Raw genomic sequence first — 72089 nt, forward strand, 5'->3', positions numbered from 1 at the left:
TACCCCTGAAACCTACAAATGACCAAAATACCCCTGGAAACTAAAATTACCAAAATACCTTTGAAACCTTAAAAAGACCAAAATACCCCTTGAAACTTATAAATTTCCCAAAATACCCCTGAAACCTATAAATGACAAAAATTCCCCTAAAACCTATAAGATGATCATAAAAATACACCATAAACCTAAAAAATGACCAAAATAACCTCGAAACCTAAAGAATGACCAAAAAACCCTGAAACCCAAAAAAAATGACTGAAATACCCCCAAAGCTTAAAAATAACTTAAATACCCCTGTGTAAACATAATATATGAGTAAATAAATTATAGCTATTTGCAATGAAATCAAATCAAGATCGGGGCGAATGCCTTAAATATAAAGTGAATGTATCTATATGTACGTGGATATCTATAGGAAATCATACGAAATGGTTATTATTATTTTATATCTAACCGATTTGATGAATAACTTTTAAAATAAAAGTTCACATCAGAATAGTGCTAGTTAATAGGAGTTGTTTTGGAATTACACAAAAAGTCAAATTAATCTGGGTTATTCTCTCAGTTTCAATAAAATGCAACTAGATCTAGTATGAATTGGCGATTGGAACATATATGGATAGAACTTATAGCAAGGTCTCGAAAAACAAGTAATTCCTACCAGGCCTTTATCCTTTTTTAGGTTCATTAGGGTTTTTATTAGTTGGAATTTCCAGTTATCTTAGTAGAAATTTGATATCTTTATTTCCGCCTACGCAAATCATTTTTTTTTTTTTCCATAGGGGATTGTGATGTCTTTCTACAGAATTGCAGGTCTCTTTATTAGCTCTTATTTGTGGTGCACAATTTCGTGGAATGTAGGTAGTGGTTATGATCGGTTCGATAAAAAAGAAGGAATTGTGTGTATTTTTCATTGGGGATTTCATGGATGGCCCGACGACTCCTCTACTTAAAAGGACCCTCCCTACAGTGTTCCCCTCCTTGAATTATTTAGTCAAAACCTAAAAAATTACCAAAATACTCTAAAACTTAAAAAATTACCAAAATACGCCCAAAACCTTAAAATTACCAAAATACCTCCAAAACCTAGAAAATTACCAAAATAGCCCCAAAATCTAAAAAATACTGAAATACTCCGAAAACCTTAAAATGACAAAAATGCCCCATAACCTAAAAAATGACAAAAATACCCTTAAAATCTAAAAATAACCAAATTTGGTCGTTTTATAGGTTTCAGAGTATTTTTGGTAATTTTAGAGGTTTAGGGTTATTTTTTGTTATTTTAGAGGTTTTGGGTGTATTTGGTCATTTTAGAGGTTTAGAGATATTTTAGTCATTTTATAGGTTTGAGGGTATTTCTGTCTTTTTTTTTTAGGTTTAGGTTGTCTTTTTGTCATCATATAGGTTTTAGGGGCATTTTTGTCATTTTATAGGTCTCGAGGTATTTTGGTAATTTTTAGGTTTCTGAGGTATTTTTGTCATTTTTTAGGTTTAGGTGGTATTTCAATCATTTTTTAGGTTTAGGGCATAGTTTGGTAATTTTCAAGTTTCAAGGGTATTCTGGTTAGTTTTTAGGTTTCGAAGATATTTTGGTCATTTTTTAGGTTTCAGGGGTATTTCGGTAATTTTTATGTTTCAGAGCTATTTCGGTCAAAATTTAGGTTTTGGGGGTGTTTTGGACATTTTTTATGTTTCGTGGGTACTTTGGTCATTTTTTAGGTTTTGGGGGTATTTCAATCATTTTTTTTAGGTTTATAGGGATATTTTGGTAATTTTTAGTGGTTTTTGAGTATATTTGGTAATTTCGGGGGTATTTTGGTCATTTTAGAGGTTTTATGAGTATTTTGATTATAAGGGTAAAATTCCCAAGTCAAACAACGGGCCTTGGGCCCTATACAGAGTCCAGCTACAACCAAGGAGAAAATGGGTCGCCAAAACAACTTCCAGCCCAACCCTAATAAGTCCAAACTTACTTAAAAAAGACGTCCGAGGAGGAATGTCTCCTTGGACGTGCCAAATATGGGCCCAACATGCACCCTATCCATAATGAGGAGTCATTCCAAACAAATATTGGTAGTAAGGATGAGCCTCACAAAGCAGGGAGAAGAACGAGAGCATAGGATGTTCAGGGGGAAACCCTAACTGCCGCATTAGATGCAAGGAAACTACTGTTCTGGCCGCATTAATGTGGAGAGGACAGGCGAACAGTGTTACCTTGGTCACTGCAACTCACAGAAAGGTAGGGTGGATGTTCGATGGGACAAGCACTCAAGTGAAGGTCCAGATAATCAACAAGTGTAGGGCTCTTATTACTTTAAGAAGTCTATATAAGAGAAGGGCATCCCCATGAAGAAGGGATCGGAAAAAGCCAGAAGAAAGAGAGTAAGACTATATCCTTTAATCAGGAACATAGGTGCACCCACACATTTCCTCAGACCGAACATCCAGTGGAGATAAAGGAGATATTCTTACGTTCAACCGCTGCATGGCTTAAAATTAATTAACATTCACGTCGTTGAGTCCTAGTTCTATAACCCGCTCTCTACAAATTCATTGTATAGGGTTCTTTGGGCCAGAGTCACCTACTTGTTGGGCTTGGGCCTTAAAAACTGACCCTACAATTGGCACCGTCTGTGGGGAGAACTTATGTCTCGACAAGTGGAACCATTAGAGATGGAAGGATCAGGTCCGCGCCAAACCGGACGCGCAGATTCCCAATGGCAGGACAACTTTTTGAATCTCGAATGGGAGAAAGATCAAGACAAGCAACGAGAGGGCAGTGTGAACACCTCCCACACGAGCAGAAGCCGCTTGAAAGAGAAAGGCCATGCATCCCATAAGCAAAACGATCGAAAGTCTTTACAGCAAGAAATAGATGACTTGAAGAAGAAGCTACGCCAAGCACAGTGAAAACGTCCTTCACCCGGCTCGGACACCAGTAGTGATGAGGACAATGAATACAGGTGGAGATCAAGAACCCCTCCAAGCAAGACTTTTTCCTATGAGGAAGAGCAGCCCATCATACCAAGGCCTGGCCAATGATGCCATGAGTAAGGCCCTGGACCGCATCTCCCAGTCGCCTTTCACACGTAGAATAGAAGAAGCAGAACTTCCTCGGCGGTTCCATCAACCAAACTTTGCCATATACAATGGTCGGACGGACCCAGTAGAGCATGTAAGTCAGTTTAATCAGAGGATGGCTGTCCATTCCAAGGACAAGGTTTTGATGTGCAAGGTGTTTCCGTCCAGCTTGGGACCTATGGCAATGAGATGGTTTGATGGCCTTAAGCCAAATTCCATAAATTCCTTTAAGCAGCTGACACAGGCTTTTGGCTCCCACTTCATTATCGGTAGCAGAGTCCCTCGGCCCCTAGATTCCCTCATATCCTTGTCCATGCAAGAAGGAGAGACACTGAAGGCCTATTCAGACAGGTATTGGGAAATGTACAACGAGATAGAGGGAAACTACGACGACGTTTCCATTAGCACATTCAAGAGGGGCCTGCCGACAGAGCATGGTTTAAGAAAATCCCTGACTGGGAAGCCGGTCACTAGCGTGCGCCAACTCATGGACAGAATTGACAAGTACAAAAGGGTCAAGGAGGACTAGCAGACGGGGAAGGGCAAAGCGAAGGTTGTCTCTTAGGAGAGGAGGGACTTCAGGTCGGACCGCTTTAACAGCAGCAACAGGCCGAGAAGAGACTACACGGAACAGTCTGGATCCACTGGGGCACAGGCAGTCCATGCTGTGTTTCGAGAACCATTACACAAGATCCTATAGAAGGTGAAGTGCGAACCATTCTTTCAATGGCCGAGCAGGATGGCAGGTGACCCCTCAAAATGTAACCAGAATCTGTATTGCGCGTACCACCAAGAGCCGGGTCACATCACCGATGATTGTAGGAATCTGAAAAACCACTTGGACCGGCTAGTCCGAGAGGGGAAGTTGAGACATCTATTACATCACCCTGTGGGATGGCAGGAACAATCAAACATCGAAACCAGGCAAAGCGCATTGAGGCCGCCCATTGGCACAATAAATGTCATTCTCGCCGCACCTGGAAGGACCGGATCCAATCCTCTCAAAGTAATGTCAGTGGGCAGGCTCCCGCCTGAAGCCGATGATAGGGAATCTAAAAGGGCTAGAGCGAGTCCCACGCCATTAATCGGATTCTCGGATGAGGACAAACTGGGAACCCTTCAACCCCAGGACGACGCCCTAGTCGTCACGCTCAGAATTGGGGGTTATGACGTGAAGAGGGTGCTAGTTGACCAAGGCAGCGCCGTGGAAATAATGTATCCTGACTTGTAAAAAGGATTGAACCTGAAGCCAAAGGACCTGTCGGCATACGACTCCCCTTTGATCAGTTTTGAAGGAAAAACAGTCACCCCGAAAGGCATGATCAGACTGCCTGTACAAACAGACTCAGACGTGGTAGAAGTGAACTTCATTGTGGTAGATGCGTACTCCCCCTACACAGCCATTGTGGCCCGCCCGTGGCTTCATACACTAGGGGCTGTGTCGTCAACCTTATACCAAAAAGTGAAGTATTCGTCAGGAGGTCGAGTGAAAGAAATAATAGGGAACCAGGTGATGGCCCGGCAATGCATCGTGTCAGCAATCTCACGACGACCAAACAGTGAGCCCTCCACCTCAGCCGAGAACGGCTTATAGCAATTAACGACACTAGTTCGAGCCCCGGGTAGTGGAGGACCCACCATGGAGGTGAGTTGCGAGGATCTAGAGAAAATACTTGTTGGATCAGACCCAGAGAAGTTTTTTCAGGTCGGTTCAGAGTTACCGCCCCAAGAGAAGGCGATATTGATTGATTTTCTGAGACAAAATGTGGACGTATTCGCCTGGGACGCCTATGAGGCCCCTGAGGTTGACCCAAATTTCATTTGCCATCACCTTAATGTCAGTCCGGCTGTAAAACCCAAGAAGCAGCCTCCTCAGCGACCGTTGAAAGAACATGCAGACGCCGTGAGAGAGGAGGTCATAAAATTGAAGAAAGCGGGGGCTATCAAGGAAATATTCTACCCCGAATGGTTAGCCAACACAGTTGTGGTAAAAAAGAAGAATGAGAAATGGCGGGTCTGCATAGATTTCATAGACCTAAACAAGGTATGCCCGAAGGATCCCTTCCCCATGCCGCGGATAGACCGATTGGTGGATTCGACCGTCAAACACCTCCGAATGAGTTTTTTGGACGCCTTCCAGGGCTACCATCAGATACCCCTGGCTGCTGAGGACCAAGAAAAAACTGCTTTTGTCACCCCCGTTGGAAATTATCATTATAAGGTGGCCCTTTGGCTTGAAGAATGCCGGATCGACCTACCAAAGGATGATGACCAGGATATTTGAACAGCAGATGGGTAAGAGCATTGAAGTTTATATAGACGACATGGTGGTAAAAAGCAAAGTAGTGGCCAACCACGTCCGAGACCTCGGCGACATCTTTCAAATTCTGAGAAAGTACAAGCTGCGACTCAACGCGTCCAAGTGTTCATTTGGGGTGGGATCAGGGAAATTCTTAGGTTACATGGTGACCCACAGAGGCATTGAAGTTAACCCTGACCAAATTAGAGCTATCCATAGCTTGCAACCCCCTCAGAATCACAAAGAGGTCCAAGAGCTCACCGGCATGATCGCCGCTTTAAACCATTTCATTTCCCGCTCAGCGGACAGATGCAGACATTTCTTCCTCCTATTAAACAAGTGGAAGGGCTTCGAGTGGACCGAGGAGTGTGCTTTAGCTTTCCAACAGCTTAAGGAGTACCTCGCCCGACCACCAATTATGTCCAGTCCTAAGGCCGACGAGGTGTTATTCGCCTACATTGCTGTGGCCTTTCATGCAGTAAGCTTAGTGCTAATCCGAGAAGACAATGGCACGCAACGGCCCATCTACTACGTAAGCAAATCGCTGCACGAGGCAGAGATCCGCTACCTCCCCCTCGAAAAGGTCGTCTTGACAATCGTACAAGCCACGCGAAAGCTCCCCCACTATTTCCAAGCACATACTGTGGTTGTACTAACCCAGCTTCTGCTAAAGTCTATTCTCCGGAGCGCCGACTACACGGGAAGAATTGCAAAATGGGGAACGATCCTAGGCGCCTTTGACATTAGGTACATGCCTCGCACTGCTGTGAAGGGTCAGGTCCTCGCAGATTTAGTAGCCGAATTTGCGGAGCCCACACTAGAAGGAGGGGGAGGGTCACTATGCCCAGACGGGAAACTGATAAGCGCAATCACTCAGCAAGAGCCCAGTTGGTGGAAAGCACACATCGACGGCGCAGCCAACCAAAAGGGATCAGGTGTGGGGCTCGTTCTGGTCTCCCCCGAAGGTATCACCATCAAAAAAATCCTTAAGACTTAGTTTCTCGGCCACGAATAATGAAGCAGAGTATGAGGCATTATTGGAAGGAATGTCAATGATCCAGAAATTGGGTGGAAAATCCGCGAACATGTTCTCGGATTCAAGACTCGTCATCGGATGAAAGAATGCAAGATTACCTCGCCCAAGTTAAACGCCTGCAAACCCATTTTTGTCACTTCAATCTGGCGCACGTGTCCAGGAGCGGGAACACCCATGCTGATTCTCTTGCAATGCTCGCCACCTCCTCAGCCCAGCCACTTCCCCGGGTTGTTCTAGTAGAAGATCTCTACCGCCCAGCGACGGAGAGGGCCAACAAAACACGGGTCCACAATATCAGGTCTGGACCTAGTTAAATGGATCCTTTAGTGCTGTTCTTGAAGCACGACGCCTTGCCAGACAATAAGCACGAGGCCGACAAGATTAGAAGGAAGGCCTCTCGATTCTGGTTGTCCGAGGACTCCAAACTGTATAGGCACTCGTTCTCAGGGCTGTACTTGCTGTGCGTGCACCCAGACGCCGCTGAACTCATCCTGGAGGAATTACACGAAGGAATTTGTGGAAGTCATACGGGGGGTAGGTCCCTGTCCCACAGGGCCATAACGCAAGGCTACTGGTGGCCGAGCATGCAGAAAGAGGCGCAGGAATATGTGAAGAAGTGCGACCAGTGTCAAAGGTTCGCTCCGAATATACACCAGCCTGGCGAAAACCTTAACCCGCTGTCCAGCCCTTGGCCATTCGCACAGTGGGGCCTAGACATCCTGGGACCATTTCCCAAAGCAGCAGGGAACAAGAGATTTATTCTCGTCGGCACGGATTATTTCACGAAATGGGTCGAAGCTGAGGCGCTGGCGAATATTAGGGACGTTAATGCCAAGAAATTTATTTGGAAAAATATCGTCACTAGATTCGGAACCCCTCACACACTGATCTCGGACAACGGTCTCCAGTTTGACAGCAAAGCTTTCAGAAGATATTGCAGCGAGCTGGGAATTACCAACAAATACTCCACACCGGCTTACCCGCAGGGTAATGGGCAGGCGAAAGCCATCAATAAAACTATACTGAATGGGCTGAAAAAAAGGCTGGACGACGCGAAAGGGAGGTGGGTTGAAGAGTTGGCCCATGTCTTGTGGACATACCGCACCACACCTCGCAGGTCCACAAGGGAAACCCCCTTTTCGATGACCTACGGGGTCGAGTCTGTCATTCCACTGGAGGTAAACTTCCCAACACAAAGGACCACTGCATTCTGCCCCAGTGCCAACAACGGACTTCTGGAAAAAAGATTGGACCTCATCGAGGAAAGAAGGGAAAGCGCAATGGTCCAGCTTGCCCACTATCAACAAAAGCTCAAGCAAGGTTACGATACCAAGGTGAAGCTAAGGCCCTTGGCGCTAGGGGATCTAGTACTGAGGAAGGTCTTGGGCACTGCGAGAAACCCTGCGTGGGGAAAACTCGGACCAAATTGGGAAGGCCCATATCGTATCACCTCCATAGCTGGCATAGGAGCCTACTTTTTGGAAGATTTGGATGAACATGTAGTGCCACGCCCTTGGAATGTAAATAACCTGAAAAGGTAATGTTATTAATGAAAGACGTAATTCTTGGCGCCATATTACTGTACAGCTACTTGGACTAAGTGTTAAACAGAACCCAAGTCCTGCCTGGCTCCTCGAACCACAGACTTGGGAGAAATTAATCTCAAAACCATTTTCAATAAGTGTTAAACAGAACCCAAGTTCTGCCTGGCTCCTCGGACCACAGACTTGGGGGAAATTAACCTCGAAACCATTTTCAATAAGTGTTAAACAAAACCCAAGTCCTGCCTGGTTCCTCGGACCACAGACTTAGGAGAAATTAACCTCGAAGCCATTTTCAATAAGTGTTAAACAGAACCAAAGTCCTGCATGGCTCCTCAGACCACAGACTTGGGGGAAATTAACCTCGAAGCCATTTTCAGTAAGTGTTAAATAGAACCCAAGTCCTGCATGGCTCCTCGGACCACAGACTTGGGGGAAATTAACCTCGAAGCCATTTTCAATAAGTGTTAAACAGAACCCAAGTCCTGCCTGGTTCCTCGGACCACAGACTTGGGGGAAATTAACCTCAAAGCCATTTTCACTAAGTGTTAAATAGAACCCAAATCCTGCATGGCTCCTCGGACCACAGACTTGGGGGAAATTAACCTCGAAGCCATTTTCAATAAGTGTTAAACAGAACCCAAATCTTGCCTGACCCCTCGGACCACAGGCTTGGGGGAAATTAACCTTGAATTAGTCTTATCTAATTATTGACTATCATTTTTTACATATTCATTCATTCATGCTTGGTTTTCAATAGTTAGTGGTAGAATAGACATTCATTCATGATAAAAGCAGAAAAGAAAGTAGAATAACAAGATTTAAAGGAAAACAACACCTTTCATTGAAATCCAAAAGCGTTGTTTTACAAACATTAACAGAACAAAATATAAAGGGTAAAACAAAAAAAAAAACAAAAAAAAAAAATCCTACACTACTTTCCTAAGTCTAAACCCTGAGTAGGCTCAAGTTGATCATCTGCTGCCTAAGGTCTCAGAACAGCCTCCTTAGCCTGTGCGACAACATCCCTAATTGAGAGACTGTCCTCGGGCGACTTATCCTTCACGGCTGGCTGCGCATCCTCAGATTCTGGCATAGGGGAGTCCGAGGCTAAGGCCTTCGTTGAGAGAGGCTCCTCAGGGGCAACCGCGCCTGAAATCTCACAAATATCTTTCGGAAAAAATATATTCTCAACTTTCCGAAGATCGGAGTCCGCTGGAACTGCTGCCCGATCCAAGGCTACACCCTAAGACATGGTGATGTAATCCCTGCATACAGCAGACACCTCCTCAGTCAGCCTAACCTCTGTGTCCCTGACTCCGCGATCATATGAGGTCGCCACTGATTTCTCAGCCGCTTCCCTGGCCACGTGGGTCGCCTCCTTGACCTTTGCAAGCTCGGCCTTGAGATCTGAGACCACCTGCTTCTCTGTCGCGAGTTTTTCCTCGGACTGATGGAGCTATTGGCGCAGATCCTCAGCCTGCTTGGTGGTGTTTTTAAGTCCGTCCTCCGCGCTCACGCGACCCTTTTGTGCCTCTTTTACTTCACTGCTCAAGCGATCCTTTTCCTGCCTAAGGGCACCGGCAGCCTTCTCGGCAACAAGGCGGGACTGAGCCTCACTGTGCAGATCCTCGCGAGCCTTCTTGGCCCACTCCTCAGCAACAAAGATTTGTTAAGTGACCTGGGCCAGAAAAGTAGAGGCCTAATTAAAAGAAAATGACGAATAAATAGATACGTAATGAGAAGACTAGACAGGAGAAGTCTTCACTTACCATAGCCATATCCCTCTTCAGCGACATGAAAAGGTCTGGTTGCCGAGTAGCCCGGAGACCCTTCATATCGCGAGGCAAAAGGAAGGGCTGTTATAGGGCCTTAGCCAGGAATGACGCCTGCCCTCGTTGGGACTCCCACAAAGTCGCATCCTAGGAAATTGGGGAGCCGTCCAACTCGAGCCATGGCGACCATGTCCGCTGTTCCCTCCGAATTGCCGCCTCGTCTCGGCTATCAACGGACCTGGTCCTCTTCTCCTCGGACTCTTTGGCCTTCTTCTGGTGCTTGGCCTTTTCATGGCCAACCTCACCCTCCTCCAATTCTTCCACAGGCCTTTTTCGCCTCAAATTGGGCATAAGCTGTAGTGCTGCATCCGATGTGGGGGGAATAGGAGGAGGAGCCTTTGAGGTAGGCTGTTCCTTTGGGGCATCTTTGGAGGACTGCCCCTTGTTAGAGGACTGCCCCTTATTTCTGTTGGAAAGGAGGCCCCTCAGACCAGACCTTGGTTTCAGATCCATTCCTTCTTCCTCGATCTCTTGGCTGGTATCAACTTGTGCAATTACCAAACCAAGATTGGGGGCTGCTGAGACGCGATCTAAGTCTGAATTGGAGTCCGAGAGCTCTACTGGCCTGGCCAACACCTCTCCCTCCTCGGCGAAGTGGAACTGGTTTATCTGATCTTCCAAGGACGAATGCGAGGAACCAGTTTCTTCCCCTGGGACAACTGCTGCGGGAAGAGCACGCTGAGCAGGCAGCTGGACGGGAGGTAAATCTCTCGAAGCGAGAAATCCTAGTATGGAGACGTCGATGTGTGCTAATCGCGGACCACCAGCCCTGATGGCTTGACCAGCGTCCACTAGAGCACGCAAAAGGGGCTCGTAGTCCAAGATCAGAGGTGCAGCCTGCAGTTGCCCGTCCGCACTCACGTAAATTTCAGACCTCAGAAGGAAATTGAGTGCCAGGACATTGACCAAACTTAGCCGAGGAGTCGTACGCTCTTTGTCTGCGAAGCCCAAAGAAAGGGTTACGTTAGTCCGAGGAGGCAAATAAGCAAAACCAAAACTGAAACAAAGAAAAGAAAGATCAAGACTAAGGTCCCCTCCAAGGGATCTAACTCTATGGTGCCCCACCTGGTGTTCCTACCCTGACCGGGCAGTGAATACCGTCATGCCATGGTCCGGAGACGATCAAAAGGTCGTCCTTCAAGCCTTTGTTGGACTTGGGAAGGCAGGATATCAACCTCACCTCTTCGGACCTGGATTTCAGGTAATATGACTCGCCGAGGCTATGGCATTCATATAGATGAACCACGTCATGCCATGAAAGGCCAAGGTTCATCTGATCGTTCAAGATGTCTATGCACCCCAGGATCCGGAACATGTTCGCGACGCATTGGTGAGGGGCCAACCTATGACCACGCAAATAATCCCTAGTTATCCTCTCCATAGGGATGGTCATTCCTCCTTCCACAAAGGCTATCATTGGAATGGCGACCTGCCCCGTCCTTCTCTTGATAAAGATTTCCTCCAAAGAGCAATACTCTAGACCTACTTTCGGCGGAATACGGTACTTAGCCCTGAAGCCTTCCATATTGGCCGGAGAATCTACTAGTTTTTCAAGCTTACCCATCCCCCTAATCCTAGGTGACGCGAAGATGATTTACTTAAGGAAAAACGTCGGGAAAGGCAACGGAAAGGAAATGGGCACTTACGGGTGAGGATGCCGCTGGGAATCTTCAAGGGAATGTCTGCGGAGGTTTCAACGCTTTGAAAGAGAAGGTGCCGGAGTGCTCTGAGTGCTCGAGTGCTTTTCCAAAAAATGGGAGTAAGTTCCTTTAAAAATCTTATATACCCGGGAGAAGCTGAACGGACTTACTCCCGCCCAGAGAAATGGAGAGAATATCAGCCGTTGATCTGGCGCCCCACTATTGGATTGAAAGAATATGAAGCCGCTAAGTGAAATAATTAGCGCCTCGTGGGTTGCAAAACGCTTTTACAGTAATGAGGCACGTGGGGAGCATACCTCAGCACAGGTGAAGCAGGAATCCACAACAAATGACCCTGTGAGTGTCAAAATCCCGTCTTTTCTCCTCGGATAAGAGGGAAAGAACCGGAATTTTGAGGGGCTATTGTAAAGGTAAAATTCCCAAGTCAAACAACGGGCCTTGGGCCCTATACAGAGTCCAGCTACAACCAAGAAGAAAATGGGTCGCCAAAACAACTTCCAGCCCAACCCTAATAAGTCCAAACTTACTTAAAAAAGACGTCCGAGGAGGAATGTCTCCTTGGACGTGCCAAATATGGGCCCAACATGCACCCTATCCATAATGAGGAGTCATTCCAAACAAATATTGGTAGTAAGGATGAGCCTCACAAAGCAAGGAGAAGAACGAGAGCATAGGATGTTTAGGGGGAGACCCCAACTGCCGCATTAGATGCAAGGAAACTACTGTTCTGGCCGCATTAATGTGGAGAGGACAGGCGAACAGTGTTACCTTGGCCACTGCAACTCACAGAAAGGTAGGGTGGATGTTCGATGGGACAGACACTCAAGTGAAGGTCCAGATAATCAACAAGTGTAGGGCTCTAATTACTTTAAGGAGTCTATATAAGAGAAGGGCATCCCCATGAAGAAGGGATCGGAAAAAGCCAGAAGAAAGAGAGTAAGACTATATCCTTTAATCAGGAACATAGGTGCACCCACACATTTCCTCGGACCGAACATCTAGTGGAAATAAATGAGATATTCTTACGTTCAACCGCTGCATGGCTTAAAATTAATTAACATTCACGTTGTTGAGTCCTAGTTCTGTAACCCGCTCTCTACAAATTCATTGTATATGGTTCTTTGGGCCAGAGTCACCTACTTGTTGGGCTTGGGCCTTAAAAATTGACCCTACATTGATCATTTTAGATATTTTGGTCATTTTAGTGGTTTTTTAGCATAATTAGTGATTTTAAAGATATTAGAGGTATTTTGGTTATTTTTGAGGTTTCATTGATATCTCGCTCATTTTAGGGATTTTGAGGATATTTTTGTCATTTAGTGATTTTTAAGCATATTGGTGATTTTATAGAAATCAGGTTTGGGTAAGGTATGGATATCCATGGATAAACAAACTAGGTAACAATTAGGTATAGGTACTAACTAGGTAAAATAATCGGATGTCTATGGATAAATTAATTGGGTCTGGTATGGGTACACTCTACCCATGCCCTACTCATAACCATCCCTACAGTTCCAAGGTTCCATATATACATTGTAATGGTGTTCCTGTGAGAACTAGATAACACCTTAACCTTTTCAGCTTAAAAGCTTGAACACCAGTACCTAATTCCTTATTCATTAAATTTACTCTAATTTTCCTATAAAGTGGCGTTTATTGGAGACCCAAAAGAGCATGTAAAGGAGCAGTCAATTTCTTAAAGGCAGTTGGTCTGGAAATATGAAGGAAGGAATTCAGACAAAGAAGACGGTCCACAATAGTTATAACCATCATGATGAAGAGGCTAATTACGTTCTAACTGATTACATGTACAATGATTATTTAGAATCATTTGGCAAAATAAATTTGAAGGCCCATTGTTTATTTCGCGAACCACCTGATGGATTACAAGATTGAAAAAGGTTAGGAGAATTAGAGTAAATTTAAGAAATTAAAAAAGCCAATTCGATGGCTTTTATTTATTTATTTATTTGGGTTATGAGAGGAGCTTCTATTTGGGACTGAGTCATGTATGTCCATTGGAGGAGTTCATGGGGTTCAGGTAGATGAGAGAGAGAGAAAAGGCAATGGTGGAGCTTATATATATATATATGAAAGCTCAGATTTGTGTTAAAACACAAGAGCTAGTTCAGACCCCCAAATAAAATTACGGCTAGATTACTTTTACTCTTATTTAATCAAAATGCGGAACAAGAGTAAATGTGCACAATGAACCGATATTATTCTAGTGCATAAATATGAACAACAAACAATAAAAGTAAAGCACAAGAGTAAAACACAAGATAACACTAAGACGTGTTATCAAAGAGGAAACCGAAGAACTCAGTGAAAAACCTCTTCGCGACCCTCCAAGTCCAAATCGATCCACTAGAGAATAAAGTTGGAGTACATGAATAACAAAAGACCCTTCAAGCCTAGTCTACCCAATGTACTTGAGCCCTCCAAGCTCCTGCTACCAATGGACTTCTCGAAGTCATGTCTTCTCTAACTTTCCAAATCCCGCAATACGCCCGATTGCATCCGCCAAGCCTCACCGGCTTCTTTTGGCAAATCCCCAAAACTTCCCAAGTTCCAAAACACTCTCTACACTCTAAATAGGTGTGGGTTGTGTTTGGGTACAAATCTCCCCTCAAGGTATGATAATGGGAGAAGGAAGAAGAAGAGGCTACAATGATTTCTCAGTAAGGATGAGTAGCTCTCTCTCTCTAAAAGATGGGTGTGTTGTGTTGTAGAAAACCTATCTAGGGTTTTTCTCTCTGAACGGTCTCCTTACAATTTCTGTGGATAATGAGGATATAAATAGTATGGGTGAAGGGTAAGAAAATCACACTTAAAATCCTCCAGGCAAAGAGTTTCGCGGGTATCTCGCGGATTGGCCCTTCTCGCGAGATACTCACAAAACTGACAGCTTGGCGCAACTCTTCAGCTTCTAGCATCTGCTTTTCACGTGGCACTTTCGCAGGTAAGCTTCTTGCGAAATCCACTTGTTCATCCAATACATGCTCAATTCTTCACCAACTTAATACTAAACCCAATACAATAAAATCCCATAAAATACAAGGAACAAAATTAAAACAATTACAACACTTTTTGTCATGGAATAAAGCCAACATAAAACATAATTGTAAATCACAACTTTACAATATATATATATATATATATATATATTTCTTTTTCCTTTTTCCTTTTTTTTTTCTTTTTTCTTTTTTCTTTTTTTTCCTTTTCCCACAACAGGTGGTAGTATAAGGTTTAGTCCCTATTTTATTTATTTATTTATTTATTTTAGTTTGTGCTAATGTGGCTATACATGTTCCGATCTATGTGGTATAAAAATTATATTTTATTTTTACGATTAGTCACATTAGCATTTTCCATTCATCACTTAATAACAAATACCATTTTGATACAATACCAAAATGTTAGGGACTAAACTACCACATTTGAAATGTTATGGGCCAAATTGACAATTAGCGTAACGGTTATGGACAAAATATGTAGTTTACCCTTAATATTTTTTACTGCATTTTACATTTTCCATAAAAGTGATGTCAAAATTTTGCTAATTTTTTTTTTTTTTTAACAATTGCTCTAAGGACACACATTAACATGACTTGTTAGGTTCTAAATATTTAACATTAAATGTTTAGGTTCTAAGTTTGTTGTATGTTGGCAAACCGAGTACAAAAACATGTCTAGTATAAGATAGTTAGAAGTGTTTTAGATATTGCTCAAGTTTATACAAGTCAAGATTCAAGAACATACAGGCCCTTTTGGATATACACCATTGTTAGTTTCTTTAAAACCTTCTCCCTTCTCCCTTCTCCCTTTGTATGCGTGTGTGTTAAAATACTTAGTATTCTCAAAAAAAAAAAAAAAAAATTCAAGAACATTTAAGCTGCAAAAAGAAGAATTTAATTTCTAAAGAGCTTGTCCGATCAAGAGAAACCTTCAACCAATCAAACTGTGATTTTGCAGAATCTTAATGACAAAGCCCGCAAAACGTTTAGGTTTTGAATCCAACACTACTAGGTATAAAAGGGAAACCCTAATACACATTTCTCAATACTTGTGAGTTACTCATCCTTTGAGATCTGTGAGATTTTGTAACATTTTAACTCAACAAGCATCTACCGAAGATCTAATCAATACTTCTAGTGCTGGTGGAATAAGTTGCTGCAAATCAAGTCAACCATAGTTTTTGATCTAAAGCTTTGAGTGGAGCTCTCAAAGTCACAAACATGAGTGTTATTGTGCAACAGATTCATAATAAAAAGTCTGTGGATTCGGAGCTGCGAGTAGTCACGTGAGTAAGTACTACTTAAGATAGCACTAGATTTAGGGTTAAGTATATTGTAAAAACTTCCATTCTATTAATGAATTGTTGCCTTGTGGATTGTTTAGATTAAATTCTTCCCAGGTTTTTTACCTTGAAACTGCACTGTTTCATTGGTTTCCCTGGATCATCATATCACTTGTTTTCTTTACTTTTCTGCTATTTGTGATATGATTGATACTTGTTTAACCTAGATCTGTTTAATTGAACTAAGTAATAACTTGGCTTTAAATTAGGTTAAACAAACTGTGTTTACAGGGTCTAAAATCTAACAAATAGTATTAGTGTGGGTTAGCTCTTGATTAGGTAGTGTTACAAAGCACAAAAACCAAGGACAGACTGCTTTAGAAAGATAAACTGAATATATGTATGCAATCTTGAAAATCGACATGATGCATGATTTATTGACTCCAGTGATGCATGAAACTAAAGCTTTGAGGTTTGCAAACACACAGAATTTTGAAAATTGATCAAGAAAATTAAGTTTTATGAAAACTCCCCGATTTATGAAGAACATAAACCCTAATTTTTTAAAAACACACAAATTGAGCAATTGATCATCACAACTGGTGTAAAACATATTATAATCAATCAATCAATCAATAGCAAGAATCAATTTTACTCAATTTAGCCCAATTGAACAAAATCCCCAATTTTCTCAAGAACACATGAACCCAAATTTTGAAAAATTTCAAGAAGTATGAAAATTTTGAAATTAAAACATAGGAATCACGTAAATATTATGCATACACAAAAACCCATTGATCATTTTAACACCAAATACACAAAATCATCAAAAGCCCCAAATTTTCTAATGTACGAAATTTTTAGAATTTTGAATGATTTATGGATGAATGCATGTAATTTGATTTTTTTTTTTTTTTTAAAAAAAAGGAACTCTTAGAGGGATCAATGAATAAAAAAAAAAGGACAAAATTGATCTGTCAAACCCTTAAGAATTCGAAATTTTCGAATTTCGATTGGTTGAGAGGAATTGAGCAGTGATTGAAAGGGAAAGTTTAAAATTTTCGATCGATCGAGAATCAATCGAATAAGAATCGAACCAGGCAGAGAGTTTTCTCCTAAAAATTGAGCAATTTCGATTAGTCGAGGATTAGCTTCAATTGATCGAATCAGTAAAGACTTGAATTTTGAAAAATATGGGAATTTTGCAGAAAAACAACTAAAAAGTAGTTTTTATTATTTTATGATATGAGATGCATATTTACACTCCCAGAAGATTTCAAAAACATTTTGCACTCCGTTATTTCAAACTCAAACACAAACCAGAAGTACAAATCACTCGATTTAAAACTTCTAAACCATTTTTCTTCAAATTCCACCCAAATCAAGAAAAGTGTATTAAACATCACTTCTTATGCAATCAAAGATGGTCAGATTTGACAACACACACAGCCACATGTATAGCATTTAGCATTGATTTATGTGTATATTGTGTAACTAGTAAGTGTACAAAACACAAAATAGGTGAGATGTAGATAGAAATTAAGCAAATTTTCTACATTATCAATCACATTGGTTTGAAAGTGACTACCACTTAAAGAGTTATATCATATAACTCTCACATCTCCTAGAAAACGTGCTTGCAATCATGTGAAAATATTTTGATTCTTTTTGCTTTTTTTTTTAATTTCTTTTTAAGCACAATTAGAGATATCATGCATGGGCATAAGGAGATAAAAGAGAAAATACCTTAATTTTTTTAAACACCTCATTTTATCTTGTTGTGTAAGTGCTACACCTTACCAAGTATAGCTTTTATTATTTGCACACAAGTGTTTATAATTGGTGAGTAATAGTTGTGAGATGGTTACATATGCCTTTCTCCTCATATTTTCTAGTCCTTACAATCAAAATATGTGGCATCACAATCAAGATCGTTTGATTAAAGACTATAAACAAATCACACAATAAAGCATAGAGTAGCACAAACTAGAGAAGTACAAAAATAAAGCTTATCAAAGCTAAATAAGGTATATAGTCATGAATACAAAGTTTCATAGGCCAACCTTAATCACACACTAAATGTTGTGCAATACAAATTTTTTTTTTTTGAATTTTTTTTTTAAACTTAAAAACATCCTAATAAACCCTAGAATGAAATGCATAAAATAAAATCCTAAACAAAATTTTTTTCTAAAAGATCAAGAGATTAAGCACGAGGACCGTGTCAAGCAAACATATTTATGCCGAGTCTTTTGCATCCACATCTTCTTAGATGTAGGCTTGGAGTTGGAGTTTCTAGACATATGAGATTGATGATCAACTCCAAAATTGGCATAGAGGCTAAGAGCTTTATCAACTCATGAATAAGTGTCATAGGATCTTGTGCTTTTGGCACTAACACTTTTTGTTTAGTTGCTTGCTACCTAGCATGCAACTTGAAGCAGTTTGTGCATGTAAACCAAGTTCCACCACAGAAGTGACAAAGCCACTAAGATTTGTGATGTGTCTTGCCTACAAGATGTAGGCTGCTTAGGTTTGATGTCACTTAGATCTACCCTTATTATCCTAGTGGCTAAGACTTCTTCCTTTTGAACCCTTACTTTCGATTTAGGCACAAATATAGACACCTCATTTTGTACCCGGTTAATAAACTTAAGTCCCTGGTCCTAATGATGAGCTTGACTTGTCTACAAAAGGTAATTGAAGTTATTTTGATAGTTTGGAAGTAATTACAACTCAAAAGTGTTCAAATCGCTTTGAAAACAATGTCGAAAAATGACCATTGCTCATTGTTTTGACCATAACATTTTATCCACAACGAATTTTTAAGTGAGGTTTATTTCATTGGAAATTAGACATAATGGGATTTAATTTGAACATAAATTTTGCCTAAATTTGGACTTATATTGAGTAAGTTATGACCATTTGAAGTTGGGCCAACTAAGTAGTCGAAATTAGGGTTTTTGGGGACGCATGCGTATGCATGAATCATGCATTCACATTAAATAGTTTGAGTTGTGATTACCTATAAACTATTGAATCCTTTGATTTCCTTGATATCTCATTGAATCTTGTTGTATAGGCACTAAGGGGCCGGTTAAATATCAACCAAGTTGTGTTCCATAAGCAATGTGAGTCTCTTTTCATGGCTCTTCCTTAATTTGAATATTTTATAACTTGTGTTCATTTTGTTCTTAATTGATTTATATTTTATACATGTTTAGAAAAATGATTTAATTTATTTGGTTTTGCGTTGTTGTGTCTCACCATGTTTTGAATGAAAAGTTGGATTAGTTCGTTAGAAGCATGCTAGGTTTGTTTAATTGTTGTTTGTTGCTTGCTTTAAAACTGTTTTTCTGGGCGAGTATGCATGTGTATGCTTTACGTATGTGTATGCATACTTGAGGCATGTATACGCATACTTCATGTATGCGCACGCATACTTGTGCTCAAAAACGCAGATTTAGGGTTCTTGCTATTTTGTTTGTTTTATTTAATTTTAATCACATGTTTATGTCCTGTTGAGTCTACTTTTCACATGTTTAGCATTAGGGTTAGTAGAATAACTTGTTTCATGTGCTTGGATTGATAGAGTGGCGATTAGGGTTTATGCTTTGATGAACCACATGAATATTCATGAGAACTTGAACATGCGTTGAATCATAAGTGTTGAGGTGTTATAGTGCAGCGAGGTAAGTGAAGCAAGTCGTACATAATTATATGAACATGCATTTGATTTGGTTGATGAACATGGTAAACTTTTTTATTGATGAACATGATGAATATGCTTGATTAATTTTCTTGATTGGTGATAATGTTTTGTGATGTGCTTGCTGCCCTTGGATATGTATTGCTAGATGAATGGCAAGGTTTTTATGCTATGAATGAGTGTGAGACATATGCCATGTTTGGATGTTAGATGCATGTTAGTGTGTGTGAGTTTAGAATAACATATTAGAGAACTCTTTGTTGAGATCAGGATTTGGAACACAATGAGTGGAGTCCAACCTATGGGTTAGGTGGGGTTGGGTGCCTAACACCTTCCCATCCCCATACCTAAACTTTAGACATGTGCTCTGGCAAATATCAGTCCTTCCACTGATGTGACCACCAGAACCTACTAGCCATGAGACCTGGCCCCTCCTGGAAAATATTCCTGGCTCCACTGTTGTGTGTTCATTTTTTTTTTTTTTTGGTTTTGTTTTCGATGGTGTTGACTGGTAGTAGGTGTTGCTTTTTTCTTTTTCTTTTTCTTTTTTTGGTTAAAATAATTTAAAATAGATAAAATGACTTCTTTTTTTTTTTTTTTAATGAGATAGATAAATGACTTTTTAAATTGCTAAAAACTAAATTTTTTAACACCATCAATTTGAATAGTCTTGGGTTTACTTCTTTGTGTATTCAAGACAGAGGATCACCATCGCACACCCTTGCTGCGATAGTCATTTCACAAGTATAAATACTTGTGGGTGCGGGGGGCAAAAGTCGGAATTCAAATTTTTAGGAGGGAGTTTCATACACATATACACTTAGATGATGCTAGAGTAGAATTCTATCTTAAAAAAACAAAAAAAAACAAGAGGATCTAAAAACCAAAAAAATTATTAACACACAACAAGCAACACTATATATATATATATATGGGTCATTCTATGGTACCCACCTCTTTTTTAAGTGGGTACCGTACCCATCCAAATCTTGGCCGTTTATTTTTATTGTTTCACTCCTAACCGTTTACTTGAGTTTAGTAGTAAACCTATTACCGGTAGAATGGGTAGGGTATAAAAGCAAAACAAAACATTAAAGAAAATAAAGAAACCGAGACCGAATGATTGGTAAAAAAAAAAAAAAAAACAGAGGACGAAAGAGGCCAAGAGGATGAACGAGAGTGTGACTGCCACTACTCACCATCCACCACCTTCAGATAATCTACCACTGTCATCGGTGATAATTTTTTTATTTTTTTATTTGCTGTGATTCATATTGATTTTAAATTTGATTCAGATGTTTCGTTTTCATTTGGTTTTGATAATTTTTTTTTTTTTCGATTTGAATTTGAGGGTTTCGGAAAAAGAATACTGGAGGAGCATCCAAATTTTTGCTACGCTTTTTGAATTTGTTGTGAGTATTCTATTCTATTCCTGGTTTTTTTTTATAAAAAATTTCTTTTGTTTTAAGTAATTTTATTTGTAAATAAATGTAGGCAATATATTTCATTGATTTTTTATTTTTAGGGTTTCTGTTAATTGTGTAAATTGTGGTTGATAAATAAGGATTGAGAATATAGGGCAAGAAGAATTTATATTTCCATTGCCACCATTTCAGAGTCTGAAAAGGGTTACGGCTTACAATCTGGATCCTTTTGTCCTTTTATGTTGTGGCCCTTGAGCCTTGAAGAGTTATTTAAGTCTCATAATCTTTATGTTGTAGTAAATTCTTCATTCTAGATTATTTTACTCACATTGTTGGATGGTTGAACAACAATGTGGAAAGGAGGGAGAAGGAGTGAATATTATTTATCAAATTTATTTTCAGCATCTTTGTGCTTCCTATATAAGAAAAAGATAAAAGTCTAAAGGCTTAAGTTTAACGCAATATTTTGGTAGACTGTATTGTCTAGTGCTTTTGCTTTCAAAAGATAACTGCCAACAAAATCCTCACTCTCCTAGTTGTATACGGGAGTAGTGGTTCAGTGGATTGTATGTAGTTTAGGATAGGCATTGAATATTTTATTTTGAAATATGTAAAGTTCAGAATAAAATATTGGTGGCCACATTCTTTATAAGTTTCGCAGTTATCTTTTGCCACAAATTGCAGAAGCTTTGTTATGTGATCGTCATTGGTCATACTTATATGGAGTACCAAGTATATCATAATTTTTAATCCTTAATTATATTTTGATGGAAGTATTCATTAATCTATTTTTGATGTACTAATGAATGCTTTGCTTTCCTTTTTCAACTATATATGATTATGAGGAAGAAAGCCTAGTGGAAGATTTTGGCGACTTGTGCATATCTCAATCTAGTTCATTTGTTGGTGAGGATTAGGTGAATAAAGTTGTCCACTGTTTTAAAAACCGGACCGACCGGTTTGGCCGGTTCAATCGAGAATTGGGAGCCAATCCGGTCCGGTTAAAAGCCTCAAAACCGGTCAAAAACCGGGGTTGAACCGGAAAGTAAAAAAAAAACGGTTCTATGCCCGGTTCAGTTTTTAAAACCATGAAGTTGTCAATTAAATTCAACCATAGCCTAAAAGCTTCTTTTCTTTTTTCTTTTTTTCTTTTTTTGCATCAAAATTTTGTACAAGTCTAGATGTTAAAACCTTCTGAAGCTGTGGTTGGTGGAACAAGCTTAAGATTTCAAGGAAAATGCCTTAGTGCTATATTATTTTTGAGTTTCACCATTTTATATGACAAGTGCTTATTTTGTTGACTTTGCAAGTTGCCTTGTATTTTTAAGTAAAGGTGGTGATGCGCACAGCAAGCATCACATAAAGTTTAGGGAGAACAGGTACAATAATTTTTTTGAGATTGTGTTTTGGAACCTTATGAACTCTGAGGCCACTCCTGTTCCATCCAATTAGAGTGGGGTGGCTCTTGTATCTCCCATGAATTACCATGTACTTTGCAAAATATGGTAAGGCTACAATAGAAATAAATTATATTTTTCTTTAATCTGGGAAGTTCCTTTGTCTATCACATATTGACCCTTAGTTAATGTACTAATTGGAACTTGGAAGTTAGATATACGAATTGGGTACTCAGGTCCTTTCTTTTTGGGTGCAGGGGCCTGAAGTTATTGTTATTGACATTGTAATTTTGCATGCATTCCAGCATAGCAGTGGACATTTTGTAGGTCTAAGGTCTTCCTCTTGAGTTATAAGAGTATAAATTTGCATAAAAAATTTGGATGTCTTTTGGTGCTGTAAACGTGGCTAGATTTTTAAATGTCCTATATGAATTATGGCATATGTTTTAGTTCATAAGAACTTTGTTATTAGAGTGCATGTTAATTAAAATGTCTTTTTAAGTCTTGGTCATTTACAACATTTACGATTTATGTAATCTATCAACCAAAACCATGTCTAGCTAGTATTTTGTAGATTTCCCTTTTTTTTTTTCTTTTTTTTTTTTTTTTTTTTTTTTTTTTTTTTTTTTTTTTCTGGGTAATTGTTTATTGCAGGGGATAGAACCCCCGCACTAACGGTTACAAGGAGAATCGGGTACCACTAGGCTTCAAGGCCGGTGGTTATTTCTTTGTAGTTTTTCAACTTCCTTTAGATACTTTACAACGAGAGACTTGCTTTTAGTATATGAAACTGGGTTGTATATCATTTCAAGTTACTGTTATTATGAGGTAAAAAACACTATATTTAGCTCCAAGTGCAAGTAGGTGGTATGAACTTGTGGAAAAATGGTTCCATATAGCACTCAGATCAAGAGAGCTAAAATATTATAGCACCCAATATTTGCCCAATCAATGCAAAAAAATAAATAAATATTATACCAATTGTGTATAATATCAAATTTCAAAATATTTTAAATTAAATGGTTGAAAGGGGTCATGTATGATGTTTGTTCAACTAAATGACTTCCCAGGACTAACTCAACTATATGGCCATGTGCTAACTACTTCCTGATTTTGCATTTTTCAAGCTATAACATGTTTTGTCCATGCATTTAAAGATTGCTTTGAGAAAATTTTGCAGATGCATAATTCCTTCATTTCTACATAAGTTTATAACTAATACAATCATCACATAATGCCCTACTTTTTATTTTATTTTTTCCCTTTTCCTTTGTTTTATTGTCCAATTTATTTTAATTAAGTTAACTAATTGCTTCTTCTTTTTTCTCTTTAGAAAAATACAAAAGCATGTGCTTATAAAACAAAGTTACTGAAAATTGGAGGACATTGAGATCTTGTTTGGGAGGAATAGAGCTCCTGGAGTTGGTGCAAAATATATGGACGATGCAATTGAAGTTATGACTAAGGAAGGAGAAAAGTGATGAATTCTCCTATTGCACAACAACACATCAACATTTGGTATCAATAAGTTATGCAATTGAGCCTTGTCAAAGAAAAAATGGTAGAAAAGATCCACTTTGAAACAATTTTTTAGTTTGAGATTTTGAATGTTGTTAAAGAAAAGCCCATGTATTTGTACTCTTTCTCTCTCTAAAATATTTTAGTTGGCAAGACATTTTTTTAGTTGGGTATGATGGAAGATATTTTGTCATTATCTTGTCAATTGGTTTATCAATGGCTTCTTTGTTTTGAATTTTGTGTAAAAAACACATATTTTGGATACTGTTAGGAACCTTATAGGCATATATAGATAATCATTGTTGTAATATTGCATTTAGTTAGTTAGTTAGTTGTAGGATTGCAACAAGTTGAGCCAAGTTAGTTACAAGTTGTTAGTTGGTTATTTGGCTAAGCAACTTGTATAAATACTTGTAATTCATAGCATTTTGCATATTGAAGAATAAACCAATTTCTTAGTGCATTAGTACATCTCTCTCTTAATCTTCATTTCTCTATGGAGGGTGACTACCTCGAATTAAGTCAATTTTCCTACAATTCTCATCAATTTCCCTATAATTCATACCCATCCCCATTAGGAACCTCTAGGTTCTTAACATTTGGTATCAGAGCTGTCGATCTTAAGATAGGTGAATATGACTGACAAGAAATCTTGATAGACTTACAACAAATGGTGAATGAAGTTTCAGAAAAGGTCAAGGCCTTGGCTGAATCTAAAAAGGCCATGAAAGAAGAGCTCTCAAGATTGCAAGAGGATCTTAAGAACATGTCTAAAGAAGAGTTACAACCTCTTGATTTAATAGAACTCAAAGAGAAAATTAAGTTCCAAGAACCAACATCTGCAGTTACCAATCGAGATGCTGATTTCTATGTCAAAGTGGATGATGATGTCCATGTACACGCTGCCCTTGAATGCCATGTGCAGTCTCGCCTACTCTTTCAGGTTCCAGTGCAACTTAGTGTATCCAAGATTGAAACTGTTTTTGCATGTCCAATTCAGTCCATAAAGCCAACAAAGAAGGTGATGATGATCTTTCAAGAACTAAAGAGGCCACAACAACCAAAAAATGTTGGTCTTGAACAAGGACCAATGAATGCAAACTGCACATATGCTGCAAGGGAAGTCATAGACGACGTTTTTGATTTTTTGTCATCCAGCTCTTTCAAAAATGGGGGGGATCCATTTTGCTGTGATGGCTATCCATGAGAAAGAGGACGAGTTCTTGGTGGCAGCAGTACCATAAATGTCAGGTTCTATAGCCAAGTCTATCACAATTTTTTTAAGGAATCAGGTATGAATTGGGATCAACGTTCTGAATTTGATTGTAATGAAATAATTGCTTATGAAGAAGTTGCTCTCATCAAAGAGGAGGAATCAAAGAAAGTTTCTTAGGGTCCTAATTATCAAAGCTAAGGTCCCTAAATGTACTGGTGTGGTTTTAAGAAATGACTCAAAAGTCATAAGGGACGTGTATGGCCTTCACAACAAGAAAAGTGTAGTTTCTTAATCAGAATAAATCCTGTTTTTCGGAAAGGATCAGATTTATATGGTTATCAACTTCTAAGTTTTGCTGAATGTGTTAAGAAGCGGTTGAAGATTGAATTGGGAGTGCTATTTCCAACGTTTAATGGTGATGTTTTGGAAGAAGATCTAGTGTGACGGATGATGAGAAGTTCGATACAGCTCATTTCTTCCAACTGGCCTTACGGGAATTGGACAAAAGGAGCTGATCAATTTTTCATAAAAAGAAGGTTTTTCTCCAAGGAAAACACTTGGCATTGTGAGAATTGTACAACAAAAATCTCTGATTACAAATGTCACAATCTTGAGCTTATGGTGCATGGTTGTCCAAAAAATATTTGACCACTTGCATATTTTTGCTTGGATGGAAACATTGATCAGGTGTACTGTTGTTATTAAGAAACATATTATCATAGAGCAGCCCATTCAATTGGTGGCTATCCAATTTGTGTCAATCAAACACTTCAGGTTTGGAAAGAACTTCCCGGAAGATCCAACCATGAATATTCAAGTGGGGGTTTGGACAGTAATGAAACCTACTTGCACAAGTTATGGGTCGTAATTAATTGTTGTGGAGTTCTTGGTGTGTTCGACGGTCAAGATGCCTTGGAGTATTGGTGTTGTGGCTGATCACCCCTCATAAATATTACAAGAAAACCTTGAGGACAAGGTTTTGTAAAGGGGAGGGAAATGTTAGGAACCCTATAGGCATATAGATAATCATTGTTGTAATATTGCATTTAGTTAGTTGTAGGATTGCAACAAGTTGAGCCAAGTTAGTTACAAGTTGTTAGTTGGTTATTTGGCTAAGCAACTTGTATAAATACTTGTAATTCATAGCATTTTGCATATTGAAGAATAAACCAATTTCTTAGTGCATTAGTGCATCTCTCTCTCTCTCTCTCTCTCTATGGAGGGTGACTGCCTTGAATTAAGTCAATTTCCCTACAATTTCTATCAATTCCCGTACAATTCATACCCATCCCCATTAGGAACCTCTAGGTTCTTAATAGATACTTCATCATCTCTCTTGAAATAGAACTTTTTAGCTGTTAAGAACTTTGAGAAAAAATATTTTAGTTTTAGATTTTAAATGTTGTGAAAAAATTCATGCATTTAAGTTCTATCTTTATGTTGATATAGAACATTTTAGTTATCAATAGTTGGCAAAAAAAAATTTTAGTTGGCTATAATGACAGATTTTTAGTCATCATCTTGTCATTGGATTATCAATGGCTTTTTAATTTATTAAAAAAAGTTACTAAAATTAAAATGTAGAAGGTTTAAGAAAAATAAAAATTGAAAAAAATAGAGTGGTTGTATAAAATTTTTATTGTCATTTGTGCAAATAGAGGTTTCAGGGGGGTATTTTGGTTGTTTATAGATTTCAAGGGTCCTTCAGTTATTTTTTAGGTTTCAAAGGTATTTTGGTAAGTGTCTAGATTTCGGGGCATTACAGCCATTTTTTTTAGGTTTCATGGTCATTTAGGTCATTTTTTTTAGTATCTAAGAGTATTTCAATTATTTTTTAGGTTTAGAGGGTATTTTAGTCATTTTTTAGGTTTTAGGGTCATTTTTTAGGTTTTAGGATATCCCAATAATTTTTGAGAGTTTTGGAGTTATTTTGGTAATTTTTAAGTGTTAGGATGTGTTTTGGTAATTTTAGTATATATAAGTGTATTTTGGAAATTTTAGAGATTTTGGGAGTATTTTTGTTATATATATTCGTCGATTATTAGATAATTCGGTAGGGTTGGCTATGCTCATATGTAATGTTGGTACGGCTTAATGTGATGACGGAATTGTCAAATGTGAGTAAAAAAAAAACCATTGAATGTGACAAAAGTACGGTTACGTGTGATGTTGGTACAACCCAATATGACAATGGAACTGTCAAATGTGAGAAAAAAATAAGGTAGCACCGAATGTGACAAAAGTACAGTTATATGTGATGTTAGTACTGCCTCATGTGATAATAGAACCATCAAATGTGGGGGAAAAAAAAAAAGGAACCACTGAATTTGACAAAAGTACAGTTACATGTGATGTTGGTACTAAACAATGTAAGGATAAAATAGTCAAATATAAGAAAAAAAATGTAAGGATAAAATAGTCAAATATAAGAAAAAAATGGAACCACCAAATGTGACAATGGAATCAACAAATGTGAGAAGAAAAAAAAATAAAGGAACCATCGAATATGACAAGAATACAGTCACATGTGACATTAGAATTGCATAATGTGAGGATGAAACTGTCCAATGTGAGAAAAAAAAAAAAAAAAAAAAAAAAAAGAGGAAATCACCAAATGTGATGTTGGAACTGCGCAATGTGAAGATAGAACCGTCAAATGTGAGAAAAAAAAAATAAGGGAACCACCAAATGTGACAAAAGTACTGTCAAATGTAATGTTGGAACTGTACAATGTGAGGATAGAACTATCAAATGTGAGAAAAAAATAAGGGAACCACCAAATGTGACAAAAGTATAGTTAAATGTGATGTTGGAACTACACAATTATGAGGATGGAACCGTCAAATGTGAGAAAAAAATATGGGAACCATAAAATATAAAAAAAGTACAATCACATGTGATGTTAGTACTGCACAATGTGAGGATGGTATCATCAAATATAAGGAAAAAATAAGGGAACCATCAAATGTGACAAAAGTACAGTCACATGTGATGTTGGTACTACACAATGTGAGGATTGTACCATCGAATGTAAGAAAAAATAAGGGAACCACCGAATGTGACAAAAGTACAGTCATATGTGATGTTATTACTACACAATGTAAGGATGGTACCATTAAATGTGATGTTTTGGTAACCTAGTATAGCAGGTTGCCTACTAGTGAGTATCGTACTAAAAAAAAGGAGGGGTACGGTAGAATTACCTCTATATATATATATATATATATATATTAGTTAGCTATATTCAAACATTCACTTTCAAGTCTAGTTTGCATAACCAAAAGGTGTTTGAGGATGCTGGCCATTCACCTGACCAAGTCTGGTTCTTTGCTACTACAACCAAATTTGATTATAGAGAGGCTACTACATTGTGTAATCAGAACCAGACCTCTGATGCAGGTAGATGGGAAGCTCCAACATCAGGTATGTGCAAGGTTAATGTGGATGGAGTTGTTTCTAGAAATGGCAGATCGTCTAATGTCGGGGTAATTATAAGGAACAGCAAAGGTGGGCCCATAGCAGCACTTTGTAAGCTCTTACCAGGCCAATACTCAAGCCTGGAAACAGAAATCATTGCTCTTGAGAATGGAGGTAATTTGCAGGCTAGCATAATTTTGGGAGAGAATATCGTTAGTTAGCAAGGTTTTCAAACCATTTAGGAAACTATCAATTCGAGTCTTTGAAGCTTAAGTTCGGTGACAAAATCGAGCCTCAAAGACTCGAGTTCTAGTGTTGAGGCGAAGTAATTTATCCATGTGGATCTCGAGTTTTTCAGACTCGAGAAGTATCTGAAGAACGAAAATGAAGATGAAGACATCTGGAAAATGCAGATCCGAAGAAGAAAAACAAAGATTTGGATTGGAGAACACAGAACAATCTGAACTGGAAAACGCAAATCCGAAGAACGCAGAGCGATCTGAACTGGAAAACACAGATCCGAAGAACGCAGTACGATCTGAATAGAGATTTGGAATGGAGAACACAGAACTGAAAAATAGAGGAGCAAAATTGAAAAACAGAGGAGGAAGACTCTGCAGAAACAGATGAGGAAGGAGAAGTACAGAGGAGGAACTTGAGTATTATAAACTCGAGTTCAACGTGGATTCCACGTGGATAATTTTTGTTTGCCAGCTTAGGAACTCGAGCATTTAAGACTCGAGTTCGATCAAGAAACTTGAGTTTTAAAAACTTGAGATGCTATTTTTCTACGTTATTTTGCAAAAATCACCACTAACGAAATTGTTAAAAATTTAAGGCCAAATGGAAAAAAATTCCTTCAGAATAGAATCCTTTTAGCCAAAGAAATGGGGCTCACTTAGGTTATCATTGAATCAGATGTCCTCACAATTGTCCAAGATTGAAAGTTCAAAAACGTGTACAAAAACACCTTTGAACGTTTAGACCCCCAAATAACAACTTAATCAATTCAAGCAATATGTCAAACAACTAGTGTGCGGAAACTTAACATATGCTATCAAACGAAATTGATTAAATACTATCTAAGCCATAACAGATTAATATCCACAGCAGATAAATAAAAAGGCAAAGATAGAGAGGAAGGAAGATGCAAACACAAAGACAACACGCGATGTGTTATCGAAGAGGAAACCGAAACCCTCGGCGAAAAACCTCTCCGCCGCCCTCCAAGCGGTAATCAATCCACTAGAAAATATAGTTGGGATACAAGGACAGCAATAGACCCTCCAAGCCTAATCTACCCAGTGCACCTAAGCCCTCCAAGCTTCTTGCTCCAACGAGGTTACGCCGAACCTTTTTCTTTTCTAGCTTCCCGGATTCCGCTACTAGACCGTAGCATCAACCAATGAAGATTGGTTCCTTCCTAACTGCTTCCCAGAAATCCAAACAGCAGTCTCACAATGATGATGATGGTGAGAACCTGGTTTGGTATAATGCCTCTCAAGGATTTAACAATGGAGAGGAAGAGAGTTGAGGAATTTGAAGAGATTCTAAGGTAGAGATTGTGGGTGAAACAATCTGGTTTTTCTTTAGGGTTTCTCTCTCAAAATTCTCTCTGGAAGCTCTCTTTCAATCGTGGGTAATAGGGGTATTTATATTGGAGTGGAGAGGAATGTGAAACGTCAGGTTTTTACAAAACAGGGGTGGCTCGCGGCTTGACCTCGCGGCTTGACTAAGTCGCGAGATCCAGTCGCGAGATAACCGTATGGCCAGTTGTCCTGTTTTGTCCTGTAGTGCTCCAGCTAGCATGACTGTTCATCTTCCAGCATGCTTGGCACGTGTGCAGCTTCTGGCGGCTTGCAGCCGCGAGTCACCCGCGAGTCCCAACCGCGACACTCTGTTTTCTTGCACACTCTTGAGCAAACTTCACTCTATCTCACTCACTACCCTTACATCAAACCCACCTAAATACAGGGTTACTAAATGCTGAATTACAAGCAAATTTGGCACGGAATGAAGCCAATAAGATGGTTGAATAAATTCAACCTTACAATCTCCCCCTTTGGCTATTCCGTGACAAAACCCTAAAACAGACTCTAGACTTAACATGTGAGTTGGGAACAGTTGAACAAAACTCACTCACGCCTAACTCTAGAAGCTGTGAAGCACTTGAATCATATGAACATAATACTCCTGAAACACAACAATACACCATGATCATTGTAAGCAGAGAATTATAAAATGCATATAAAACAGGCAATAAGTGATCAAGCAAAGATGGAGTTATGAAACAAACCATGGCTTGATCAACCAAGTGAACACCACAAGGTAGTGATCACAATGCTCATTCACACTTAGAATGAACACAAGGACATACAAGTTAACAAGCACAAGGCAAGACACTTGTATGCTCAACACTCAACCAATGCATATCACATAAGTCATATGCATCTAGGAACAATCCTACAAGGGCACAAGAGTGACAGTACATAAACCAAAATGCATACCATTTAGATTAAAGTACTGATTTCAACATAGCATAAAGGCTGCATTAAGCAAGGTATATACCATAAAGCCTACAAATATGCATAAAAACATAACCCTAAAAACTTACATAAGCACAAGGGTACAAAACACAAACAACCTTGAATAACATTATCAAAATATATTAAACTTTAAACCAAGAGTTTGACATAAATATATATAAACAAGGTCTTAGAGTTTGACATGACTCCCCCTCAACACATTACTCCCCCTTAAGGGCTGCTTTTCTGCTTCTCAATCGATCATCAATGTCATTATCAACAGAAAACATCTCCCCCTTTTTGACAGGAATGGCCAAAGGGTCAGTGTTCAGGCTGAGTGGTGAAACTGTCCAGTTTTGCAGACAAAACATCAATCTGATCCTGCATAGCTTTCATCCTCTCAGAGTGCTCAGTCTGGACTTCTCTGATCCCATCAAGTCTTTCCAGAATGATTTGGAAAGCATCTGGAGGTGTATCTGAAGAAGTTGATGCTCTTGGTCTTTTGCCACTCCTCCTGGGTGTTGAGGTTGATGCATGCCCTGCTGCCTCTGCTTCAGTCTCCATTGGGACACCTTCTCCTTCATCACCTTCATCTTCATCTCCTGGAAGTCTAACACTTATCCTTTTGCAGGTAAGCTTGTTAATTGCAGAAGGTGTGGACATGGGACTGATGTCTTGTGGAATAGGAACACCCTTCCTTCTAAAAATCCTCATTAACAAACTGGGAAAGATCAGTTTTGGCCTAGAGGTTGTTCTTGTCTCATCCACAATAGTGTCATATATGTGGGAACTTATGTCTATGAAGTTCTTTTCTTTGAGATCCATCAAAAAGACTGCTCTAGCACAATTTATTGTAGTCAACTTCTTAATGGGATAGAGGTTAAACATCATGATGATTGTTAAACACCTCATGTCCACTGGAAAGGCAGTGGTATTCAAGCATTTTCCTTCTCTCTGCCCACCTATCCTTTGTTGGACTGTTTCAATGGAGACAGACCTATCCTTGTAGTTGATAAATTCCTCATCATCTAATCCTTCAAGTCCTAATGCATCATCTATGACATGAGCATCTAAAATGAATTCTTTCCCTCTAACCCAGCAACTTAACTCATTCTCCTTTATCACAGCATTTGAGTAAAATTCCCTAATCAAGGGTTCACAAACTACAGGGAAATCACTCAGAAGTTTTTCCCATCCTCTTCCTTCAAAACAACCTGGGATAAAGGTTTGTCTCAAATCCTCCAAATCTACAAATCTTTCTTGAATAATTCCTGCACTCATGAAGTTATCCTTGTATCTCTCAAAATGATGAACTGACCTAAATAGCTTAGAGTCCATTTTCAACCTTTTGTCAGCCTTCTTTGCAGGAGTTTTCTTCTTAGGAGGTGAGGGAGCCATCTGTGATCAATCAGAAGAGGCCACAACAGTACAGAGCAATATATGTGTAAAAACAAGTCAGTCACATGTATTTGTCAAAGAGATATCATTCATACAAATGAACTTGAAGCATTTAAACACAAGTTACTTAGATCAATCACATGGAAAAACAAGCCTAAGATAGGAAATACACATAAAAGCATCAGATATAGACACTAACTTAAAGGCAGTTATAAGTCAATGAGACAAAAACTGGAAAATGATATGACACATAAACAGTATTGTGAAGCACACATTTGCCCCCAAAAGATTATCACAAAAAAAACAGGCATATTTAGCACATTAAACTCACAGCCAAAAAAAAATGAAAACAACTCAACAGCTCAAAGTTCAGTTAAACTCAAAGAATCACATAGCTAAGCGCAGAATGAAGAGCAATAGTGAAACAACTAAGAACAAATCATACTCTAGCAGCAGCCTTCGCAATCTAAGCATGAACAAGGAGCAAAATCCGAAACACAAACCCATTTCTAAAGCACAAATATAAGCGAAAAATCAAAGGGAAAAACACAAAATCAAGTAGAAAAGAGTGCAAAACTGAAAACCCATACCTGTGATGTGAAGATTTTGAGCTACAAGTGTGCAACAATGGAGATTGGAAATGAGAGCACGGAGTGTTTGGGAGGGAGAAGATGAACAGTCACAAAAATTCGAGGGAAAAAACTGAAAATGATTTAAAAACTGCTCTTATTTCTGTAAGACACGCGATTTACGCGACTGGATTAAGTCGCCACACAGTCGCCAGCTCAAGCCGCCAAAACACACAAGACCAAAAATTTGAAAAAATTTTCTAAGTGTTTTTCGCGACTGGAAGGTCTACCCGCGAGTGAGTCGCGAGCTGAGCCGCGAAAATCTCTGAGTAACCTCGCGACTGGACCTTCCACTCGCGAACAAGTCGCCAAAAAATACCCGCGGAGACGCGACTGAGGCTCGCGACTTGACATACCCGCGACTGAGCCGCCAAAACAGGGCAAAACAGGTTTTTTGAAATTTTCAGATTTTTCAAACAAAAATACTTTCCAAAAGCACCTAAAACACTCAAAAATCTTTTTGTGCTTGAAATAACAAAGATTGAGCATGTGAAAACACATTTCATCAAGTACAATCACACAAATGAATATGGCATTTATTGAACATAAACTTGTGTGTTGTGTGTGGATAACAACAATGAGATAGTCCGTTGTCTAATATGAAGCTTCAATGATCAATTCAACCAAGCCATACACAATTAGCACTAGATCATGTGACCCATCTCAATTATAGAAATATGTATATATGACTTCCCACAAAACTTGATAACATGATTTGGAGCTTTACATTTGACTCCACTTTCAAACATAACAATTGACCTTTTTGATCTTTTGAGTCAATCACCTCTCATTGTGAGAGTGATATATGATATTTCACTTTAATGAATAAGCCTTTGGCTTTTTGAATGAACATTCACTTCAATATAAGGTCGCTTACCCTTTTTCCTAGTCAAATACTAGAATGTGCGACAGGCTTTTGCAGCTCAATATCTCTTTTCATTTGGAGATATACATTTGGAGAGCTCTTTTTAGCAAAAACAAAAATAAAGAGTGGGAAGATATATAGACACAAGTCTATGCAAGTCTCAAGATCAACAAAACCATTCACTAATCATTCATGACAAGTTTAAAGATCTATTTACAACAATCACAAAGATTTCAAGATTTTTCCCACAGTGATATAAGTGCATAAATACAAGCAATGCTCGAAAATGCACAAAGCCATTAGCACAAAGGTACAAGGCAAAACAAGTTTTGAGACAAAAGCTCAACAAAGTCAATCAAGCTTTTTGATTTTCTATTTTTTATGTGATTTTTGGATTTTTGACACAAGAAACAAAAAAATTGATAAGACAAAATTAAAGAAATGTGCAAAAAGACAAACAAACAACCAACAGCAAAAATAGCAAGCAAAACAATCAAACATAGTCACAAAGCATAGGAAGTATTGATGCATGGACATGTTGTAATGCTTATGCATGAGTACCCTTACTCACCCTCACGTCACTTGCGTTTGGGGTGATTTCCTTATAGGATTGGGTACGGGAGTTAGGGCTTTCAAACCTTCGTGAGAAGCTTTCCAAGCAGTTGGTGAATGCACCAATCATCTTCATCACGTTCATCATTCCGGGATCACCATTCTGATCTCTAGATTGATCTCCAGCCCAACTTCTTCTCTCATTTCTAGGTCCTCCTGACCTTTGAGGGGTTGCACTATTCTTTGCTCTCAGCTTTTGGCAATTTGGTCGAGTATGCCCTTGAAGTCCGCAGTAGTGGCACACATACGTTCCTCTAGGACCTCTTTGGGGTCGAGGACGTGACTTGGCACGAGATTCAGACCTGCCTGCTAACTGATTGTGATGATTTAACATCCGTTGGTTCACCAAATTCTTCTTCTCCTTCACCTCGAGCTTTTCACCAGTAGAGTCAGCTACAACTGGATCTTTGACCTTTACAAACTTTACTTCTTTTGTGATATTTCCAGATGAACTACCTCCTCTGGTATATCCCAATCCGGATTTGTCTGAAAAGCTCTTTTGAGATGATATAACATCATCTAGCTTCTTGGTGGTAACCCTCTCTACTTTAGCATTAGCTTGCACAACCTCACTCTCAAGAAACCTTACTTTTGTGTAAGCTTCGGACAACTCTCCATTCAAAGTTTCTATCTCACACTTGGCCTCCCTATATCGGATTAGGAGACTTTTGTAGTCCTCCTCAGCCTTCTTCATTTTTCTCACAGCAGCCTTGGCCACCCTTGTGTATTCCGCGGACTTCTCCAAAAGTAAGTTATAATTCTCCTGAAGATTCACGTTGCTTCCATCTACTTCAGCATCCGATTCTTCAACAATTCCTAGTGATTCATCATCACTATGTTCTCCAAGGTCTTGCACAAGCAGATTCAGTTCATCTGACGACTCAACATGAGCAATAGTCATAAAAGCTGAATAGTTCCCCTCTCCATCACAGCTCTCTTCAGACTCTGAGTCAGACGAATCAGAGTCACTCAAGGTCGTGGCATACACTTTACCTTTTGATTTCAAATAATTCGGACATTCCTTTTTGAAGTGTCCATGCCCGTTACATTCGAAACTAGTGACACCTTGTGTAGGTTGGGATTCTTTTCCATCTTTCCTTTTGAATTCCCTTTTCTCCCTTCCAGAACTTTGGAATTTTCTTTTATCATCAAATTTGCCATTATTTTTGAATTTCAAAAACTTTTTGAAATTTTTGACAAGGTATGCAACATCTTTGTCAACCACATCTTCTCCCGATAAGTCTTGATCTTCCACCTTCTCATTAATGGTCTTTAGAGCAAGAGATTTACTCTTCCGTTGATTGGGCAGCGACATCTCATAAGTCTGCAGAGAACCCACCAGCTCTTGCACTTTGATGTCATCGAGGTCCTTGCTCTCTTCTATTGCTGTCACTTTAGCTCGAAAACTTTCCGGCAATGATCGAAGGATCTTTCTTACAATCTTCGAGTCCTCCGTTTTCTCCCCCAAGTTGAACTTGCTGACAACCACTTCATTTAACTTCCCATAGAAAGAGTCAAAAGACTCATCCTCACTCATTTTGAGCTCCTCAAACCGAGTGGTCAGCATTTGTAACTTGGTGTCTTTCACTTTCTTCGTGCCTTCATAGGTAGTTTCCAAAATCTCCCATGCTTCTTTGGCCACGGTAATATGAGAAATCCTGTGAAATTCATCTGGAGACACACCACAGAAAATAGCATTGAGTGCTTTACTGTTAGCATTAGATGCAGCAAGTGCTGCCTTATCCCATGTGGATTTTGCTACCTCTGGTTTGGTCCAACCAATCTCAACAGCATCCCAAACGGATTCATCAATAGAACACAGAAAAGCTCTCATTCGAACCTTCCAAAAAGCATAATTACTACCATCAAAATATGGAGGTGCATTTAGGGATTGAGACCTATCCATCTCAAAAGGGAGTCAAGGATCACACAATAGTAATGAAACCAATATCAGTGTACCTGCTCTGATACCAATTGAAAGTTCAAAAACGTGTACAAAAACACCTTTGAACGTTTAGACCCCCAAATAACAACTTAATCAATTCAAGCAATATGTCAAACAACTAGTGTGCAGAAACTTAACATATGCTATCAAATGAAATTGATTAAATACTATCTAAGCCATAACAGATTAATATCCACAGCAGATAAATAAAAAGGCAAAGATAGAGAGGAAGGAAGATGCAAACACAAAGACAACACGCGATGTGTTATCGAAGAGGAAACCGAAGCCCTCGGCGAAAAACCTCTCCGCCGCCCTCCAAGCGGTAATCAATCCACTAGAAAATATAGTTGGGATACAAGGACAGCAATAGACCCTCCAAGCCTAATCTACCCAGTGCACCTAAGCCCTCCAAGCTTCTTGCTCCAACGAGGTTACGCCGAACCTTTTTCTTTTCTAGCTTCCCGGATTCCGCTACTAGACCGTAGCATCAACCAATGAAGATTGGTTCCTTCCTAACTGCTTCCCAGAAATCCAAACAGCAGTCTCACAATGATGATGATGGTGAGAACCTGGTTTGGTATAATGCCTCTCAAGGATTTAACAATGGAGAGGAAGAGAGTTGAGGAATTTGAAGAGATTCTAAGGTAGAGATTGTGGGTGAAACAATCTGGTTTTTCTTTAGGGTTTCTCTCTCAAAATTCTCTCTGGAAGCTCTCTTTCAATCGTGGGTAATAGGGGTATTTATACTGGAGTGGAGAGGAATGTGAAACGTCAGGTTTTTACAAAACAGGGGTGGCTCGCGGCTTGACCTCGCGGCTTGACTAAGTCGCGAGATCCAGTCGCGAGATAACCGTATGGCCAGTTGTCCTGTTTTGTCCTGTAGTGCTCCAGCTAGCATGACTGTTCATCTTCCAGCATGCTTGGCACGTGTGCAGCTTCTGGCGGCTTGCAGCCGCGAGTCACCCGCGAGTCCCAGCCGCGACACTCTGTTTTCTTGCACACTCTTGAGCAAACTTCACTCTATCTCACTCACTACCCTTACATCAAACCCACCTAAATACAGGGTTACTAAATGCTGAATTACAAGCAAATTTGGCACGGAATGAAGCCAATAAGATGGTTGAATAAATTCAACCTTACAAAGAGGCAGAGGGTTGTCATGGAGAGAGGCAGAGGGTTGTCATGGAGACGTGTCTTGTTCCTCTAAGACCAGATGGCCCAAGCGGTTACAGCAAATAATGCTAATGAAGCTGGTTTAACTCAGATATTTTGCAGAACATCCGAGAAGGAATCAGTGGCCACTGCACTTCTATCCACCCATCCAAAATCTAAATCCCAGACAACTTTGATACAATTACAACTCCATAAAGCATGTTCAACCGTCTCCGGAACACCAGCACAACGAGGGCACTCTGCTTCCTCCAGAATTTTCCGCTTCCATAAATTAACCTTGGTAGGCAGTGAGTTTGTGCAAGCCTTCCAGAGAAATTGCTTGATCTTACCCAGAACCTTCAGCTTCCATAAACATTTCCAAAAACCCCTTTGTGAGTCTGAAACAAGTGGGCGATTCGTGTCCCTATTGTGAAGCTCACATAGAGATTTATATCTGGATTTAACGGAATAACTTCCCGATTTTTCAGGATTCCAAACCAAGGTGTCGGGTTGAGGAGTGAAACTAAGAGGCAGAGACTTGATAAGTCTAGCATCAGGTGGATGAAAACACCAATCAATAAGATTGATGTTCCACCACCCTGTATTTGGATCAATCAAGGACTTTACAGTAGACTCCGGAGCAAGATGAAAGACTGGGGATTTAATTCTACCATCAGGACTTGGCAGCCATACATCCTTATAGATTCGGACAGAGTCGCCATTACCCACTCTCCAAGAGGATCCCCTTCAATTAAGTCTCTGGACCACAGAATACTCTTCCAAGCGAAGGAGCCGGAAGAAGATTTTGCCTCAAATATAGAATTATTTGGAAAATACTTCGCCTTGAAAACCCTATAGAATAGAGATTCCTTATCATGCAGCAACCTCCACAACTGTTTAGCCAACATAGCTTTATTAAATTTGCAAAGATCTTTAAAGCCAAGACCCCCTTCGCTCTTTGGTTGGCATAACACCTTCCATTTTGCCCAGTGGATTTTCCTCCTATCTCCCCTTTGTCCCCACCAAAATTTCCTAATGAGCTTCTCAATATCTTGGCAAAGCCCAATAGGCAATCGAAAACAACTCATGGCAAAAGTAGGGATGGCTTGAACCACCGCCTTCAAAATGACTTCTTTACCTGCTTGAGACAAGATTTTTTCCTTCCACCCTTGAAGCTTAGCCCACACTCTATCTTTGATGTAGTTCAAGCTCGCCTTTTTTCTTCTTCCCACCACTGCCGGCAAACCTAAATACCTTTCATATTCCTTAATTTCGGTCACCCCAAACAGATTTTTTACTTCTTCCTTAGTAGCAAAAGAGGCATTGTTGCTGAAAAAGAGAGTCGTCTTATCTGAATTTATTTTTTGACCCGAGGCCCATTCATATTTTCCTAATATCTCTTGAATTTTTTCCACATCCCCCATCCTGGCTCGGCAAAATAATAAACTATCGTCTGCAAAAAGGAGATGGGAGATCTTTGGACCATTTCTACAAAGAGACGCACCCTCAATAAATTTCCTATCCACCGCATGTTCAATTAACCCATTTAGACCTTTGGAGCATATTAGAAAAAGATAAGGGGAAAGAGGGTCACCTTGGCGAATGCCACGAGTAGGAATAATGTGGCCTTTAGGCTCCCCATTGACCAAAATCGAATAAGTCACAGATTTTACACACTCCATAATCCAGCCTATCCAAGTTGAATGAAATCCCATCTTCTCCATGATCCTTTGGAGGAATACCCATTCTAAGCGATTATACGCTTTGCTCATATCCAATTTTAAGGCCATATACCATGTTTTCCCTGTTTTTTTCCTCTTCATGTGGTGTAAAGTCTCAAAGGCTACCAAGATATTATCGGAAATAGCTTTATCCGATTGAAAAGCACTCTGAGATTCAGAAATGATGTGGGGTAAAACTTTCTTCAACCTATTTGCCAACACTTTTGATACCAGTTTATAAAGAATATTACACAGGGCAATGGGACGGAATTCAGTTACAAATTCAGGGCTTTTCACTTTAGGAATAAGAGTAATGAAAGTATGATTCAAACCTGTCTCAATTGAGGATAAGTTTAGACAAGAGACCACCGCTTTGACTACATCATCTTCTATGCTCTCCCAATAATGTTGGAAGAAGATCGGAGGCATTCCATCTGGACCCGGCGCTTTCAAAGGGGCCATTTGCTTCAAGGCTATCTCCACCTCTTTCTTTGAGAAATTTCTGATTAGGTTGCTATTCATATCTTCTGAAACCACCCGTTTTGTAAATTGAACTACTTCCTCGAAATCTTGCGGATTGGAGGAAGTAAACAATTTTTTATAGTACTCTACAATCATCCCCGAAACCTCTTCATTACCCGATGACAATCTGCCCTCAAATCTCTAAGTTCAGAAATGTTATTTCGACGGAATCGACGTGAAGCTCGATTATGGAAATAACTAGTATTTTTGTCACCTGATACCATCCAGTGAACATGGCTTCGCTGCTGCCATATTTTTTCCTCCACTCTAAGAAGCTCGACAACCTCACCTTTTAATTGAAGAAAAAACTCTATACTTCCTCCATTCACTGCCACCTCTTCTGCTTTCTTCAGAGTATTTTTTTTCTCCTTCAAAGTGTTGACTACATTACAAAACTCTTTCTTGCTCCAAACTTTCAACTGGGTTTTACAGGAATCAACATTCTGGATAACTCTAGAGATGGGCGGCTCTGAGGAAATAGCTTTCTAGGCTCTTTTAACAGAATCGTGGCAGCCTTGTTCCTCAAGCCACATTTGTTCAAACCTCCAGGGGCGTTGGGGCTTTGAAGTGATTCCCTCGGGTAAGACCAAAATAGGGCTATGGTCAGAGGAAGCACAGACCAATGTAGTAACCTTCAAAGCAGGAAATAGGTCATACCACGCTACTAAACTCACTGCTCTGTCCAGCCTTTCCCAGACTACACCACCGTCTGGATAAGTTTTGTACCAAGTGAACTTATTTCCCTCGAAACCGAGATCAAACAAACCGCATTCATCAAGAACTGCTCGGAATTTTTGCATCTGATCATACGGTCGTAACCGTCCTCCTAGCCTTTCATGAGATTTCAAAAGTTCGTTAAAATCACCTCCGCACAACCATGGAACCGAGAATCGATTATTTAAGTCTCTTAACAAGTCCCAAGATTTCCAACGGAGCTGAGTTTCTGGTGCTCCGTAAAAACCCATAAAACGCCAACCATTTTCCTTTCCTCTATTAATCAAAGCATCAATGTGATTATGAGAAGAAGACATAACCTGTAAATCCAAATCTTTCTTCCAAAACAACACCAAACCACCACCACGAGTTGATCTTGAGACCCCATGATGATGACCAAAACGAAGCGAATCACGTAAACCGACTAGCCTAAATTCATCCAGCCATGTTTCGACTAAAAACATCACTGAGGGATCTTGTGCCCGAACTAAGTCGCCGAGCTCTTGAACTGTCTACCGGTTCCCAAGTCCCCGACAGTTCCAACATAGAATACTCATTGACTCCGGCGAGGTTGCTCAACAACCTCCGCTGATTGCTCATAGAGCGTTGTTAATCATTGTTTTGCTTTGTTGTAGTCCAATTTTAGTTTCAATGAAGTTTATTTTCTCATTAAAAAATATAAAAAAAAAAGTTTCACAAAACAAAAAAGTAAATTATAAAATTTAAAAATAAAAAGTAACGAAACTGACAGCCACATGTTTTATTATTTATTTTTTTAATGAAACTTGCAGACAACCACAAATTGAAACTCGTCAGCCACGTTTTAAATTACTTTACAGCAATACAGCTGTACAGGACTACCTTAAAGCAAAAATAACAAAAGCATCTTAAAAACAACAAAAGCAAAAACACTACACATCTAGTGTGTTTGGTTCCGCGTTGCGTTGTTGCGTCTGCGATTTTACTCTTTTTTTTTTTTTTTTTTGACATTTCACGCGTTTTGCAGAAAATGGGGGCAAATGGCACTGTAGCGGCACTGTATCGGTACTGTAGCAGTACTGTTTATGGGACCCACAACCACTTTATTCATTAAAAAATATTAAAAATCGGTCCCACAATACTATTTACACATTTAAAAATTATTTTACTACAGTGTTTTCAGTTTTCAGTTTTCAGTTTCAACAACAATAAATTCAATCCAAACACATCCCTAATAACGTTCACAGGTTAAAGAGAGAGAGAGAGAGATAGGGGTACCAGTGGTCAGTCGCTAGGCGAAGGAGCCTGTAGCTTCCGGAAGACCATGGACTCACTACTCACGTCGAGGCAACTGACGGAGCAGGTAGACATGGCAAAACGGGTCAGAATTTTCTGACCCGACCCGACCTGACCCGAAAAATACCCGACCCAAACCCGATTTTTTTGACCCGAAGCAAAAACGGGTTGACCCGTGACCCGACCCATGTTTGTGCGGGTCAACCCGACCCGAACCCGAACCATTTTTTTAAAACTTTTTTTTTTTGGGTAAAAAAAATAGTGAAATTAAGACAATATTGGTTTAATTGTTTATAGTGAGGTTTAAGGAAACAATTGATACAGTTACATAACTGCATGCAAATTAATTGAAAAATAAATGGTTGAGCATTCTGTAATGAGTAAAGATTTTTAGATATCAAATAGTAAAGTACATGCTAAGATAATCTGGTTACAGTAAAGTTAAAAACAGATTTAAAATTATAGATATGTGTGAGACACATTCACAAGTGTGAAAATAGTAAAGCTAAAGTATCAAATTAGCATAAATTATGAATGCTTAGATCTATTTTTTAACAATTTATGTTCAAAATAAACGGCTTTTCAAAATAAATTATGATATTTCCTAGAGTGTGTGCTGCTTAACAATGATTTGATCTTCATAAAAGAAACTAGGTATAAATAAGTAAGCAATCAAACTTTAATGTATATCTCAAATTGAAATAGAGTGTCAACCACAATTGATAATAGATTATAAAATTAATTTTTAAAATTGTAACTTTCTTATATGTTTTTATTCTTTATCAAATGAGTTATCCAATAAGTCATTTGTATTTTTTTTTTTTTTTGGAATGTTGATATTGTGTAAAAATAAAACTTGTATATTTGTTTTACTTATCTTTGTGTTGTTCTGTTTTAGATAGCAATGTTAGGATTTGTATAATTTTAAAATTATTGAATAAATATTAATAAATTTAACTGAGTTTATTTTTTATATAAGTAGTGAATTCAAAATAATGCATTTTACATCAAGTAATATGTTGCATAACTATCCAAATGACAAATACATATTGTTTTCTTTATAAAATAAAATAAAATAAAATAAAATAAAATAAAATAAAAAATTTCATGTAAAAAATACGGGTCAACCCGACCCGACCCGACCCGCAACCCGATTGACCCGAACCCGATTTCAACCCACTTAAAATGACTCGTTTTTGACCCGTGACCCGTTTGACTCGTGATCCGATTGACCCGACCCGAACCCGACCCGACCCGCCCGTTTTGCCATGTCTAGGAGCAGGTGCACTGCGCGGCACACCCACACAATAAATTGGAAAGAATTTTTTGTTTTTGAGAATATTGTGATTTGGACTATCAAAGAAGAATTTGGATTTTCTTTTTTAGCCTCTTGAGGGCCACGGGCTGAGAAATGGGCCGGTAAATTTTTTTGGTCTTTTTTTATTTTATGAATTCAGTTGTAATTTTTTTGGGTTTTTTGTACCAATTATAATTTTGGGTTTTTTCTGGACTCTTCAAAAGTTTGAGAGGCCCATTTTTAAGGTTCGAAGTTTAGATTTTGAGGGACTCAATTCTGAAATTTATTCTTCTAAAAAGATTTCTGAAATTTGGGAGGGGGCCAGTAAGTAAGTTTTGTATAAAATAATGATCAAATTAACCACTCTTGCAGGAAAATTGGAAAAGCTAGAGGGTGCATGATTATAACCACAAGTTAAAAAAAAAAAAAAAAAAAACATAGCACAGATAACAGAAATTAACCTTTCTTTTCGCCAATTGAAACTAAAAGAACAGCAAACTTGTGCTATAACAATCAACTGATTAAACGTTGAAATAAAATATACCTATCCAAAATACTGCTATTTCCCCGCCTGTTTATACAATGCTCAATTTTGTCTTATTCAATTAATACAAACCCTCACATCCAAAAAAATGTGGTAGTAGCATAAACAAAGGTGGAAATAGCATACATTCTATAATTACACATAAAAGAATTTAGCCATGGAGATTTTACTTGGACCTACAAGTTATATATTGTGATGATTAAGATATATGATGATGATAATATTTCGAACTTGATGGTGATTATATAATATATATATATGATCATGGGCACTGTGGATTGTTCCCAGGGCCCCCATAATAGAAGTAAGTGCCCCATTGATTGTTGGAGGAGCTCTTGATGCTGTAACAATTGGTGTTTTCAGCTAGGGTTGAGATATATTCCACTGAGCTGAGACTATTATCAGCATCAACGATCTCTAGGTTCCGAAAGTAGCTTGCTTTTCCGAACCCATCATTGGCAAAGTGACCCGAGCCCATTTGGGTTGAGGTGTGCTCTCCATTGGCCCGTGTATTCACCACCTCACCGCCCCATTCCACCATGGTGGCATGGTCAGCTAAGTGTGTAAATAACTCTGCTGGCCAATATCCTACTAATGTATTGTCACCAAAGCTCATCCACCAATTTCCTAGTTTTGGATCCTATTTAAATTAAAGAAGAACACAATTAGATGTACATGTGATGTGAGTAATGTAACCAGGGGCGGAGCTGCATGAAATTTTTTTAAAATATTTTAATACTATATATAAATATTTAACATTTTAAGCTGGTCTAATGATGCTCTTAAAAATATTGTCCAATTGATCTAGTAGTTGTAGAGAATGTTGTTTTTTCCTCCCATTCATTTTTTTTATTGTAAAATTTGTTCACATATCTGTTAAAGTTTTGGATCATTCATGTCTTTGAATACTTCATTAGTTCAAATGAAATTTTTTTACTCACTTTGGTATACAATTTGATAACTTATTTTAAAAATGAAAACTTAAGGATTCACTATGAAGGATACTAAATTAGATGTATGTATAGATATATGTATTTGTACATGTTTATAAAAGTTTGTATAAGCTAATAAATTAGTATCATAATTTGGCCCCCAAACAAAAATTTATGGCTATGCCCCTAACTGTAACAGAGAAATTTTAGTACACAATTTTTTATCACAACTCTAATATGGTGAGTGGAAGATTAAAAGTGGTAAATACATGTGTAAATAATTATTTACCCTTTATGGTCAACCAGTTCAACAACTTGTAACATACAATGTAGTTTTAGAAAAACTGAAAAAAAAAATGATGTATGTGTACCTTCCAAATGAGTATGGTGATGTCGTATTGATTGGATAAAAATGATGATATTGGAGAAATGGCAGCTCCGATGGCAATCCTACTGTTGGTTTGCACAAATCCTGCACAAAGAAGGTTGTAGCACCCTGTTGCCTGATACGAATCAGTCTGTAATACAGAACAAAAAGGATTAAATTTCTCTTTATCAATATCAAAAGGGGATTAGTTGTATTGCTTCGCTAAATTGAGTTATATATTATTTTACAAGCATAGGTAAAAGCATATCTACACCTGTTTGAATATACACAAGTTAACTAACAATATATTTGGGAGAATATAAAAGTATAGAATAAAATACGTACATTATTATAAAGGAATAGAATGAAATAAATAAATAGAATAGAATAGTGCTTTTTTGAAAGCATAAAATAGTGCATTTTCTTTTGTGTTTGGGAGTTTATAAAAAGAAAAAAGAAAAATATATATAATTTGGCTATTGTAGTCAATAATTAGAGAAATGTTATGTCCACAACAATTTTACAACATTTTCTTAACAAATCTTGAGTGACAGATTGTTATGATTAGAGCAAAAAAGTAATATCAATAATAGGTTTAAATTTAAACCAATAACTATTAACCATTTATAATTTATTGTGAAAATATTGTAAAAATATTATGAACTTATCATTTCTCCAATTATTAATTAAGAGCTTGGATGACTTAAGGAAAATTCATTAATTAGTAGTTAGACACCGCATGTAAGGTCTCAACTTTTTTTTCAACGAGCATGTGAGCCTTTGTCCTATGTATTAAAATGGGTTCCATATGTGGGATTCGAAATCCATTCATCATTTATGAAGGGGTAGAATGATAAGGCGAATATTAAATATTTTCACCCAGAATCTGTCACACATAAATGCTAAGAAGCCCATATGACATTTTCCTGGAAGCCAAGGCACTACAATTTAATTCACACCTCGATTATATGTTTGGACAAAATGTCAAAATCCCAATGACAAGTATGCCCTCACCTAGTGAATTCTAATAAATACGTGGGTCACTGTGCATAGTTTTCCGAGTCTCGAATATCAGTTGTAAATGGCTTTAGAATCCACCAAAATAATAAAGCGCTGTGGCTGACTATTTCATCTCAATACTAACTGGCCTCAAATGATTGTTAGCTAAACATTACTGCACATTTGAATTGGTACAGCCATGACTCAATAACCTGTAATGAGAATTCATTCATTACTAGGCTCGATTCAGAATGTGCAAAAGGGAAGGGTAAGAAATTCAACAGAACTTGCAATGCGGCAAATTTTGAAATCTTACATGTGCACTAAAAGGATAAGAGTTTGTAGCTCATTAATATAGCACGCTGCCCTTTGTTATAAAAAATATGCACTAAAAGATATCTAAACTAAAGAGGTCATGTCTATCCTTTTCAATTTTAATTTCATGTCTCTGGTTTCTATGTTTTTTAAACGTAAACAAGATTCAAGTCAAGCACAGTCCTGTCATTTATCGAAATATTCGAGATTATGATATTCATAAATTTTTATTTTATTGGTCTTGGTGCAAGCATAGTTGAAAGTCTTGTAATAAGCGTGGAAATCAAATATAGAAATCACGTCAAGAAGGAAAATGAATGGAAGGACCTAACATTATCACTTGTGTCGTATTTAATATGTATAGATAGTTAGACACCTTTTTATGGAATGTCACAACTCTTATATCCTTTCAAATAAATGTGACCCTTGCGAAGGACTATAATATTCATTCAGTAGACAATAAGTCTACAAAATTTATAAGTACCTACCATCATTTATTTATAAAAAAATAAAATAAAATTAGAATAATAAAAAACCACAATGTGTGGAAGGGTAAATGACTTTAAAATAAGTTATAAAAGTTTAAGTTCTTATCCCAGCATGGATATCTCTAATGGAAGGAGTTGTAAGGTTCCAATGTTACCAAACCCAAGTTCACCTAATGTTTTGTTCTTGCAGTTAGAAGGATAAGAATATGAATATCTTCTAATTCTCTTCCCACACTAGTTTGGGGCCTCTGGGCAGCAGCGAAGTCATTTTAGCATGCATGGTCTATTTCCAGCTAAACACAAAGTTAGCACTAATTTGGACTTCGGTCACACCAGAAAGGTGTAACATTCTTTACAATTTAGTTGATCAAGTGTGTGTTTGGCAAAAATTATTTTTATTAATTTATTTTACTATTCAGTTTATTTTTACTACTATTTATGGGTCTCACTGCATTTTTTGGTACTATTTATGGGTTTTATTATACTATTTTAATTAAGTTTTACCTTTTACCTTTATTTACAATACTTTCAACAAAAAGTTTTCAATTTCAACAAAATAAATAAATTCCAAATAGACCCCAAGTGTGAAAAAAAGTATACTTGACCAACTAATACTAAAACTTTTGGTGCACGTGTTTACAGATCAATAGGTCTTATAGAGCTATGAAAAATTCCCAAATAAATTCTAATAGATTCACTACCCTAGAAGATGAAGTTGACTTTGACATAATGTAATCTTAGTAAGAGGGAATCTTTATGTCTCTAACCACATGAAAGTAATCCACATGATCATCTGCTCAAAATGATTCCATTATTTGCATATCCAAAACAAGACGTAAATTTTAATAGTAATAATAATGAATGATTACTGTGATAATTATAACAACAACTGCAATAATAATAACAGATGGTTGTGTTAAGGAAGAGAGAGATCTGACCGTCCAGTAAGTGAACAATCTTGGCCTGCTGTCACCATAAAGCTCCGGACTGACCTGACTAGTAGAATGATCAAAACTTCAGAAAAATTCGAAGTTTTATAATTGATTAACCTATTTATTACTTTAATTAAGTTACTTCAACCAAAAAAATAAAATAAAGATACTACCATTAATGTTCAAAGAGAATCTTGTAACTTGCATTGCATTAATCGACAACCCTCAGAATTCTATAAATGTACCACTCCCATGTTTTCATATTTTCTAGAAATAATTACTAATAAAATACAATAAATGATAGAATATTATAATTAAGATTGTTGGGTAGTGTGTTTGGCTAGACAGAAAATGGAAGAAGTACCTGCCATCCAGCTTCTATGCTGTTGAGATCTGAGCCGTCGAATGAACCGGAAAGAATCCAAATCTGGGAGAGACTAAACTCGTTCACCACTTGGATTGCTGGGTCCCATACGTTTATTGTTGCTCTTGCCCCATACACTTCTTGCGCTCCAGTGTAGGCTATTGCGTGCTATAAATGTGTATACCAACAAATCAAATAGAATTTAAAATTGAATCCATTTAACAACCCAAAAGATAAACTCATAAAATTATTGACTTCATTATATATTACGAAACCAGAAGAGCTATTAAAGGGCAACAACAAGAAACACAAATCCCAACAATGAACCGAATATTAAAAAAATTTGAATGAAAGTCTAGAGGTTAATCTGGTGGAGGAGGTCATGGAAATGGAAAATAATCAAATGGTTAAAATTCAGTATAATTCAAGGAGTGAAAATTTTCAATTTTTCTTTTTTGTTGTTGTGGGAGATTTTTTTTTTTTTTTTTTTTTTTTTTTTGTGTAGAGAAAATAAAAGCAAAAACATTTTCTTCCAACTTTATTCTTTACACCATTTCATGTAAGAACCCAAATAATTTAACTGAAAAGAGGTAACAAGCTATTTATTGCCTCAAAATTGAGGTGGTAGACCGTAGATCTCATTTAATGCATATTGTGTGGGGGGAAAAAAAGAAAGAGTGATATCAACCATTACATATATTCATGGATTTCTTTCAAACTTCAACGAATTAAAATAATTTTATATTTTGGAATGCTTCCTTTAATGGGATATACATCACATGAAATGCATTAAAAAAAGTCTTTCAAACTTGGATGCCGTGATTTTTTTTTCAATAAATTGACAATGCAAGGGGGAGTTTCGAACATAAGGATATAAATAAAAGACCTAAGGTCAATATTCTCTTTCCTTTATTTATTATTATTTTTTTGAGTTTTCTTTCCCATTTCATTTAATTAAGTTCATCATCAAATCCAAAAGAAAAAGATTTAAGTGTACCATCCTTTTAAAAAGCTTTTAACTGTATTTACTTTTGGTCCAGTAAGGTTCTTCTTATGCCTCCTACTATGTTGAAAGGAGAAGAAGAATTGATTTTTGTTTTTCTTACTAGGTAAATAGGGGAATGGGGTTGGTGGACTTTAAGACCCAGCGTCCATATACCAAAAGAGGTACTAGAATCATTAGGTATTGCTCGAATGTCAATAAGAAGATGATGATGATGATTATGATGGTACAGTCAGGAAATGATGTAGAAGACGATAATCAAAACCAAGTCGTGCATACAAGGATTTATAGAGATAAGATATAGCATACCTCATGGCCATTGCCACTGACTACATCGGGTGCATCAGTGCGCCTAGTAAGAGAAACCCTACGTTGCTTCTTCCCAAAGTCAAACAAAGACTTGGCTCTTAACACATCATGCATTGTGCTTCGCCGTATGGGAACCGTTCCTCTTGGACATCGTGTACCATTTTGATGCCACATTTGCCATGCACCTTTCACTACTTCATTACTCTTCTCATCTCTCGCCCCATCTTCTTTCATCATTCTCACTTTGGGCATCTCTTGAGGATGTCTCTGTAACATTAACACAATGATAATCCTCACTATAACAAATAATTATGTATTTGAGAGAAAAGAAAAAGGAAAAGTTAAAAAGAGAGAAAGTAAGGTTGGCATATATCTTTATGCTATAGCTTTTGTACCTGGATCTTGTGATTCTTTAAGAGAGGATGATCTAAAGCAGGTTGTTTTCTTTTATGGACACAATCAATGATATCTCCATCTGGGCTCTGGGAAGATTGAAAGATAATATCACAAATAATTAAAGGAAACCATCATGAAATCTAATCAAAATATATGACAGAAAGAGGAAAAAAATTTAATAATGAGAAGGAATTTAAATTTTGAATGTCTTTGTCAAAAACACACGTAGTATCAGTTGAATTACAAAGAAATGAAACACATACCTCTATGGTCATGACGGCAGGCTTGTTAATCTGGTCCAAATGCGTCTTTATCCTTTCAAGTCTCAAGCTGCTCACTTGCCTATATTCTGTGTAATTTAGACCCAAAACCGTAGGAAATCTCCCAAGCATGATAGCAAAACAGATAGGCAGAAGAAGAGCTAAAAACCCTCTCTTCCTTCCAACAATACCCATATCTCATTCAGTGCCAAGAAACTGGGGAAAACTAGAACAACATTACTAGCAAAACCAAGAGCACAAAACAAACCCTGACTTTTTTCTTGATATTACTAAACCCAAACACCAATACAAACAAAGAAAGGAACAAAGAAAAGGAGTTGCATTAATGGTGAGGATGGGTGGTGGGTGGAGGCTAATTAAATCTTGCACAGACCCCCTTGGACTTTCAGCATCAAGGTCATCATTGCCTGCATTGGATTCAATATTTGATATACTGATTTAAATATTTTGTTCTTTGGAACAGCACAACTTGAAGCAAAAGAAATTAAGAGCTGGAGGGCAGGCTTCAAAGCATTATAAAAACACAGACCTACCCAACTGAAACAACCCCCTTTTATTGCACTCCTTCAATGTGTATCTGCCACCATACACTTTGCCATTAATATTTCTTTGAAACAGCACACACTTGCTTGCTTCTACGACTCTCTTTATCTTCCTTTCCTTCACAGTCTCCATTCCTTGGTTTCACCTTTTTATATATAGTAAAATTGTAAGTACCACTCAACATGGTGAGCTTTCTATCCTTTGGTACTGCCACGTGGCATTTGTCCCACTTCTCTTTTACCTAATAATGTAGGTATATCCGAATGTGAATATGATATGTTACCACCTTCAACATACATTTAGAATTACTTAGCATTAGGTATTGATAATTAGAATTAACTTTTTAAATGTATGTTTTAGTTTTGTTTACGGGGAAAAGTTTTTAAAAGAAGTTACCTATAAGAGTTGTTTTCTACTCTTCCTAAGTCATTTGCAAGTCGTATTATTTTCAACATAATTAAAATTCTGTACTTCTTCATAACAATACATAATTTTAATATTATATACATGTAATTTTTTTTAAAGCAAAGAAAAGTTTAGTTTCGTCTTTGAGAGCATTAGCACATTTAACTTTAAGAGATGTACTTTTTTTTTCTCTCTCTCGCACTCTTAATAGGCCGACCAAATTAGACAATAAATTTGTTTCTACATTTGTTCCAAATGTCCTCTAGTAGTAATGTGGTCTTTTAAACGATTCTATAAGCAATATTATCAACTTGTAAATACAATATATCTATAAAAATAGAGAACAGTAGCTAGTAAATACTTAATCAAATTGACCATTTAAATTATGAGAATCTAGGGTTTGGAATTTGAGGTAATGAAACCCGAGGAAGAAAATAGTTATAGTTGAAATTTCAACGTATTGGGGAGACATATATGGAGGTGGTTGTTTTTCATATTCAGAGAGTATTGGATTGCAAGCAATCCCTTGATCGGTGCTACAAAGCGCTCTTCTCCATATGGTTTACACATTAGAAACACTTAAAATAAGAGATGAAAAAAATAATAAAGTAATAAATGAAGAATACGAGAGTAATAAATGTGGGATTAAATTAAATGGGTAAGCTTCTATTCTCGAATCTTGAATGCTTCCCTCATTTAAGATAAATTTTTGGTTGTCAGAGTCATGGAAGTTTGGAATTGACTTGAATCTAAACAAATGACCTAAATACCCTCCACTTTTACCGTTTATATTTTAGGTTAAATGTGCCTGCATAAAAATGATTCATATATCAAGCCTTTGGCCGGCGGTATGATAATTTGCGTTAAAGTGCTGCAATAATATTGCACGATTCATCAAACCTTGGCCGGCGGTAAGCATTAATACGGGGTTTTGTTTTCACTTTCACTTTTGTTTTTGGGTTTTTGAAAAGTTTTGCCGTTAATAAGAGTTTCTTTATTTTTCCCCATAAATTTTGACTACTCATATTATTATCAAGTGATGATGAATTCATTTCATTTTTTAATCAGTATTACTATCATAATTTTTTTTTTTTAAGAATAATGCTTAAGTCACAAACTATTTTACAATATTTTTATAAACTATTAATGTAGCCAAATTATTATTGGTTTTCATCTAAACCCAACATTAACATCACATTTTCATTTACCAATAATTACTCACCGCACATCAATAGTTTGTAAATTTTTTTGTAAAAAATCTGTATCTCTAGCATTACTTTTTTTTTTTTTTTTAATCTTTTCTTTCAACATAAAAATTATGATATACCATGAAACAAGTTTTGCATTCCAGCCATTCTAGATGATATTTAATTCAACAAATCTAGACTTACAAAAGTTTTTAACTATTTACATTAAGTTAATTTATCTTGATTTATAAATAATAATAGTAGACAGTATCAGTAATGGGCTTATATGAAAATACTGTTACTCCAATTACAAATTGATACTTTAGTAAGTTGCCAAAAAAAAAAAAAAAAAATTCCAAACAAGATCTTATCTAAGTTAGTTAATCCAATTTAATAGTACAACAGGAAAATAAGTTTATATATTAACCTATTTCTTCTATACGATACTGTTTGAGTACTAGTATAATTTCAACATAATTTATAAACTAATAGAAGAGATGCTATTACTTTTGATTTATAAATTAGCAACTAATAGAAGAGATGATATTACTTTAGATTTATAAATTAGTAATGTATGGTTATTATGTGTAAAGCAATTTTTTTTTCTCACAACCTTCATATGCGTCATAAGAGTTAGTGACTAAATATAATATGTAACAAATGACTTGGATTACTCTCTGGTGCTTATGTGCACTAGAAGAGACATGAGCAAAAAATATGTTTTAAAATGATCACATGTCAACCCATTATCCCTGCTAGTTTAATGAAAATGGAAACTCCAAGTCGTGTAGCTGCCCAAAGTGTTTTTTACATGTAACAATGTCACTTCTCTTAGTAAGCTACTCTTTTTTGAAGTTTTTTTTTTTCTCATAAAATTATTAAATCTATATCTTATTTGTTCCTATTTTAAGAGATTATTTTAAGGAAAATTAAGTTCCCCCCCCCCCCCCCGGTTTTTGGGAGAAAGTAATGAAAATTAAGTTGGTGGGTGGGCTTTATGTATATATATATATATATATATTACATATTTACATACTATAACATGGTAGACTGTGAGTAGTTTTTTATTACTTATATATGGACCTATTATTTTTTCTCTACCACTCATATTCTACCACATAGTAGTTGTAACAAAAAAGTTGTGAAACCAGATTTTTTTTTTTTTTTTTTTAGATAAGACATACTATAACGTTTTTAAACCACAACAATTGTCCTTTTATATGTCATATATTTAAATTAAACTAAGGGCAAATTACACTTTCCTCCCTTGAAGTTTGTGGAAAAAAAGATTTTCCCCCCATTGACATTCATTGACCAAACTATGTTAAATTAAAGTTAAAAATGTTGTTTTAATCTGCCCTTTGGTTAATGGAAAATTTTCAAAATTATTGTCCAGCTGTTCTTAAAAAGAATTATAATATCAGTTGGCAAGATACAACAAAAAGCAACTAAAAAATCCACTTTAGCAACAAGTTTTATAATATGCTATTTTCAGGGTTTTTTTATTTTTTTTATTTTTTATTTATATGAATGCACTTGTTACTAACCATAGTTAACTTTTGGTAAAATGAATTTGTTAAAAATTTGAAATATTTTGATTACAAATATTAACGGAAGAGAGGGGGAAGTGTCATTTTCTTCAAACCTTAAGGGAGGTTAGTGTTATTTTCTCTTAGGTTTGGGAGTGATTGTAATTCCTCTAAATCTTAAAGGAGGAAGTCCAATTTGCCTTTAAACCAATCATTGTCTCTATTGTTGGAAAGGACTTGAGCACCATATATACCCGCCGTTTAAAAAATACGTTTCTTGCCACCGAACTATTTGTATTTTCTCTTTGGACAAGATAAATATATATTTGTAGCAAATATTTTGTTAATTTTATAAATCAATTTCATCAATATATATTTGAGTCAACAACCAGTAGGCCACAAACAATCAATTTTACTTTTTACTTGCCAGTTTTTGTAACCACGTCATGTCTCTCTTATATTAAAAGACAAGTTCAAGATCCCTTGTAAGAAAAGGAGGCTATCAACTTATTCCCCCATTGTGACTTGTGAGACATCCAAACACACATGGACTCATAAAAGTTTAGTATCTAATATTCGCTCGCCATATAGGTTCACTCCTCCATCTCAGCTGTTAGGACCCATTTGATTGAATGGACGGAAAAATGAGATAATAGAAAATAAGAATGATATAAGAAAAATTAAAGGATAGAAGAAATTTTAGTTTTCTCTTATGGTGTTTGGTTGGGGAAATGGAAAAGGTAAAGAATGCAAAACTCTTTTGTTAGATTGAGAGAAGACACATGAGAGGATAGAAAATAAAATTTCTAAATATTTACTATCATATCTCTATTAGATATAAAAAATAAATAAATAAATAAGCATGTTAAATTATAATTTAAAAAGTATGTATAAATGAGCACTTTATTTATATAAAAAAAAAAAAAATGAAAGAGCACAGGAAGGTTAAAAAAATGGTTAATAAAAGAAAGGATAAGTACAAAAAAAAAAAAATAAGGGTCAAATACTATTTTGATCAAAACTTTACCAAAAGTTTTTTTTTTCATCCCTAAACTTTAAAATAAATAAATAAAAATCAGCCCTAAACTTTATAAAGAATTTTTTCAATAGTTTAGAGATAAAAATAGGGATGAAAAATGCATTTTTTTTTCAATAGTTTAGGAATGAAAAAACGAACTTTTGATAAAGTTTAAGTGCAAAAATAAAAAAATTTCAATAGTTTAGGGACGAAAAATGAAAGAAAATGGGAAAGGAAAGAAATTTATTGTGGTGTTTAGTTGGGTGGATTTGTGGAAGGAAAACTGATGGAGTTTAGGTGTTTTCTTTCTAGACCTACCAAAATATTTTCCCCCTAAACTTGATAGTAATAGGAAGGAAAATATGGAGCTTTGCTTCTTTTATGTTCAGACAAAAGTAACCCCCAGCACCACTATGGCAATTTTTAATTTCATCTTCTTTTTTTTGGTAAGAATTTTTAATTTTATCTTCACTTTCATATATTTGGTCTTTTGTCTTTTTCAATGTTATCTCACTTTCTTTTTTTTCTCAATGTCCTTTAAGTTAATCTTAGAGTCTGTTTGGGATCTGCTTATTTTACTGAAACTGAAAATTTTTTGCTAAAAATATTGTAGATAAAGATAAAAGTTAATTAAAATAATACAGTATAACTCAAGAATAGTACCAAAAAGTGAAGTGGGGCACATGAACAGTAGTAAAAATAAGCTGAGTAGTAAAATAAATTGGCAAAAATAATTTTTGCCAAACACACACTTAGACGTTTCTTTTCTTTTCTTTTTTGTTTTGGGTGCTCATCTGTTTCTTTCTTCTCCAGTTTTAGTTTTTTTTTTTTTTTTTTTGGTTACAACTTAGGGTTCTTGAATATTTTGTGTTATTTTTCTTTTAGAAAAATAAAGTGTTCGTTCATACAAATTTTTTTTAATAAAATATAATGTGCTACCTTTTTATTTTTTATCTAATAAAGATATGATGGTAAATTTATACTAACTCTATTTTCTATCCTCCCATTTTTCTTCTCAACCAAAAAAAAAAAAAATTTTCATTCCTTTACTTTTCCACCCCTCCAATCAAACACAAATAAAAGAAATTAAAATCTATTCTATCCTCCAATTTTTCCATCATCTCCCCATTTTTTATCATCTTGCTTTTCCTTTCTCTAAACCAAACAAACCCTAAGTGTTTATTCTTATAATACTTCTTTCGGATAAGGAAAAGAACTTTGGCTGCATTTGTTTCGCCTGAAAAGAATTTCAGGAAAATATTTTACACCAGTCTGTGTGTTTGGTACCTACAGAAAATTGGGTCAAACGGAAATCATTTTACGCTTTGACTGTAAAATAAGCCTCCTCACCCATAAAACCATTTCCATTCTTATTTTACCTTCAAATGATTTACACTTCTCACACTCTCTCTCGAAGCTTCTCACACGCACTCCTTACAGACATCACTAGTACTCTCTAAGATGAGTTGTGACTGAGCTCCACCCTTTCTCTCATGCCAAACGCAGCTCCACCCTCACCATCATGCCAGTCCGAGCTCCACCCACAGTCCGACGAGAGCCGCCAATCCACCCACGGAAAGCTCACAGCTCCACCCCACGCACCAACGAGAGAGAGACGTAGCTCCACCCACAGGCAGACGCCAGTTCGAGGTCCCCCCTCACGCCGGTAAAGCCCATCTCACCTCCAACATCTCCGATCTGTCGCTCCCACGTCGCCAACGAAACACTTCTCTCAAACCCACCCCCGACAATACCTAATCCACCCAAAACCGATCTTGTTCTTAACCCACTCAAGACCGATCTTGTTGCTATCGCTGAAGATCGTCGCCACTGCTGAAGACCGATCTCGTTGACCTGATCTCCATCTCTTTCCCGATCTATCTCTCTTTCCCTCATTCTCTCACTCTTTGTTCCTCCTCTCACCGAGTTTGTGAATAAAAAATGTTTTTATTTTGATTTTTGGTTGTGTTAAGTGTATATTTTGAAATTTTCTGTTATAAAATTTGTTTGGGAGCTGAAAAAATATGAAAATTTTGTAGGAAAATAGTATTTTCAGAATGTTACCAAACATCGAAAATCATTTTCTGGACTATTTTCCATTGCAGAACCAAATACTCGGATTTTATTTTCCTTACGGAAATTCACTTTCCCCTGCATTCATTTTACAGTCGGAATTCGATTTTCAAAGAACCAAACGCAGCCTTCATGTTCTTTCTTTTCTTGGGAATTTAATGCCTGTGTAATGGACCATTGGTGTAGGAATCTCTAGCAAGATGAGTTGCCTCATCCATTAAAATCAAATGAGTTTGGTGGTTTTTTCCAAAGCATTAGTTACCAGGTGTTCTTAAAAGAAGTCCTCTCCTTAAATCGACAGCCATATTGTTTCATTTAATAAACTACTTCATTTAAGAAGGGAAAAAACTGAATTTAGCCAAAGGTTTATGAATACGATAAAACATGGCTCTAGTGATACCCCATTTAATGTTTCAATGTCACATAAAACTCTGACCTAATGCTTTTAATCTCCACATATTTATTCATTATTTCACACCTCTGTTTCACTTGACATAATGACATATTCATTTAATGTGCATTTTATTTTTTGAAGGCACGTGCATTTCAAATTTAGTTTCCAATTACTAATTCTTTTTGTTCCTTTCTGAAGTCTGAACAATCATCAATATTATATTACTCAGGATGTAACTAAGAGGTACAAATACAAAATGACTTCTTCTTAAATTATTTTAATAAATAAATATAAATGAAAGTTACATCATAAAAAAAAAAAAAAAAAAAAAAAGAAATCATACTCATAATGCGCGCATGCAATACTCGAGTCTCGAGAACAACATAGCTTAAATATTCCTTAGAATAATCATTGTTTCATTTTAGTTTTTATGGTATTTACAAACAAGGTTTAGTTTGCACGATTAATCACAAGAGTTTTGTTATACTCAGTAGCATTGCCGATTATTTCCTTGCGGAGAACTTAAGTTTGAATTTCCTTATTATTGTTTTTGGTTTGATTTTCGTCTTTTTGGTTGGAAGGTCTAATTTGGTACGATTTGAAAATTTTAGGATTACATTGATCTTAACTTCAAGGATTAAATTGAAACTTTTGAAGCAATAAGGTTTAATTTGAAAATATACACTTAAAAAATTTATTGATCTTAAATTATTAAGTTTAACTTGAAAATATTGAAAATATAGGGGTTTACTTTCAAAATAAATTTAAAGTATTAGGGTCTATTTGGTAATAGTTCTCAAGTATTGTAGTTCAAAATGATGTGAAAACTGTAGATTAAAAAATGTTGTGAAAATACGTATTTAAAGTATTTATAATGTAAAAAATGTGTTTGGTATCATGTTTCAAACAACATGTTTTAAAATATGAAAAAACATAATTATGTATTTAGTATGTGTGTCTAAATATATATATATATATATATATTTAAGTGGTAATTTTCTGACATTACAATTATTTTATTAATATTTATTAAAGGAGAGAGAGAGAGAGAGAGAGATATACAGTTAATGTTAGGTCTTATCAAGTAGGTCCTATACTTTTCTAAATATTTACAAAAATGTCATTGAACAATGTTAATTGAAAACTAAAAACTGGTATTGAGAGTTCTCTAAATACAATATTTAAATAGTCTAACACTTCTACCAAACATGTTTTTTTTTTTTTTTTTGGCCCACAATTTTCAATATTTAAATATTGAAACTATTGTTTGGAATCACTTACCACACATGACCTTAGTGTTTTAAAATTCAGATATAGTTGCCCATGGCCCCATATTAATATTATTAATTTTATATTTCCTTTTCCTCAATTTAAAAACAATGAGATATTAATATTATCACATGTACATTACACTCTCTTCTGTATAGTGTAAAATTAATTGGTGGAATCCCGTATTAAAAAAAAAAAAAAAAAAAAAATCCCAAAGGTTGTTTGCAGTATATGTTAAACTAAATAATGGTTAAATATTACTACGTTGTTGTGAATTTATTTTTGTTTTCGGTAAAGGATCGGAAGCCCTTTTTTGTTTAAGAAATTACCACATCAAGCACCAAAAAGAGCCCAACATCAATGGTGCCAAAGTCTTTTATTTTTTGGCAACTTACTACACTAGCAGTTCACTGTAGTAAAAAAGGATTAAAAAAAAATATTATTTTATGCCATTTGTTAGGTTTTTATGGAATAGGGATAAAAGTTTTAACTTCACCGACGTGGATGCACTAAACTAAACTGAAAACACAAAAGAATATTAATAAGGGTTTTCCTCCTTTTCTGTGTGAGTCAGTGTGTCACAGAGAGATACATGATGATGCCCTTTTCAAAATAATATTCATGTACGTAATTCATTGTGCGTACCATATATGAAAGCATTCCATAAAAATCCAGCTAGTGACAATTACAGCAACAAGCATCAACATATTATCAAGAACTCTAGTCAGGGACAAAAACCGATGACATTCAATGCTAATGTTCATTGAAAATAATTTTCCATAGTGCCAATTTTAAAAACTACTAACACAAACTAATTTCAAGAAAAACAATCAGATTATTGTGCTAAGAAAACAAATATATATTTTGGTAAGTAAGATAGTTTTGTATTTTCAGCTTTTGTTTTTTTAATCATTTTTAAAAAAGTAGTTGTTATTATATACAAATAATTTTACACACTTTTATACTCACCCCAAAAACAATTGAAGTTGAAGTTGAACTTAATAATCATGACTTCAAGTCATGATTTGAGTTACTTTTGGGGCATGTGTATAAAAATGTGTGTAACAAAGTTTAACTCATTCATATAAATGTTCCCAAAAGTTTTTATTTTTCTCACCCAAAAAAAAAAAACCCATATGTTTGCTATTGTTTTCTCACCGCAATATTTTCCCTTATATCTCTCTTTTTTCCCACAATTCTCATTTTCTTTTCCAATAATTAAAAAAAATAAAAAATTAACACCACCCACAACAGTCCAACATCACCCCCAAAAACCCAACACCAACATCGATGACATCGCTGCCGCGTCTTGCAACCCCACCGTTAGACGAAAAGCAGCTTAATAAACACAAAACTAAAACACAACCACCAAACCATACCCAACAACTAGTGCGCTGCTATCATTAAACTTGTCCCACTCCCAACCCGTCATCTTCGCTTAGAGAGAGAGGTCAAAAATGGAAATGGCGTGGCTTTAGGATCATGAGTGATGATAGAGATTAGTTAGAGAGAGAAAATGTTAATAAATTGATAACAGTACTGAAATATTACTAAAATGCCATCAACTTATTTACAAAATTGCAATCCAAAACCAAAACCAAGTTGTGAAACCAATTCTGATTTGCTCTCAAAAAACTACTCTTTGCACTAAAAATAGAACAATTATGAAAACTTTGTTTTTTCAAAAATTGATAAGTTGTAATTTCTTTTTCTTTTTTTTTTGGTTGTTTTTGTTTTTGTTCCACGCCAATTTTTTTACATCTTCCCATGTTTTTTTTTTTTCCCCTTTTTATTACGTATTTGGGTTGGGTTATTATCACCTGAAGAAGTTGCTACCAGTGGAACTCAAGAGTGAACTAGGAGACCAAGCAACCTGCAAGTAGAGCAAGTGGCCTGCATGCAAGAGAAGTTTTCAGTTGGCAGAGCATGGACTTTGTAGTGCTTTTCCTCTATGTTGTAGATCATTTTATCTTAGGCAGACACATGTAAGTCTCTAAGCACCACAAATTATATAAAGAGTGAAATCTGTTCTAAAAAGATTGTGTCAAACACAAGATTTGTTTAGTATCATTCATCATTTACACATTTAGTCTATGAGATAGTTATTTTGAAAATTTCTTCTTATATGTACAATATTTATTTATTGTTTTTTTCTATCACATATATTTGTGTTATTCCTTATAATTTGATTTGTATGTTGTTCTAGTTTCAAAGACGGAGGGTTGCTGGTGTAATCAGGAAGGATTGCGGGATTCAAAAGCTAGTGAAGACAAGACTTCAAGAAGTTTGTTGATAATTGGAACTTGGAGGGCTCTAGTCTAGAAAGCACGGACGTGGTTGGGAGGGTGCCGCACCCGAGTCTGACGCAGCCCAACGCGTGATGCGGCGTCCGACGCGGTTGACCGCGCGTCGACGCCGCGTCTAAGGTTTTTTTTCTTTTTCTTTTTTCTCGGATTCGCGCCGACTTGGCTCGATTCGCGCCGACGCAGCTCGATTCGCGTCGAATCGGCTTTGATTCGCGCCAAACCTAGCTGATTCAGCCAAAATCGGGACGTATCGGCCATATCGAGTCATATCAGCCGGCGACCGATACGGTCGAAATTGGCCGGAAACGGCCGAAATTGGCCTTGAAACTCGCCGGAGAAGCCGAAATTCTGACCTCAGATGTGTTTCTTGCCTTCTTCTTTCTTTATTTTGTGAATCAAGGTATATTAATGTGTTTTTTAAGAATATTTTAATAGTAAAAATATATAGAAAATATAAATAAAAATATTTTTAATAATTTTTTAATCGTCGAGTCCTGCCGCACCCGCATCCTACTTTTTCAAAAATTACCGAGTCCCGCACCCACACCCGAGTCCCGAAACGCACTCATGCTTCATAGGCTCTAGTACATTTGGTAGCCTAGGCTTAGAGGGTTTTTGTGTTTTTAGGCCGTGGAGAGGTTTTTCCACCAAATTCTCTAGTGTTCCTTTTTTTTTTTTTTTTTTTTTTGATAGATCTAGTGTTCCTCTTTGATAATACATTGGGTGTTATCTTTCATTTGTTTTCTCTTTATCAACTAACCTTTTACATTAATTGCTTTGCTCAATTTTGTTTATCCATGCAATTGTTGATTTCCATGCTTGGTTAATTGGGTTTGGTTTTCCTCTAGTAGTTTTTCGACTATATATTTCATTAGTTTTTCCTTAAAATAGAATGATGTGGTAATGGATTTTAATTTTCACTAAAAGTTAGCCATACCCTAATTAATTGGTTAATTACACAAATTTTGCATTAAACTTGCAAGTGATGTGGCTCATTAAAATAAAAGGAAATGTCTAGTTAAAAAACTACGAAAGATAAGCTATACCCTAATTAATTGGTTAATTACACAAATTTCACATTAATTTTTAGTTAGCCTTAGTTAACTCAGCCCTGAAAAAAATTTAAGGATCTCAATCAACAACTAGTTAATTTAGTTTGAACTTTCAAATATAGATGCCAAACAAATTAGTTTTGGTGCGTCCCGCAAATCTTTTTTTTTTTTTAATTTTCAAATACAGAAAACCAAATAGGATCTCCAACCCTTCGATCAAATGACCAAATATCACATCAAGTTTACAAATGGGGCTGTGAACTTTCATTGCTTTGTGGGTCCTTCTCCCTTTATTAGATGGTCATGACTCATGATAATAAATCGCCATAACATGGGGGTTTTTAGTACTAAAATCAAACCCTCACTGCAGCCTTTTTTGAATCAAAGCAGAAGATAAGGCCTAAAAGGTCAACACTCAACCCTCAACTATCAACAACGGGCATTCTTTTCGCTATAGACAATGCTCGCTTTGAAGGCAAGGATCTAGTTGGCATGAAACTTGACTTTTGTCCGCAATAGTAATTATGATATCACCAAACAATACAGCTCACTCTTGGGCAAAACTTAGAATATGATAATGTAAAATAAATATATATAAATAAAAAAAAAACATTAATACGTCAATATAAAACAATATGACTCTCTTTCTCTCTCTCTCTCCAACGAAATAAAAAAAAAATTAAAAAATTAAAAACAAAAAAACAAATGATCCCTGTCTTGTTATTCCTTACTCATGTACTGTAACGGCCAATGAAAGGTAACCATGAGCGTAAGCCTTTTTACCTAAGCAACACCCATTATAGGTACCGACCAGAAATTCATGAAATTGTGGGTTCCATTAATTGTGCACTTATTTGGGAAATTCATCTCAATATTAAGTTTTTTTGTTCACCAAAACGATGTGCACAATTGAAAACATAAAACATCTTTCAGGTGTTTTTTGTTTTTCATTTTATGTTATCAGTGACATTTTAAAAACAACTTGAACTTTTTTTTATTTTATTTTTAAGATCGATGCTCTCTCCCTCCTCTGCGGGCCAAGATGATTGCCAATCCACAGCAGTAGTGTGATGAGCCTCTACCATTTGTTTTCATGATCTTCGCACACATAGAGTCTCGTCCACCATGTTGAACCACATCAAAGCCCTATATATAGATTCGATCTGGATTCGGATTTGAATTTGGCAAATCGATACAATAAGAAATCCAGAAAAATTCAAATTTGGCTTTTTTTTTTTTCCTTTGGGTAAATGGTAATTGTAAATTTGTGTTCTGCAATTGGTGGTTTGGGTGTGGTAAAGGGTTATGCCGATAGGAGGATTGTCTGGGTCTTGAAGTGGTGGTGGTTTGTGTAATTATCAACTTGTGTTGTGCATTTATTATTTTGTTTACAAGAAATAGAAAACAAGTGCCAAAAAAAAGTTTTTTGAGTGACAAACACTTTAACTATTTTTGAGAAAAATATCTCAAAATACCAAAAAACCATATCTTGAAAACATAAAATTGACATTCTCAAAAAAAAAAAAAAAAAAAAAAAAAAAAAAACATAAAATTGAAAACAAAAACCAAACCGGAGCTAAGATTTAAAGAGATAGAAAGGCCAAGGCCCAAGGTGGACGTACCAGTCAAGACAAATGCAGAAAGAGGTAAACTTGAGTTAAATGGAATTTTTTAAAGCAAAGACTATATACTTCAAAAACTTTATAACTCAATTGACACATTTTAGTATTTATAACGATGTTCAAGATTTAAATCTTCCAGCCGTGGTAACAATCGAATTATCAACCAAAAAAAACTACAAATTACATAGAAAGTTAATAAGCCTAACCTGTCATTGTCAACTATCCTAAAAAAAAAATTCAATTATTTGTAGAAGAACATAAAATTCTCATTCCCCCCTAACCCGCCTTTGAGAAAAAAAGTAATGCTCATGTTTTTACTAATTTTACCATGTTATTTAATTTTTTTAATGATTTTCATATAGAGTATTCTTCTTATTTTGTGCATGTCTTATGTACTTGACTACTTTAGTCTATTAGTTTGAAAATTAAATCGAGGAAAGAGTACAAATATTGAAAATGTCTATTTTGTTGGGCTCTCCAATATTAGACTAAGAAGACAATAGATGATGCAAGAGTTGAATGGTAGAGAAGACACGTGCTCATGTGTTAAAAAAAGTATTATGATTATTTTTTAGGAGAAAATAAATAGTTGGATTTTTTTTTTTGGTGGTCTATCACTCTCCAATTTTATTGATAGCTTTTTATTAAAAAAATTATTATTGTAAACTATATATGTTTTGGGCAATTACTAATTTTGTTTTTTTATCAATATTGTTGGATATAGATAAGGAAAATATGAAAAGCTTATTCTAAAATATACATTTTGATATTTTGGCTCTAAAATTTTGGAGGCGATGTAATTATATTCTAAAATATACACTCTTAAATATTTGTGATTATATGATGTCCCTCTGTGGCTTATAAAAAGAAAAAAAAAATAATCCCTTTATAAAAGGTGTTCCTTACAATTTTACTCCTTTTTTTTTTCCTAATTCAAAAAAAGTAAATGTTATACTCTTTTTGTTTTCAGTTGTAACGAATAACAGAAACGTAAAAGGTTTCTACACTATTGAAACAATTAAACAAATATTTTAGTTTACAATTTGTAACTTTTAACTTAATCATAGAAGGAATTTTGGTGAGCACCACAATTGTTCCACAATGTGAGAGCTTGCTCTATTCCCTGTATGTCTTTTTGGCTCTTGTGCGAATCATGATCAAGTAGTCCACTGAGATTCCAATCATCATCAAATTTTATGTCACTTCATATTTCAATTGATGGATTGTTCTTAATAAATGTATTGTCTATAAAGGTTTATACAATGTCCTACAAAAGAAATTAAATTCAGAGAAAAACCAACGTCCAACCGAATTACTATGGACTATAATTGGTGACAACATATGCCCTCACCAAAAAATGCTTTCAACTCTTCAAAACACCAGAGACAGTCGATAGACAAAGCCTCTCGTAACTACTTTCTCCGTTATTATTATTATTATTATTATTATTTTTTGAGAAACTTTCTTTGTTATTATTGAATACTGATAATAGCTTAATTTTACATAATTATATCATTATTAGAAAGTATTATCATACTTATTTTGAGTTAATTCGTGCATTTTATAGTTGGTTTTGGAATAATGCTAAATAATCAATTTTGTGCTTAATTGAATTTTAATGCTTGAATTTTTTTTTTTTTTATAGGATGATGAAATTATATAAGTGGATTTGTGCAAAAAAAAAAAAAAAAAAACCCTAATAGACATATCATTATTAAAAAGTGTTGAGGGTAATTTTTGAGAATCCAAGTAGAAAGAAGAAAGCCCAACAACAAGGGCAGCAAAGAATTGGCAAACAGATGGCAAAATTATTGGGCCCAAGCGGCAAGAATAATGAATCACAAACCCATGAAATAAACAAATGCTTTCAACTCCTCAAAACACCAGAGACAGTCGATAGACAAAGCCTCTCGTAACTACTTTCTTTGTTATTATTATTATTTTTTTTTTTTGAGAAACTTTCTTTGTTATTATTGAATACTGATAATAGCTTAATTTTACATAATTATATCATTATTAGAAAGCATTATCATACTTATTTTGAGTTAATTCGTGCATTTTATAGTTGGTTTTGGAATAATGCTAAATAATCAATTTTGTGCTTAATTGAATTTTAATGCGTGAATTTTTTTTTTTTTTTATATAGGATGATGAAATTATATAAGTGGATTTGTGCAAAAAAAAAAAAAATCTAATAGACATATCATTATTAGAAAGTGTTGAGGGTCATTTTTTAGAATCCAAGTAGAAAGAAAAAAGCCCAACGACAAGGGCAGCAAAGAATTGGCAAACAGATGGCAAAACCATTAGGCCCAAGCGGCAAGAATAATAGATCACAGGCCCATGAAATAAACAAATGGGCCTTAAAAAGGCAAGTGGGGCTTAAAGGAGCTCATAAAGAGAGAAATAGCATACTCATGGGCAATATATGATGTACAAAAGTAAGAAAGGGTCATCGCAGGCCCAAAGTAATGCACACAAAGAAAGTAAGGGGTTAATAACAGACCCATGAACCCCAAGGATGAGAATAAGGTAATTGGGCCAGGGAAGCCCAATGAAATTAGTAAAAGCCCATGGGAATACAGAGTTAGTAAAAGGGTCAAGGAAGCCCAAGAAAAAGACAAAAGGAACACAGGAGCCCATAAGTAGAAAAACCAATGGTCATGCCAAGCCACTGGGGGAAAAAGTAAACGGCTGGCCTAAAGAGGCCCAGCAAGATTGAGTCATTACAGCAAGAATGATAGAGTAATATGGCAGGAAATGATGGTAATCAAGAAATGAGCCGAAAGAAATATAAGGCCCAGTATCAAATAAAGCCCAGCTCCTAAGGGGAGCGGGAAATCGAAAAGCAACTCAAATAAAAGGTTAAAAAGAACGGACGGCAGACTATGCAGACAAGCCTCCAGACCACGGCAGGCGAATGACCAATAGGCAGATTTTGGACACATATGGAAAGGAGGCACACGCAAGGCCCAAGCTCCACTAGCCTGTACCCAGCCAATACAGGGTATGGTGAGGTTATGGGTCAAAGGTACAAGGGCATGGTTTGGTGGTGGGGAGAGGGGAAAAATCTATTTTGAGGTTTCGACTCAGGCTCTTTTGGGGGAAGTGTCCTACTAGGATGACATACTACCCAAAAGAAGTAAGTTGAGTTGGAACCACTAGGTGCATGCCATGAGAGATAAGGAGAGAGAAAGAACCCAGACCGTAGCAGGAAAGGGTGCCACGGCAGACAAACAAACAAAATACCCTTCTTTGTCTAGTGATGGGGGGTGGCACACAGACGGACCAGTGGTGGTCGGCCAGTATACCTAGACTAGACAAAGGAGGTTAAGGGCTAAAACAGTAAAATCCGGTCACAGCAGGCACTATAAAAAGAGAACCTTGCCGTGAACAAAAAACAAAGCAACAACGGGAATCATAACTAAGGAATAGGAATTCGAAAAGAGATACCAGGAAATAGAAAAGAAACAAGTGTGAGGAAAAGAAAGAAAAGAAAAACAACCAGAAAGAAAATGGATGAACGGCAGGCATGCACCAATAGATTGATTCCCTCTCTCCCTCACAAAGTCCTGCTCTCTATCAAAATCAAAGGGAGTCCTTTGTGCATCAACCATTCAGGTCCGTTTCCCTCAAGGTAGTTAATTTCCGCGGCAGGACTTTCCTGGGAGATTAATTGCGTTGAGAAGGAACATTCTTTCCTCTCTAGTTTTTGCTTTTGCGGATCAAATTCAATTTGGCCTCTTTATCTTTTGATTCACCCATATATATATTACCATTTTTTCCCTTTGTTCTTTTCTAAAAGTAACTATTATTACTGTGATTATGATTCTTGAATAGGGATCATTTGGTCATTTTTCTATTAAGTAGCCAGAATATTTTTATTTTGTTATTATTATGTTTGTCTGCCATAACTTATCTGAAACAGCTTTGTCTATCGCAAGCACGTTTCTGGCAAACAAGGCATAGTTTGCGCGCAAGCCGGACCAAATTGAGTTGCAGTTGGACCGGTCCCAACTCCCGTATCTAGAAAACTTGGGCCTAGTGCAGCAGGAAGTAGCCCAACACTATTAGCAAAACCCACCACATTACAGAAAACACTATCATACTTATTTTGAGTTAATTCATGCAATTTATAGTTGGTTTTTGAATAATGCTAAATAATCAATTTTGTGCTTAATTGAATTTTAATGCATGAATTTGTTTTTTGTAGAATAATGAAATTATATAAGTGGATTTGTGTAAAGAAGAAATCTAATAGACTTTAATTTTACAAGGGCCATGATGAAGTCAAAGAAGGCCAACCCAATTAAATTCAAGTCCAATTGGAGTAAGGAATCAAAGAAAATTTGCACCAAATCCAAGTCCAATTCGGATTAGAATTCCAGCCTGCACACTAGTTAGTATTGGGAGAATAACTTTCGGCTCAGATATCCAATTGAGATGATTCAAGTTGGGCTGGAAATTTAACTTAAAGGGATACAACTTTGTAATCTACCAAAAGTCCGAATTTTGAAGTTAAATGGGCCGAAAACGTTGGTTAAATGAAGCCTAAAAATCTGGGATTTTCTCCAAACAGGAATTCAACTTGTAATAGGATTTCTTGACCTATTTAAAGGCTTTTTAGGGCGAAATTTAGGGGAGAGCTGCCATAGAACATAATTTAGGTTTTCTTAAAGTTTCTTTACAGTTTTTAAAGTTTTATTTGTTTTATGGCTTGCTAGAAGCCTTGCTAAGGCAAAGGGCAAAACCCAACCGTTTATTGGTATGTTCTTAACAATTATTTATTGGTTTAATGCTTTTTTTTTTGTGTTTTTTATTGTTTTACTCATCTAGAAAAGTGTTTAGTTCTGCATAATTCTTTGATTTATCATAGACTCTGGGCACGTTAAATGCATAGTATTCCTTGCAAACTAATTCACTAGTTTTGTTTTCCTAAAACCAATCAATTTCATGAAACTACCTTAGACAATAAATTCTTGAGTTTATATTGTTAAATCTTTCGACTAAGATCATCCTTCGTATAAATTTTAGTTGAGTTATAAAATAAATATTGTTAAAACTACCAATAGATGTGTTATGTGTGGATCTCTAAACCTTAGCGCATTAATACATTGTTATTTTCTCTCAATTTAAATTACCTTTACTAAACCATCAAAAATATCTTCAATTAAACTTTATTATTTTAGTTTTATTCTCTTATGATTTGCTAATCAATTCCCATTTCCTTGTAAATTTGACCTCAGACTTACTAAGTTATTACTTCGCGACAATCCTACACTTGGGAGCATTATTTAAGTCACAGCAAATACCTTTCTAATTATCTTATTTGTAGTACGTACCTTCCCAAATATTCTATTTGTTATGATTGAATTCACTTGAAAAAAATCTGATATACGATAAGTGAAGACTCTCACAAATAGTTTATCTGTTACAGAGCCTTAACTGCTTTTAAAGCTCTTAGGTACTCTTAGAGTACAAAGAAATGATACTCTTGGAGTACAAAGAAATTGTACTCCCTCCTCTCATATTCATAGTGGACCCTACTATAAATTTAATAAGTAGACCCCATCATGAATGTGAGAGGAAGAAGTATCATTCTTAGTGTTCTCTTCAGATGTCAGAGTTATGAAGGTTGTCCTATAGGGTGATTCGGAGTTGATCATTAACTCTTTGAAGAATGAGGAAGAATCTCTAAGTCCTTATTGTCATTTGACTTATGATAAGAAGATTTTTGCAGGATCTTTTCAATCTATTAGATTTTCACATACTCGTAGACAAAGTACAAAGTAACTCTGTAGTTCATAGTCTCACTAAACATACTAATCATAACAAGGGTTTCACAGTGTGAATGGAAGATGTTTCTCCACATCTCTTTACTGTTTTTTAGTCTAATTTGACTATTGATTAATGGATTTACAATTCTATTCTAAAAAATAAATGTAATAAGTAAAGGCCATAAAAATTACTTATTTGTTACAATCGAATTTCCTGGCAAATAAATTAATTGCAATAGGTAAATACCTCACTAATATTTGATTTGTGAGGGTTTGTTCAAATATGTCATTATTGTAACTAGTTGTTAGCTCACGTGATGCACCATAAAATTTTAAATAAATGTGCAAGATTTTTCATGCTCTATCATTGATGAAAAAAATTTCCATTGTCCTTTAGAAGAACCAGGAAAAAATTCTAAGCCTAAATAACATGTGCTTAAAAGATTTATTGCACCATAAAAATTATACAATAAATTGATAGTAATTTCTATGATAAGATATTGTATTTCTCAGGTATGAATGGTCTAAATCTTGGTGTTACACAATTATAAAGAGAAAATGTCGTAGGTGATCTATTCCATTTTTCCTTTGCTTTTGCTCTATAAAATCTAACTCAAAATTTTTTTTTGGTAGTTGTTCTTCCAAAAATTAGATCGGTTACTATAATATATAACGTGATTAAGAAAATTTGAAATTTACAAATTGGGAAGAAATAATATGGGAACATTTTAATCCCTAGGATTAAATTTTTTTAGGTTAAAATTATATATTTTATGATAATCTCTATGATTTTTTTTAATGTCTTGATACTTCAATTAATTACCAAACCATTTATGTGTAAGTATTAGTTTTTTTAAAAGAAAATTTTCTAAAATACCATTTTTCATCATTTCCCTACTAATTCTAGTATTGTATTATCAAAAAAAAAATCTAGTATTGTATCACCAATACGCATTTGTCTATGGAATCGCCATTCACATGTATTTGAATATTTTATATAAATACCATAAGGACTTGGATGTAAAGAAAGAATGTCTCAAAATAAATCTTTCTTTTAGAAAGAAAACTAAAAAATTATATATGAAAACATCAATATTGGACTTAAGTTGACAGACTATGAATTTCCCTAACAACTTAAAAAGGCTCCTCTATTTGTCTCTCTTCTTGATTTTATGTCTATATCAATTACAAAAGTTCACTTATGTAAATTACAAAAGGTGTTTTTACATGTTCCATCTTAATACATAAACACCAAATTAAGATTGAACTTGAATGAATTAGCAGACTAAAAATATAGATAAAAAACATAATAAAATTGCACAGCAATTGAAAAAAACAAAGTACAAATTTGAGGTCTATAGAAACGCAATTAAAAAGGGTTTTTGTGGTGCGGCATAACCGCATAAATCATTGTAGATCCCTAAAATTTCTTGGATTGAATCATCAATAAAAGTGTTTGGAATCCTTAAGTTATAAACTGCAAATATTGACGCCTTTGTTGCCATCGATGACTTTCAATGGCAAAACATAGAGCCAAGGAAGGCATTGCACTTGGGTGCCGTAGTGGAAACACAAAATCTACCTCGTATATCACATCAATTTCCAAACTCAAACTCATGGAATCGAACGATATATAATAAAAATAAAAATAAAAAATTAAGGTGAAAACTTAGCAGAGCATAAACAATGATGATATTATCTATAAATTAAGCAATAGTATAATCAAGATAGTAAAATCTCTTTCTTTTTCTTTTTTTCCCAGGTTATTTATCTAAATGTTGAATAAACATTTTTTTTTACTGATTGATAAACATTTTTCATTAATTCAAATCCCATAATTTCCAAATATGATTGATAATGTTGATATTTATATTCACTGATAACTTCCATATTTGATGAACTATTCAACTTTAGGTGAAAGAGAAATTGGAATTATATTTAAGATTTATTTGAATTAATATTATTAAAAAAGTTGTTCTTCAAATCAATTGATAATTTCAGGTGAACGGTTCATTAATAATAATAATAATGTTATGATCCTAGTGTTCCATATAAATTAATTAGAAGTTTAACTATGTGTTTACAAGCTCTTAGGTACCCTTCCCTTACAAGCCAGCTTTCATAGGTGAGTTCTATCCATAGGTTCCTAACATTTGGTATTAGAGTTAACCACCATATTGAGTAGTTAGACATAACTTATTGAGTATGAGATCAAATGAGTTGCAGCTTTGTTATCGGGTCTCGGAGGAGGCGACTTAGAGGCTAGATTAAAATGACTTACTAAATCATTAAATAACTGATAGGGCAGTGGAGCCATCCATAGGTTCCTAACATTTGGTATCAGAGTTAACCACCATGTTGAGTAGTTAGACATAACTTATTGAGTATGAGATCAAATGAGTTGCAGCTTTGTTATCGGGTCTCGGAGGAGGCAACTTAGAGGCTAGATTAAAATGACTTACTAAATCATTAAATAACTGATAGGGCAGTGGAGCCGCAAGGCAAGGAAAAAAAAGGGAGGGGGGGGGGGGGGGGGGGGGGGCTACCATCAGGTTTGTATCAATAGAGTGGACAGTTGAAATTCACTTAGCTCAACCGGACGAACGGCATATCTCAACTGTTTGAGATTTGTGTAGATTGGATATTTAGTAGATTTTTGTCACTAACATGCCTAATTTAATAAAAAAAAAAAAATGATTGGCACTATTCGTGTAGATTGGATATTGGCAGATTTTCATCTCATACTCTAGCACTATTACGCTAATCAGTTTGAGAAAATTGAAGCATAAATAACGAATGTGAAACTCGCATTCTTCACATGTCTCTCTATCTGCATCACAACCTTTTTTACAAACTATTAGCCCTACAAAAACCCATGTTGGACCAAATTCAATA

General features: G+C 36.3%; 2 protein-coding genes and 1 long non-coding RNA gene across 4 annotated transcripts; 2 read left to right on the forward strand and 1 right to left on the reverse strand.

Annotated features, from left to right (window-relative positions):
- Positions 1-3820: 3820 nt before the first annotated feature.
- On the forward strand, positions 3821-4312 carry LOC115980764. The gene has a single exon (XM_031102983.1). The coding sequence runs from the start codon at positions 3821-3823 to the stop codon at positions 4310-4312; it is 492 nt and encodes a 163-aa protein (XP_030958843.1).
- Positions 4313-20595: 16283 nt separating this feature from the next.
- Positions 20596-24174, forward strand: LOC115979557. Its single transcript, XR_004089094.1, has 3 exons — positions 20596-20697; positions 20814-20874; positions 23617-24174. It is a non-coding gene; the product is annotated as an uncharacterized LOC115979557 (long non-coding RNA).
- Positions 24175-43541: 19367 nt separating this feature from the next.
- LOC115982183 lies at positions 43542-50673 on the reverse strand. 2 transcript variants are annotated; one of them, XM_031104716.1, is made up of 8 exons: positions 50549-50673; positions 50002-50426; positions 49738-49824; positions 49343-49609; positions 48031-48198; positions 47673-47726; positions 44937-45083; positions 43542-44273 (listed from the first exon to the last, which is right to left on the reverse strand). In XM_031104716.1, exons 2-8 carry the CDS (start codon positions 50191-50193, stop codon positions 43896-43898), a joined length of 1293 nt encoding a protein of 430 aa, XP_030960576.1. In that variant the 5' UTR covers positions 50194-50426; positions 50549-50673; the 3' UTR covers positions 43542-43895. The 2 variants fall into 2 exon arrangements, with proteins under 2 accessions (XP_030960576.1, XP_030960575.1); XM_031104715.1 differs by having other exon boundaries at positions 50002-50673.
- Positions 50674-72089: the final 21416 nt, after the last annotated feature.

Source organism: Quercus lobata, chromosome 3, assembly GCF_001633185.2.
Source record: "Quercus lobata isolate SW786 chromosome 3, ValleyOak3.0 Primary Assembly, whole genome shotgun sequence".
In the NCBI taxonomy this organism is placed as follows: domain Eukaryota; kingdom Viridiplantae; phylum Streptophyta; class Magnoliopsida; order Fagales; family Fagaceae; genus Quercus; species Quercus lobata.

Coding starts and splice junctions, on each gene's coding strand:
- LOC115980764 (XM_031102983.1), top strand. CDS start 3,821: ATGGCAGGTGACCCCTCAAAATGTAACCAGAATCTGTATTGCGCGTAC.
- LOC115982183 (XM_031104716.1), bottom strand. CDS start 50,193: ATGGGTATTGTTGGAAGGAAGAGAGGGTTTTTAGCTCTTCTTCTGCCT. Junction 47,727..48,030: donor GCATAGAAGCTGGATGGCAG/GTACTTCTTCCA, acceptor TCTACTAGTCAG/GTCAGTCCGGAGCTTTATGG. Junction 45,084..47,672: donor GATTGTTCACTTACTGGACG/GTCAGATCTCTC, acceptor TCTGTATTACAG/ACTGATTCGTATCAGGCAAC.